Source organism: Apium graveolens, chromosome 10 (genome assembly GCF_009905375.1).
Source record: "Apium graveolens cultivar Ventura chromosome 10, ASM990537v1, whole genome shotgun sequence".
In the NCBI taxonomy this organism is placed as follows: domain Eukaryota; kingdom Viridiplantae; phylum Streptophyta; class Magnoliopsida; order Apiales; family Apiaceae; genus Apium; species Apium graveolens.
Window position 1 is genome coordinate 101,837,020 of NC_133656.1, and position 72,089 is coordinate 101,909,108.

General features: G+C 37.2%; 3 protein-coding genes and 1 non-coding gene across 4 annotated transcripts; 2 read left to right on the plus strand and 2 right to left on the minus strand.

Annotated features, from left to right (window-relative positions):
- Positions 1-15,572: 15,572 nt before the first annotated feature.
- Positions 15,573-15,995, minus strand: LOC141690810 (uncharacterized). Its single transcript, XM_074495575.1, has one exon. The coding sequence runs from the start codon at positions 15,993-15,995 to the stop codon at positions 15,573-15,575; it is 423 nt and encodes a 140-aa protein (XP_074351676.1).
- A 12,729-nt stretch (positions 15,996-28,724) lies between these two features.
- Positions 28,725-28,831, plus strand: LOC141694449 (small nucleolar RNA R71). Its single transcript, XR_012563755.1, has one exon. It is a non-coding gene; the product is annotated as a small nucleolar RNA R71 (small nucleolar RNA).
- Positions 28,832-33,494: 4,663 nt separating this feature from the next.
- LOC141693200 (uncharacterized) lies at positions 33,495-35,623 on the plus strand. Its single transcript, XM_074498222.1, has 5 exons — positions 33,495-33,708; positions 33,851-34,040; positions 34,446-34,652; positions 34,874-35,065; positions 35,188-35,623. The coding sequence occupies exons 1-5, from the start codon at positions 33,626-33,628 to the stop codon at positions 35,320-35,322; spliced, it is 807 nt and encodes a 268-aa protein (XP_074354323.1). The 5' UTR covers positions 33,495-33,625; the 3' UTR covers positions 35,323-35,623.
- Positions 35,624-38,327: 2,704 nt separating this feature from the next.
- On the minus strand, positions 38,328-40,059 carry LOC141693000 (amino acid transporter AVT3B-like). The gene is made up of 2 exons (XM_074497978.1): positions 39,202-40,059; positions 38,328-39,039 (listed from the first exon to the last, which is right to left on the minus strand). The coding sequence occupies exons 1-2, from the start codon at positions 39,923-39,925 to the stop codon at positions 38,651-38,653; spliced, it is 1,113 nt and encodes a 370-aa protein (XP_074354079.1). The 5' UTR covers positions 39,926-40,059; the 3' UTR covers positions 38,328-38,650.
- Between the last annotated feature and the right edge of the window lie 32,030 nt (positions 40,060-72,089).

Sequence of the window (72,089 nt, forward strand, 5' to 3'; positions counted from 1 at the left end):
AGTTCTTGGAAACAGACCCATACTTATCATTTAGCTTGATTAATTTGGCTTTGCTAATGGGTTTTCTTACAGCCGATGGATGAGGATTTTTATCATTCGACGGATAACACTTTTTGTTATCCGGCGGATAGTCCTCATCATCCGTCGAGTCTACATCTGTCAGCAACCCATCTACCAAAATAGGTTCTAGTTTCTCCTTATTCTTTTTCCGGGCTTCATCACAAAAAGACTCAATTCCTTGAACCTTGGTGGTTTGACCATGAACATCTCTGGATATTTTCCATGCTTTAATCACCTCTTGTTCACGATCGAGCTGCTTCTTTAAAATTTCTTCCTTTTTCAAGGACTCAGTTAATTCCTCCTTGGCAATTCTACACTCAATTTTTAGTTTCTCAAACTCAACAAACTGAGACTCAAGCACATTATTCCTCTCACTCAAAAACAAGGTATTTTCTTTGATTTTAGCATTTTCTTTAGTGAGGGACTTAAGTGTAACACGCAAATGATACAATTCTGTAGACATGTCATTTATTGCATCATTACACTCAGCTTTAGATAAATGTGCAAGGTTTATAGTGATTACCTGATTGCTTGAGGAACTTGTCTCTGTTTCATCAGACTTGGCCATAAGGGCTAGATTGACATAGCTGACATCCTCATCTTCATCCAAACCATCAGCTGCCCAGTCATTCTCTTGTGTAATAAAAGCCCTTTCCTTCTGTTTGAGTAGATCAAAGTATTTTTGCTTATAATCCACAGACTCAAACCTTTTCTTACTGGAATCTGACTTTCTACACTCATTTGCAAAATGCCCTGCCAAGCCACATTTGAAACACTTGAATTTTGATTTATCCACCATGTTTCTATTTGGCTTGGCAGCTCCAAAGTTCTTCTTGAACTTGAGCTTGGCAAATCTTCTTTAAAGGAATGCTAGGTGCTCATCAATGTCCTCCATATCATCTTGGCTCAATGAATCTTCACTTTCTGCAGCTAGCCCTTTACCCTTGTTTTCACAGGCCTTTGAAGTTGATTCAACAGCTTCCATATTCACTTCCTTCTCCTTTTCCAGATCAGCAACTAGTGCAATGGATCCTCCTTTCTTCTTTCCTCTCTCCATTCTTTCATCCTGCTCTATTTCAAGCTCATAGGTCTTCAGAATGCCATACAGTCTCTCCAAAGTAAACTCCTTATAATCTTGTGAGTTTCTCAATGAGACTGTCATTGGTTTCCATTCCTTTGGAAGAGATCTGAGAAATTTCAGATTGGAGTCTTTAGTCTGATAGACTCTTCCATGCAATTTAAGAGCATTTAGTAGCTTTTGGAATCTACTAAAAATGTCAGTGAGTGACTCACTTTCTTCATTGTGAAAATACTCATATTGCTGAATCAGGAGCTGCATTTTATTTTCTCTTACTTGCCCAGTACCATCACAGATTATCTGTATTGTGTCCCAAACTTCCTTGGCAGTCTTGCAGTTGATAATGTTATCAAACATGTCTACATCCACACCATTGAACAGAATGTTCATGGCCTTTTTATCTTTCCTGACTTGTTCAATATCAGGATCAGACCATTCATGCCTTGGGTTTGGAACGGATGGTTCATTTCCTGTTGCAACTCTCATTGGAACATGATGGCCTCTTTCTATGCAGTCCACATAGGCCTCATCTTGAGAAAGCATATGAAGATGCATATTTACCTTCCAATGATGGTAATTATCTTTATCAAGAAAAGGAATTTTGACTCCAACATCTTTCTTGTTCATCTTGCTGAATTGTTTTGATCTTTAAACTCTTTGTAGATTAAGAGCTTGCTCTGATACCAATTGTTAGTCCCTTAACAATATAGCAAGAATTACAGAAGGGGGGTTGAATGGAATTCTTGAACCTTTTTCTTGAAATAAAAATGTTCAACTCGATTATGGATATATTTGTTTTGATTAGCACAATGCGGAATGTAAACTTGAATGAATCAAAACATAAGTAATTAAAAACAAAAGTCTTTAAAAACTTTCTGGTGGATTTAAACAATTCCACCAGAGATATATATAATATATCGAGAGGACTCAGTGTGCAGAGATGCTCACAGCTGCTTACAAAATAGAACTGCTGAGAATACAGGAAATGCTAAAGATTGTGCTTACAAAGATTTCTCTGTTTTTATGTTTCTCAGCTATCTAAGTTATTTTTCTATTTGCTACTCTCTTGGTTTATATATTACCAAGATTACAAAGTCAAAAGAACTGAACAAATATAAAATCTAATAGTCTTGATCTTTGCTGCTTTTCGTCCTCTATTACCCAGTTAATGGGCTTCCACAGTGTGTTTGTATCCAACTCGACGGCTGTGTGTCAGCTTTCACTGTTCAACTGATGTTTGAATCTTGATATGATCATCCGTCGACTTTCAGATCATCCGTCGATGACTTAATTGATCATCCGTCGACTGCTATGTTAAACATCCATTGATGGTCATTTGATCATCCGTCGAAGCTTTGTTAATCATCCGTCGGTAGCTATTTTGGCACTTGACTTCATTTCACTTATACAGAATTACAAGACATTGCTTATGTACAGTTAATCAACCTATTCTGCATATCTAGTTAAAGTCAACATGACTTATATGCTACTATAGATTCTATACAAAGGTGCATACATCACTGTGCTACAAACTTATTATTACATAAGCTACTCACTCGATGGATAATAAGTTAATCATTCGTCAGGACTATAATGAGTTATCCGTCGGGACTAAAACTCTTATCCGTCGAGTGCTACATAATTTCACTAAGTAAAATCTACTTAGACATTTTTTTTAAGTGATCATCAAGTACACAACATATTCACAACAAGGATAACTCAACTAACGAATAAGAAAAAGATATAAACAGTAATGCAAAGTAAATAGCAGAAAATGTTCTGGATTATATTTAACATTTTCCAGATTCCAAAAGAAATTTACAAGTGAATACAAGATAGATGTTCCTCTAGTCTGAACATATGAATACATTGGTCTATCTTGATTCATAAAGCTCTAAGCATATTACATTAAGTTTTGAGCTATTCGAATTCAGTGATCTTCCCTTCCAACTTCACCTTCTTCCAATTCTTGCAGCAATTCCTTATCGAAGACACGATCCTTTTCTGTAGAGAGACTGCCTGGTTTGACTGGTTGAACCCTGACTGAACTTAGCTTATTCTTAAACTGATTGTACCTTTTGATGTTCTTTTCACAGTAAGCTTGAATCAGATCAGCAGCTTTAGTTTTCAACATGGATGAGTATCCGGCAGTTCTTAAGTGATGTTCCATCCAGACAAGATGCTTAGCAGAGTAGTCTTTAAGAGATTGTGCATCGAGATGGAAGATTTGAAGACAGTCAGACTTAAAGAACCTTACCTGATGAGGATTGTTGACCACTTGAGGACTAGCCCTGCTGGCAAACTCTTTGAGCCTTTCTCGAAGAACTTCATTCAATTCTGAGCTTCTTTTTACTTTGTTGAGTAGAACCCAAATCTCAGATAAAGAACGATTCTCAAACAAGTGAAGTGATACTTTAAAAGATCCTTCATTATGACAATATACAAAGATGCTCATCTCATTTAAAGATCTGTCAAAGGCAACTATGATCCTTGAGACTTCAGTCTTGATAGCATTCATGTACACGTCATTGTTTGGATTAGAGATTTCCAGCTTGTCAAGAAGGTGTAGAAACTGCCTATCATTGTTTGTGCTCAGCTGAGGCATATCAAGTACTCTCCTAGATTCATTCCACACCAATCTTCAGATTTATATCTCTCCTCCTTTCTTCAGCTTTGATGTCATGAAGACGTTGCTTTTCAAGAGTTTCTGTTCGTTGGATTTCCTTCCTCATGTCAATGATCTGAGATATCTTTTGAAGTTCAACTTCTTTTCTCTTCAACTCTGACTGCTCTTTCTGGAACTCTTTCTCAAAGACATGGTCCACTGATGCTTCCTCTTCCCAGTCTTCAAAATGACTTTCCTCTTCAGCTTCAAAGATACCAGTTTTATCTTCCATGACTGGTTCAGTGGTAACAGTTGGAATATTAAGAATGTCAAAGTCATCTTGTTCTCCACTATAGTATTCATCATCAGCCTCCCTTGTCCCTCCAACATCAGAATCTTGAACTTTTTCTTTTCTACTTCTCCCCTGTTTCTCCCCCTTAGTTGAGGAATCCTCTATAGCTTTACCTTGAGACCCCTCATGACCTCCATTTCCTCCCAGAGCCCGAGCCTCCACCAGACGACCCTTCAAATAAAATCCTTTGTTCTTCATTAGGGCAGTGAAATTTTTTTATCATGAAATACAAGTGTTTCATCCCTTCATTGAGATGTTCCATGCCCTTTTCTATCTTCACGAATCTGGAAGAGTCCAGTGAATGATTCATTTCAACCAGGTCTTCAAGAGAAGTCATTCTTGTATGGAGAGAACAAAAGTTTGAAATGTCTTCAGCTGATAAAGTTGGAGATGCCTGAATGGAGTTAAGCTTTGGTACAACAGTGGACTTCAAATCTGATATCTCAGTCCTGATGAGTGCCAGCTGATTATTGACAGAGGTGGAAGAAGAAGACCGTTCAACCACTTGTGCTTTGAATATTTGAGCCTCAGCCTGACTTTTAGCAAGTTGTTCTTTCAGATCAGCAATTTGAGCTAACAGATTTTCAGTGTTTGTGTCTGTGTGTGCGCTCACCTGAATATCTCTCCTGTTTGGTTCACTCAACTCACGTGCTTGTGTTTCTCTCTATATAAGTGCTTGTGAGGAGCCATCTTGTAGCTGGTCTTCTGTACCTGCAATTGAAATCACCCTAGCCTCTTCAAGAGAGGTCAGTGGTGGTGCAATGGGAATTCGCGAGTCCCGATCCTCAGTCAAACCTATCTTTTCATGTGAACTAGATGTCTGAATTGCTTCAGGGATAGATTGACCGAGTTGCCCTCCACTTTCTCCAGATAAATCTGCGAGTGGAGAATCCCGTGAGGGAGCCAGAGGTGTTGGATCTGGGAGGGGAGAAAATGACTCTATTAGAGGTGGCTGAGAGTCATATTTTCCCTCTGAAGCATGTGACTGCTCTTCTGCCGTAACTATGGCAGGCACTGTAACTGACTCAATGTGCACTCCTCTATTTGTGTCCTGAGTATCATCTATTGGTCTGTATGCTTCCATTGTGAGTAATGGAAGTGTGCTTGACTCAGTACAAGATGTCATGGCCCTATGGCGAATTTCAATAGATTCATCCTGTTGAGAGAATGTCTCTAGTAACTGTTCACTGGCCATATCAAAGTCCATGTCCTGTTGGGAGGACACGGATGGGCTTTCAGATGCCTCAGTAAGTGTTTTTCTTTTCTTGGGAGGAGGCAGAGCTGAGGGTTCATTCACATCCAACAACATACTACTTCCTACTAACCTTCTCGGTAAATTTTAGACAGTGGGGGAGAGGTTGAGACAGGTTGAGACTCTGTGTTTGGCTCTATGACCTGGGATTGAAGCTGCGGTTCTACAACTTCATGGTCAGCCCTATCAACCACTGTGGGTCTTTCAACAGAAGTAGGAATGGTGTGAGAGTGAGGAATTATTACCTGCAATGGAAGAGCATCTGATGTTTGATTCTGGGTGGCTTGAACCACTGGAGGTTGAACTTGCTGTTCATGACCGAGAAGATTGAAAATTGGTAAAGGAATGAAGGTGGCCATGAAAGCAGATACAAGTACTGAAACTTGCATGAATTTGAAGGAAGTGTCTTGGCGTGTGTAGATCTTTTTGCTTACGGGAGGGGGTTCAGCTACTGATGAGTTAGCAAAAAGAGCCTTATGCTCAGGTATGAGAAGATGTTCTGCTATAAGCATGAGAAAGCGAGCGTAATAGAAAGAAACCCTACGATTTGTGGAATGATCACGCTTAGCTGAAATGAGACGTCTCAGAAGAATGGGTAAAAGTAATTTGTCAACATTGATCCTTTGATTGAAAACAACCGCAAGACCAATATACTGCAGAGTGGATGTGATGTTGTGAAAAATTGATTTAGTGCAGTTGGCAAACACTTTGGAAAGAGTATCAAAGAAAATGTCCCATTCAGAAACCAAATTGGATTTAGAAAGCTTAGTTAAATTAATCACCCCCTGATAGTTAATAACAAGAAAAAAATTTGTAATGTCATCTTCAGAGGGTAAATTACAGAAATTGTCCATTGGAAAATTTAACGCTCGATTAATGAATGTTTCATCAACTACATACTGTGTGTTGGCCACGGTGAATGAAAAAGAGTTAGAATCAGCGGTCACAGTAGAGGTTGTGCAAATCAGTCTAAGCAGATCGATATTTAATAGAATATTTGATTTAATAGCAGAGCTAACAATCGAATGGTCATTTAAAAATTTAATCCACGGCTTAAATTTTTCCACATTACACTTTTCTAGATTAAAATAACCAACATGATTATGCGAGACAATTTGGAAATTTTGAGCCATCAAAAAAATTCAACAAAACACACAATTTCAGAATTTTAAGAATTAAATTAAGAGAAATTCGAATTAAAAATAATTAATAATCCGAATTAATTTAATTATATCCTAAATTTTTTAAAAAAAAGTATATCTAGTTGATTTTTGTCCCACAAACACACTTAAAACAAAACAGATTTTGATACGCACACAATAACACAATAAATTTTAAAACCTTGAAATAAAACGGGTAGCACTTCTGTATATATACACGCGTATGTATATATCACAGAAGTGGAGTTTTATGAAGCTGAGTAAAAACTCGAGCGGAAGAAAAAAAACAATGGCGATGGAGGTTTTTTTAATGAATTGAAGCCGAGAGAGAAAGAGACTAAACTGATTGATTGACTAGAAATGACAATCTTTACAAATGCAAAAACTATTAAGTAGGACAGCTGGTATGACAATCGAGGATAGTCATACCGATTGTCTTCCCGATTGTCATACCAGGCAAAACAGAACAACAAAACAAAAACAAAACAAAACAATTTAGTATAACTGGTATGACAATCCGGGATGGTCTTACTGATTGTCATACCGATAGTTATTCTAGTGCAAAAAACAATAAATATAGAAATATAAAATAAGTTTTATAACTGGCATGACAATTGATTGTCTTACCGATTGTCATGCCAGTATAAAACTATACTGAATAATTTTAAACTAAGCACTGTAAAACTACAATGACTTTCAGCAAGACAATTGTAATAGTCTTGTCGATTGTCATTGTAGTTACAAGACAATTACAGTTACAAAAACACAGATTTCAGAAAATAATTACAGAAAACTGAACTAAAGACTAATAAAAATGGCAGAAAATATTTACAAAATTAAAATATTTCATAAATAATTATATTTTCAGTCCAAAAATAGATTTCTTTTGAATTTTAGCAAATAAAATTCATAGAAAAATATTTTTAGAGAAAATAAAATATTCTGAGATATAATAAAATTAACAAGTAGAATAAATAAATAAGATAAGATAATAACATTTACATAGAATTAAGAAAGAATTATGGAAAATATGATAAAATAAATTTGCAAATGAATTTTTCATTCATGAAAAATTCATTTGTAAATTCATTCAAGAACAGATTTCAGATATTAACAAGTTTAATCACTAAAGCTATTCAACATACCCAATTTAACAACTAATCTGGTAAATGTGGATTCATCAAGAGGTTTAGTGAAAATATCTGCTATTTGTTCTTCTGTTGGAACAAAAAATAGTTCAACAGTACCATTCATGACGTGCTCTCTAATAAAATGATACCTGATGTCAATGTGCTTGGTCCTTTTGTGCTGCACAGGGTTGTTGGTGATGGCTATTGCACTTGTATTGTCACATAGAATAGGGATTTTGTTCAATATAGAGCCATAGTCTTGTAGCTGATTCCTAATCCACAAGATCTGAGCACAGCAGCTTCCAACAGCAATATATTCAGCCTCGGCCGTTGAATTGGAAACTGTTTGTTGTTTCTTGCTGTACCATGAGACTAGCCTGCTACCTAGGAATTGACAACTCCCTGAGGTGCTTTTCCTATCAACAACACTTTCTGCGTAATCTGAATCTGTATATCCAACAAGGTTAAAACCAGATTCTTTAGGGTACCAAATACCTAGATTTGGTGTTCCCTTAAGATATCTCAAGATTTGTTTAACAGCAACGAGATGAATATCTCTAGGATCCTCTTGGAACCTTGCACATAAGCATGTAGCATACATAATATCTGGTCTACTTACAGTAAGATAGAGTAATGAGCCAATCATACCTCTGTAGCTTGTGACATCTACCTTAATGGAGTTTTCACATGGTCCAAGCTTGACAGCTGTAGTTGACGGAGTCCTTGCTGATGCAGAGTCCTCTAGATTGTACTTTTTGAGGAGTTCCTTGAGATACTTGGATTGACAAATAAAAGTTCCATCTAACCTTTGATTTACTTGTAATCCAAGAAAGAACTTCAGCTCTCCCATCATGCTCATTTCAAATTTGCTGTGCATTAAGTTAGCAAATCTCTTACAGAGATTATCATCAAATATTATATCATCCACATAGACTTGGACTAATATAGTATCATTCTTATGCTTTTTAGAAAAGAGAGTTTTGTCTATGACACCTCTAATAAAGCTATTTTCAATAAGAAATTCAGAGAGAGTGTCATACCATTTTCTCGGAGACTGTTTGAGACCATAGATAACCTTGAAAAAAAGTAGACAAAATCCAAATGATCTGGATCTTCAAAACCAGGAGGTTGCTTTACATACACCTCTTCATCCATCTTTCCATTCAGAAAGGCACTCTTGACATCCATTTGATAAACTTTAAAGTTCGAGAATGCTGTGAATGCCAGAAATATCCTGATGGCCTCTAGTCTAGCTACTGGAGCATAGGTTTCATCATAATCAATGTCTTCAGCTTGAGAATACCCTTTAGCTACCATTCTTGCTTTGTTTCTTGTAACCACACCATCTTCATCTAGTTTATTCCTGAATACTCACCGAGTACCAACAACTTTCTTTTGTGTAGGTCTAGGTACCAGTTTCCAGACTTGTTGATGTTCAAACTGATTGAGTTCATCTTGCATAACAATCACCCAATCTGGATCAGTCGGTGCTTCTTCAATCTTCTTAGGTTCCATCTCAGAAAGAAATCCTGAGAATAGACATTCATTTTGAGTAGCACGTCTAGTTCTGACTCCAACATCTGGATCACCAATAATCAACTCAAAAGGATGAGCTTTATTCCAGACAGTCTGTCTTGGAACATTCGATCTTGATGATTCGCCTCGAAACACATTGGGATGTTGTGTCCTACTAGTTGATCCTTCAGCATCTCCCCCTGAGTTGTTGCCAGGTTGACTTGATGATTCTTCGTCAGTAGCAGTGGTATCTCCATTGTTGCCAATGTTTCCATCACCATTACCTTGAGTATTATCATGATTAACAGGTTCTTCACCAGCAACAACCTCAGGTTCTTGATCATGTTCTGATTCTGAATCTGACATATCATCAAACTTCAGTTTCTCAGAAGGGTCTTCAGTTTGGATACTAGGGAGTTTAGTGTCATCAAATGTAACATTAACAATTTCAATTACTTTATGTTGATCAATGATATACACCCTGTATGATCTTCTTCCATATCCAACAAAAATACCCTCATATGCCTTTGCCTCGAATTTACCACGACGATCATCTCCATCCTTGAGCACGAAGCATCTGGCACCAAATACATGAAAGTATTTGATAGAAGGTTTCTGTTCATTCATAATCTCATAAGGAGTCTTCATGAAGTCTTTGTTGATTAGAGTTCGATTCTGAGTATAACATGCAGTATTGACAGCTTCAGCCCAAAAGTACATTGGAAGACCTGATTCACTTAACATAGTTCTTGCAGCTTCAATCAATGTACGATTCTTCCTTTCTACCACTCCATTTTGCTGAGGGGTTCTAGGAGCTGAAAATTGTCTGGTAATCCCTTTGTCTATACAGAATCCATTGAGAAGTGAATTCTTGAATTCTGTTCCATTATCTGACCTTATTGCTCTAACATGGACATTAGAATCTAACTCGATCAACTTGATATGATCAATCACAACTTGTGGTGTTTCATCCTTAGAGTGAAGGAATAAAACCCACGTATACTTGGAATAGTCATCAACTATCACAAGACAGTAACACTTCTTTGACATCGAAAGAACATTAACTGATCCAAATAAATCTATGTGCAATAATTGGAGAACACCAGTTATGGAGGATGTGTCAGTGCCTTTGTGACTTGCTTTCTTTGACTTTCCTTTCTGGCAAGCCTCACACAGTCCTTCTGGGGAGAATTCCAGTTGAGGTAGACCTCTTACCAGTTCTCTCTTTACAAGAGAATTCATTGATTTGAAATTGAGATGGGAAAGTCTCTTGTGCCATAGCCAACTCTCATCTGAAGATGCCTTTGCATAGAAACAATTGACTTCAGGATTGCTTCCAGAGTTCATGTCAGCTACGAACAGATTTCCTTTCCGGATTCCCATCAAGGAGGGTTTTTCACTTTTCTTGTGCAGAATCTGACACTTCAGCTTGTCGAATAAAACATTGTAGCCGTTGTCACAGAACTGACTAATACTAAGCAGATTGTGTTCAAGTCCTTGCACAACATACACATTTTCAATGATAACATTACCAGCTTGCAAACAGCCATATCCCTCAGTTAGACCTTTGCTGTTATCTCCAAAGGTAACCACTCGGCCAGCTTTCTCAATCACATTTGATAGCAGGGCTCTATCTCCGGTCATATGTCTTGACGATCCGCTGTCAAGAATCCACACTACCGGTTCCACCTGTTTAATGCCCTGCAATACAAATGGATTAGACCTTTTTCGGAACCCAGACTTGGTTGGGTCCGGCATACTTGTAGAATTGGCCTTTATCAGGCAAAACAACATTCTTAACTTTTATGTTCTCAACTTTCTCAATGACTGGACATTTGACCTTGTAAACAGCCTTGACAAATTTCTATTTAGGCTTAGGCACAAATGTCTCCTTTCTAGCTTTAGGAGGACTAGCAGTCTTAGACCTATTATGCTTCTTATTATTCACATGTTGACGAGGAGTAGTCTTATCACTAGAAACGTGCTTACCATTGAAATAAGCAACCATCAAATTAAAAGCACAAGACATGCAATTAGGAACACCACATACTTTATGAGAGGAATTAGCAACAGGAAAATTATGCATGGTTGGCATGGCATTTTTGTTATCCAACTCAGCTGTGTCTGAGTTAGTCTTAGTTGCTTTCACAACTTTGACCGGAACTTTCGACACAATTGACTTGGAAACAACCTTCTCATTAGTAAGATCTTCAGCACATATTTCTTCTTGAATAATAAAGGAGGTCTCATCAAATGGTTCAACGATTGATTCTTTATAGAGGGGTTTATCAACACCCTTAAGCACATGTGGTACTTCCATACCTTTAGCACAAACATGAGGAGTGGATTTTATGCCTAATTCTCCAATAGCAACATTATAATTATAACCTACTCCAGATGTTTGATTAATAGCTTGCTTATTGTAGAACTCTTTAGCCTTAGAGCAAGAATTAAAGTAAGCTTTGACCTTAGTCTCAAGACCGGTGATCTTGTCTTTGAGAATAATTTCGAGTTGTCTATAACAGTCAACTCTATTCTCTAGAAAAGATACTTGTTCTTTTAATTTATCTTGATTAATGTGCACAAGTCTTAATTCATTGACCTCTTTCTCAAGGTCTTTGATTTGTTGAGTTAACATTTCTTTATCACGATGAGCACAATCTAAGGATCCTCCTAAATGATAAACTAATTCAGCATCAGTAAATTTTACCTCTTTTCTTGATGATGAGGTGTTTGCATCACTAGCCATAAGAGCAAGATTCCCAAATTCTTCATCTTCACTATCAGTATCATCCCAGCTTCTTCCTTTTGCCAGGTAAGCCCTTTCAGATTTACTCTTCTTATTAGAGTCATAAGAGTTCTTCCTAACTTGCTTTGGCTTTCTGCATTCTGTGGCAAAGTGTCCCAACTCATTGCAGTTAAAGCATCGAATGGTGCTTCGATCAACCATCCCTGTTTTGTATCCACCACTGCTGGTGTTAGAGGATGAAGATCCACCTTTCCGGAATCTGTTGTAGTTAGACTTGTACTTGAACTTGGGATTCCTCTTGAATCTGACATTGGAGAATCTCTTGACAATCAGGGCCATTGACTCATCTTCCAATTGCTCCAGTTCTTCCAAGGAGTAAAAATCATCTCATGATTGATTTATAGTAGGAGGATCAAATTCTGCTACTATCATATTTTCTTCAGCCTTGGAAGACTGTACCATTCTCTCTGACTATTGAGATTGTTGTTGTTGTTGTGGTTGTTGTTGTTCTTCTTCAGCTACTAGAGCAGTAGATGTGCTGACCACTCTTCCTTTTCCGTAGACTTCCTTATGCTGAATCTGCTCCAACTCATAGGTTTTTAGCACACCATAGAGCCTTTCCAAAGAAATCTCATTCAGAACTCTCGCTTCTCTTATGGCAGTGATTCTATGTTCAAGATGAGTTGGCAGTGTTAAAAGGAACTTTTTGTTGACCTCCCTGATTGAATAATATTTTCCATTTATGTTCAGGTTGTTGATCAATACATTGTACCTCTCAAACACTTCAGTGATTCCTTCTCCTGGATTGGATTTAAAATGTTCATACTCAGAGGTTAGGATCTCTAACTTGTTCTCCCGAACTTCTTCTGTGCCTTCATTGATCACCTCAATAGTTTCTCAGATGTGTTTGGAATTTTTACAGTTCATCACATGTCTGTTCATCAAGGGATCAAGGGAATCAACTAAAATTAATTGAAGGTTGGCATCCAAGGAGGCTTCTTCTTTTTCAGCAGGAGAAAAATCCTCAGGATCCTTTACATAGGTTCTAGCTTTGGTAATTACAACATCATCTTCTATGACCTCTGGTTCAATAACCATCGGAATTTTTGGACCCTTCTTTAACACGTCCAGATATTTGGGATTTGCAACTTGTAAAAACAAGAGCATCTTCTTCTTCCACATAATATAATTTTCTTTATCGAATAGTGGAATTTTAACGGTTCCAACTTTTTGTGTAGTCATTTTGAATTTTTGAGTAAATAAAAATTCAAGGAGTGGAAGAATCACAAAAGTCTAGGATCTTGATTTGTTCGTTAATCAGAAGGCTCTGATACCAATTGTTAGGTCCCAATATGTTTGTAGAAGGGGGGGGGGGTTGAATACAAACTATACCGTTTAATCGAATAAAATGCGGAATAAAAAAGTGAAACAAATTTCAAGTTAAATAAAACTATTATTAAACTTGAAAGGTGTTACAACAACGGTATCGTTTACAAGGGATTAATCTCAAATAAATTATTCCAAATCTAGAATAAATTCGACATGAACTTTTTCTATTTTTGAAATAAAAAGGATCAAATGCTAAAGGCAATTTGAGATTAAGTTCTAGGGATTTTGATCCGCTAGATAGTTACACAAGAACAAGAGAAGGATTTCTAGTGGTTTAGATTTAACAATAAATACTAGAAATTAATGTCCTGAGAAATTGCAATAAGTTCTCTGCTTTTCTTCTGTGTTCTTCAGTTGGTTTGATATTCAATGCTTCTGTTAATAATCAGCTTCTGTTGTTTTATATTAAAACACCCACTTGATTTAATTGGCAAGACAATCCGTTGAGCTCAGCAAGACAATCCCAACAGCTGGTAGAACTTTCGGTAGGACTATTGATTGTACTAGCAAGACAATCACCACAGCTGGTAAGACTTCCAGTAAGACAATTTAAATGAACTGGCATGACTTTCGGTATGACTATTGATTGTCATGCCGATTGTCATACTAATACAAAAGATTGTCTTGCTGAATTAATTTTGAATTTAAATTCAAAATCAATTCTGAAAATCCATAATATTAATTCAGAATTAATTAATCAATTAATCCAATTAATCAATAAATTAATCTTTGCAGATATAATTTATTTTCTTAATTAAATTATACGACTTAATTAACTAATAGAGAATTAATACTATTCTTGAACAGCAACCACTCTTCTGACAATCTTCTGAAAATCATGAATCCATTTCATCACTTCAATGTTGACACTCGATGTACTGTCTGGTTCATGAATGACTAACTTCTGTGATGTTTCTTCATGTCTTGATTTTCTTCAGATTAAATCCCTGTAATTAATTGATACCCTGACGAGATCTCTGTCACTTGATTAAATCCACAATCTTGATTTATATCACTGAGGCGTGATCAATTTCTCGAGCTTCTTCCAGTGAATTAAGTCCTCAAGTCTGTAGGTGAACAATGTTACTTAATCCTTTGACATATGTTACTTTGAGAGATCTCTCTGACGATAGAACCGCTATTTACTTGTTACATCCTTATCTGAGTTGAGTTAAATCCTCGAATAAACAAATAGGCTATGACATATGCCTTTCAATGACTCCTTCACTCTTTGCTTTGTCCAATGCATTCGATAAAACTTCAATATAGAAAAGAAACAGATACGGGGATAAGGGCTCCCCTTGTCTTAATCCCCGTGATGGACAAACAGGCCCAACCAATGAACTATTTACACAGAAATCATACGAGACCTTTGTGACGCGGAGCATTATCCACTGGATCCACTTTGTACAGAAACCCAAAGCTTGGATTCTTGGCTTTAAAATGGACCAATCGACCCTATCGTACACCTTGCTTATATCTAGTTTTCGGGCAATTTCTCCATCTTTACCTCTAGTTTTCCTCTTCATATGATGAACTATTTCATAAGCCACAAGCACATTGTCATCTATGCTCCTTCCAGGGATAAATGCTGACTGATTCTGAGATATAATATCAGGTAATATGCTTTTTAACCAATTTGAGAGCACTTTAGCTAGAATTTTGTACATCACATTGCATAACGCTATAGGTCTCAAGTCGCTCATACAACAAGCATTTTCCTTCTTAGGGATAAGGACAACATCTGTATCATTTAAATTTGTTAGAAACGACATTTGATGAAGCCATTCTTTGCAACATTCATAGACATCTTGACCCAAAAGAGACCAAAATTGCAGAAAAAGCTGGATTTAATCCGTCTGGACCTGATGCTTTATCGGGATACATTTGCTTGACTGCACGATTAAATTCTGTGAAAAATAATTCCTCCATTAACATTCTGTTGTGACTCTCTGTAACACGTCTATCATCTTCATCTACCCGAGGCAACCCAGTAATATGGTTCCTTGAAAAAACTGATTTGAAGTAGTCCTTCACCATTCGACACATTTCTTCATGGTTATCTATTTTTTGTCCCGTATCATCCACCAGGTAAGGTAAATGATTGTTCTTTTTCCTAGCAGACGCACTTGCATGAAAGAACTTGGTGTTGGAATCACCATATGTTAACCATAATGTTTTAGCCCTTTGTTTCCAATACACCTCCTCGTGTTCCAGAAGCTCATTCAATTTTTCCCTCTCCATGAAGTACATCTTGACTCATGTCTCATCTATGCGGTTTACTAGCATATTATCTCGAAACTTATGAAAGAAATTTCTACCCTACGTGCTATGAAACTAGAAACCGAAATAAGCTTTGGAAGAATATGAATAGGATCAAGCTTTAGCCAGAAATCTGTAACCTCGGTGCTAAAATTTGGTTCAAGGAGCCAAGTGTTCTCAAATTTAAATCTAAAATGCTTCCTTGAGTGAGACACATTAAGCAGATCCAAGAAAAGGGGGTCATGATCAGATGCTGACACATTATAAACTTGTAACTTACAGAGTGGGAATAAATTCCACCATGACCTGGTACCAAAAGCTCTGTCTAATTTTTCACGTACCCAATCACTCTTTCCATGGTTTTTCTCCCACGTATACTTGCCTCCCGACAACTTAATCTCCGATAACATGCTGTCATCTACTGAATCTTGAAAGCCCTCCATCAAGTATGAAGGGTGAGGTATGTTACCCCATTTGTCAGGAGTATATAATAAATCGTTGAAATCTCCTATGATACACCAAGGATCTTGAGATAACCCTGATAACATATGAATAAAATCCCTGGCTTACGAGCACGCTCAGGGAAACCGTAGTAACAAGATAAGCACCAGTGCACAGAGTTGTTTACTATGAAGATTACATCTATGTGATTTTGTGAATAGCCAAAGATCTCACACATCACATTATGCTTCCAAAAAATCGCCAGCCCACCACTACGACCTACTCTATCAATAGAAAAACATTGAGAGAAGCCCAATTTGATCCGAAGCTCCTCAATTTTATTTGCGAATGAAATTGTTTCAGAAAGAAAAAGAAAACTGGGTTTATGCAACTTAACTAAGTCACTGAGAACACGAACTGTTCGAGGGCTCCCCAGACCCCGACAGTTCCAGCTTAGGACGTTCATTGATGATGGCTAGCTTGCCTTGCAAACATAGCCAAATTTTTAGGAGAAAAAACTACACAATCTATTTTAGAAAGAGTGGGTTTTGTAAAGAAAACACCATTACCAGCTTCAGTTTCCATAAACTCACTTTCATTTAGTTCACGCCTTCTTTTCTGCCTTTCCTCTAAATTAAGGCCAAATAACTCTTCCTCACTAGGCCCAAGCCCAATAGGAGGATTAACCACTTTATTTACCGCCAGAATAATTGAATAATCAACCATATGGGACTTCCCCGAAATTTTTTCCCCAACACGAACCTTATCCCCAGGATTACGTCCAACATAACCTCCCTCCACTTCAACATGATTTGAATTTGTCGAAAATTATGGGATGTAACTGTCATTCCTGAGATTTACGCCCCACTCCTTATCACGTTCATCTCTCAACCATTTACTCCGTTCCTGACCAGCCGCCCTTCACGGTGGAGCTTGATTGAGCTAGTTTCCCCAATCCTTAACCGGTTCACCTGAGTTTGGAAGAACTTTCGTAGGACAGAAACGCTCTGTATGTATGACCATACTACATACAAAACAAAACTCTCCCAGTCTCTCATACTTGCACTGAATTATGCTTTCCATTCCATTCTTACGGCATATCTTCTTCTTCCAATTTAGTGGTTTCCTGACATCCACAAGAATTCGTATCCTCATATATTCTCACCAAATGCTTGAATAATTATTTGGATCATATGATATGAATTTGCCAAAAAAGTCTCCCCGCTGTTTTTATATCTGCTCAGTCATGATTCCTCCAGGTAGCCCATAAAGTTGAATCCAAAAAGCCATATTTACGAGAGACACCTCCATAGGATCCTCACCTTTTTTTATTGAGTTCAAAATCAGCATTGCCCCATCAAATGACCACGGTCCACCATTGTTCACCCAATTCATATCGTCCATATGGTAAAACTGAAAAATAAAAAGACTTGATTTTAGTTCCTTTATATTAATACCTCTTGATGGCCTCCAAATATCTGCTAATTTTGATTTCATAGCCTTGGTATTGATGTTATTTGTTGTCAAAAAATGACCAACTATGTTAGATATATTTGAGATGTCATGTCTAATATGTTTCATGTTTAGTTTTCAGTTCTTAACAAACAGGAAATATCAGTACTTACTGGAATCAGTACTTACTGGAAGTCGGAACATAATATCAGGACTTAAGGTCATGTTAGAACTTATGTACGGGAGGACTTACAGTTAAGGAAGGAAGCTGATTTAAAGTAGAAGATCGAGACTAAAACAAAAGAAGATATGCATGGAAAGAATTAGAAGACTGGAAGACTTGTATAAGATATCTGATTGATATATTTTGGGAGACAGAATTATATTCCATGTTAATTAGAAGTTATCTTGTAACTGTGTAGTATATAAACACAGACATAGGTTTACACTATATGTGTTATCATTATCGAGATACATTATTCATTGTAACCTAGTAGCTCTTAGTGATATTTGTTCATCACTGAGAGAGAACAGTTCCATTGTAACAGAGTTTATTATATTGAATATATATGTTTACTGTTACTTGTGTTCAAGATCGATTTGATTATAATAAAACTGTATTCAACCCCCTTCTACAGTGTTGTGTGACCTAACAAACTAAGCACAGCTCAAACTTGTTAATATCATCCTCTGAATCTTCTTCAAAAACAAGTTCCTCGTTCTCCTCGTCCTCGATACCCATTACCTTCATACCACGATTGATCTCCTCTAGATTAGCCATAAAACAGCCTCCTACGTTCTCCACAGTTTGGAAAAATGAAGAGAAAAATAAGACTCTCACAAACCCTCACGCTTAACCCTCTCATTGTCTCATTCCTTCTCCACCTCTCGAAGTTTGGCGTCACGTTCTTCTACCTTATCAACAAACAACCTCTCAGTAGCCTTCTTCTCTTCAACTCTCTTTGACAGTGCAGAATTCTTTTTAGCCAAATCACCCGCATGCCTTTTCGCCTCGGTATAACTCATATTGAGTTTCTTCCTCTCCTCCTTGAGGGTGGCAATACCAGCTTCTAGTTTTGATCGAGCCTCACCGGCATCATCGAATTTAAACTCCTCCAAAATGTTTGCAAAATCAGCAAAAGACTGTCAAGGAAACATAAGAGATAAATATGATAATTGTTAAGACGAAAACACGCACTAATATTTACGCAAGTATACGCGATCGCAAATAATATAAAATTATTTTTAGTTCGTTCCCACAGAGACTGGTTTAGGTTAATTTTGATCAATGTACTTATACAACAATATTATGGTTATTATTCAATTCTAAGACGAATAACAAATTGAGATTATTTTAACTACGCTTAACTAAGAGATTATACTAAAGAACTTTAACTAAGAGAGTAAAGAGAGTTGAATACTATATGACACAAACATGGGATTCTAACTTCATTAATTACTTCATTTAATAGTCTTTTCATTCTTAACCTTAGCATGCAATGGTGATGACACTAATCAGATAAAATGAAACTGATAAACGCCAACTTTCGTTGTATGAATATCACACTAATAACATCTTCAAAAACTCCATTAAACTTGAAAGTGTCGCACATCTCGATGCAATCTCTGATATGCATATTGGGGTCTTCTGTCGGAGAACCCCCAAACTGAACTGAGTTCTGTATCATCTGAATCATGCTCGACTTGATCTCAAAGGTATTAGCCGAGATGGCTGGTCGGACAATACTAGACTGAATATCATTAATCTTCGGTTGAGAGTAGTCCATCAAAGCCTTCGGATTTGCTTCAGGTTCTCCCATTGTAATAAGTTCTTTTTTTCGACTTTCTCCTCGACAAGAACTTCCTCGAAAACTTCCTTAGCTACTACAACTTCTTCCTCAGCTTGATCCAGTGTTCTCTTACGAGTCTGAGAACGCGTATCCATACACGCTCTCTAGAGTTCCTGAAACACAACAAGGAAACAAGTAAAATATCCGAGTCACTGAACTTTAACAAACACTGATGACAAACATATAAACTAAAAATTAACACCGAGTCCCCGGCAGCGGCGCCAAAAACTTGTTAGGACGAAAACACGCGCTCATATTCACGCAAGTATACGCGATCGCAAGTAATATAGAATTATTTCTAGTTCGTTCCCACATATACTTGTTTAGGTTAATTTTAATCAATGTACTTATGCAACAATGTTATGGTTATTATTCAATACTAAGACGAATAACAAATTGAGATTATTTTAACTATGCTTAACTAAGAGATTATACTAAAGAACATTAACTAAGAGAATAAAGAGAGTTGAATACTATATGACACAAATATGGGATTCTAACTTCATTAATTACTTCATTCAATAGTCTTTTCATTCTTAACCTTAGAATGCAATGGTGATGACACTAATCAGATAACACGAAACTGATAAACGCCAACTTTCGTTGTACGAATACCATACTACCAGACATCCACAAAAGAGATATAAGCTGAATAGACACCAATTATATTGAGACCCTATATGTCTATAGAATTTGACAATATAACGGTTGAATGTGCAAGTTATCTATCGTGATTACATAGGGAAAGTAAGATGGTTAAAATTACCTATGAATCATGCATAACAAATACATGAACCTATGCTAGCATGGCAAGTTTTAAATCTCTAAATTCACTTTCACTTCATTAGCGATTAACACGTTATCTTATAAGTTCGTGACGCTCATAAGACGAATAAGCACAACCAATACTAGGATATCATACAATCACCACACACTAAGGCATCGAAATAAATTAACTAAAGAAATCCATAAATAAATCCGTTAGAACCCCACGACAATGATTAGCCCATAATCAGACTCATCATCAATGTGGGTTCCAATGAAAGCATGGTATAATAAACGTAGTCTTTATACTGAATAAATAATAAACCAAGTACGTTACACAAGAGTATAGGTTCACAAAATAAGAAAACTAGCATCCAAAGTTACAACTTAAAACAAAGAATCACAAGAACAAATTAGATCCTCTTCACCTTGGTTGAATTGTGCTCTACGATCTTCTTACGCCTTCTCATTATGCTCTGGTACCTTTTGTTATGAAAAATGAACATAAGTTATGTTTATATAGCAGGCCATGCAGATTAGAAGTCCTTCGGATCAAAATCAGAGTAGAAACAGGATTCCTGGAATTCGACTCGGTGCGGCCGCGCGCTTCATCAGCGTGGGCGCGCTGCACTTCTGTAATCCTGGTGCGGCCGCGGGCTACTACAGCGAGGGCGTCCTGACTCTCTGGAGAAAATTCTAACTTCTGATTTTCTTGCTGGTTTGAGTTGGTCTTTTCACAAGCAATCTTCTTGACACCATCCTAACACCAATTTAGCACCAAAATAATGCTAAATCTCCTGAGTCTTTTATTTATGCCTGAAATGCAAAAACACTACAAAAACACATCAAATACATAAATAAGTCGAGTACAAAACATCAAATCAAGCCTTTATAGCACATAATAAGTGGACATAAATGCCTCTTAACATACCCCCAAACTTGAACCGATGCATATCCTCAAGCATAAATAGACTCAAAGAACAAGAAATAAAAATTCATGAATGCAACTATATGAATGCAACGATCCCCATAGAATAACTTAACCAACCGACAAGCAACATCACAACAAATGCAGTTATTCGCACAAAGATCAATCAAATCCCACTAAATAACTTACAAGCCAGAAACATGTGTGTGTGCAAATGCTTACAGATATACTATCACAACTAGATCAATAATCATGACTTACTACTCATCAAAGCAGTCACAAGGTTATAAATAGAATAAAAGCTAAACTCAAAATGACCGACAACACTTCAGTTCTTATATCGGAGTTTTACATGGATTCATGCTTTTATTCACAACACATAAACAACACAAATATGCTTATCCGATCGTGCAATGAGTGAGGTCCACAAAAGACGTATACAATAATACACATGTAGCGAGCGTTAGGTTAGTGGATCCCAGATTATAAAAAGCCTTAGGTCACTAGGCACAATGTCCCCTAAGAACTTAATAACTCGAGTATTAAAGAGCCCACTCGTGATCAATTATGCATAAACACATATTTTTTTCTCTTTTTTTTCTTTTTTTCATAAATTTCTGAACGAGTGTGTTTCGCTCCATCTCGCTCAACCCTAGACTACTCATATAAAATGAGCCGGCTACTAGCCATTTGACACCAAGCCACAACAACTAGCAATGAAATCCAACTTTTCTCCAATTTTTAAATATCCATGTTATTTTATCATTAAGAGAATATCCTAAATTCTAAATATAAACAAGTGATTAAACCTCAACAAACAAATAAATCATGACCAAGATTTAGCCCTCAAGCAACCTATAAGACTTAGTAAAATTACAATTGTCTCTAGCATGCAAATCAACTTGATAAGAATTAACATCACTAAACACGACATCACTACACTAGCATCAATGTCATGAATAAATCGGAAAAATCATCTAAGGGATCATGTTATAATGCAAATGCATGAAACTATATGCACAAACTATCATACAAAATAATGGAAAAATAAATAAAATAAAATAAAACTACTAAATGGTAAATATGCAACTATATGAACTAAATTAGCATGAATATGCAAACTATATGAGACTCACACAAAACACATAATCCTTAACTACTACCCCCAAACTTAAAATATTCATTGTCCTTAGTGAAGGTAATAGCAAGGAATCAGGCATACCTAATCAGAATCAGGGTCATCACCCTCAACGGGTGGTGTGTCAGGAGTGTCTGGAGGTAGATATACAGAATCCTCACCGAATACTTGCCACTGGATGTCAACTCCCGTGGCTCTGAATGCAGTCCCCAACGCCTGGGTAAGGTCCTGTGCAAAGCGACTATGGATGTCATGCATTGCATCCATCCTCCTCAACAAGCGCCTATATTGCGCTAAACTCATCCCAGCACTGCCACGTGCTTCCTCCTGCTGCTGCTGCGATCCCGAAGGACCGGCCTCTCCCAACTCAGCTCTCCAAGCTGCTCTACTTGCCTGCGTCATGCCACCAACATATGCCTGAGGAGCTGGCCTTCCACCTGGAATATGGTCATAAGAATATCCAAGCCCCTTCGGATCGGGCTTCCCACCATACCACTCCTGCATATTCAACAGCGTCGAACTATCAATCGGGACACTTGGGAGCTGCAGCTGCTCATGTGCCAGCCAATGAATGCCAACTTCCACACACAGCTTTGTCATAATGGACGCATAGGGTATAGAACCCGTAGTACTCCCTCGAAGAAACTTTAAAAAACCCCGATGGATAACCATCCCAAGATCCACATAGTCTCCCTGAAGAATCCCCCACAACAGACGAGCACGCTCCACAGTAACATCATGCATGTGAGAAGATGGCATGATGTTAACACAAATAAAAGAATTCCATGCACGTGCAAACCTGTTCATGCAAGAGGCAGGAAATATGGCATACTCGTTCATGCCCTTCTTGAACTTCCAATGAGTCTCAGACACACACAGGGTAGCAACAATCAAATCCAATTTAAACTCTTCGGGCGTCTTCTCATTCCAATTCTCCTGTTCTGGCCTCCTCTCGGGCTGCTCAATCGCCCTACGAATAGCCTCAACACTATACTCCACAGTCATCTCCTAACCACCGTGAAACCGTTCTTCTCTGCCTTAGTATTCGCGTAGAACTCACGCACCACACTCATGGGCACAACAGCGGGTGTCTCGCAAAATGCAACCCATCCTATCTCCAAGATCATCTCCAACAACTTACCATCTTTCCCCGATGGCAGAAAACCACGCTCCTTGGCTTTAGGCTTCGAAAGCAGCCTCGCATACTCCGCCTCAGCCTCGGGAGTTGAAAACCTAGGCCTCACACCATCCGCACTCGAAGAACCAGTGGTGCTGCTGCTAACTTTAGTTCATTGTCTTTTGGGTGCCATTGAGATTGAATAAGCTTGAGAGAATCGAAGTTTGTAAGAGAGATTTATGTGTTTGAGAATTTGAGAAGTGATGGAGGAGTTGTGTATAAGTGTATGTATATATAGGAGATTGGGAGAGAATTAGTTATGGAAAAGAAGTGGCAATTGATATTGGGAATAATGGGAATAATGGAAATTGATTTGGAGAGGGAAATATGGGATGTGGGAGAGTAAAATTCGGGTAAGAATTGATTTTGCCTTTAAATTCCCAAATTTCGATTTTTTATTTTTTTCAGAACCAGGGACCCAGCGTGGTTGCGCGCTACCTCAGCATGGGGGCACCATGCTTTTGCCAATCCTGCGCGGCTGCCCCGTCAGGCAGCGCGCGCGCACAGTATCTGTTAAATCAGCACGACCGCCCCGCTTCACAGCTTGGGCGCGCCGTGCTACTGTAGTTGGCACTGAATTTTTCTATTTTTTTGGTTTTTTTGTGTTTTTCTCCTTTTTTCCTTCTTCCTCTATCTACTAATATACAACAAACTTGGGTTGCCTCCCAAGAAGCGCTTAGTTTACGTTGTTAGCTTGACATAGAATCTCGAGATCAAGTAGACAATAGAACGTCACTAACCACCTCACGGGTTTCCGTATCCCCATAATAATGCTTCAACCTCTGTCCATTCACTTTGAACGCTTGGCCTAGATCATTCTCAAAAATCTCCACAGCTCTATGCGGAAACACAGTTTGATTATGAAAGGTCCGGACCATCTCAACTTCAACTTTCCAGGAAAAAGACGGAGAAGAGAGTTGAACAAAAGAACTTGCTGCCCTGGCACAAATAACTTAAGCACCAGACCCCTATCGTGCCGCCTCTTGACTTTCTCCTTATACATTTTATTGTTTTCGTACGCTTGAAGTCGAAAGTCGTCGAGTTTATTCAATTAAAGCATTCTTTTTTTACCAGCTGCATACAAATCAAGGTTCAACTTCTTCAAAGCCCAATACGCTTTATGCTCGAGCTCCACAGGCAAATGACACCCCTTACCATAAACCAACTGAAATGGCGACATACCTAACGGAGTCTTGTATGCTGTTCTATACGCCCAAACAGCTTCATCAAGCTTTAAAGACCAATACTTCCTTGATGGACACATAACTTTATCTAGAATACGCTTGATCTCTCTGTTAGACACCTCAGCTTGACCATTAGTCTGAGGATGGTAGGCTGTAGCAATGCAATGATTCACATTATACCATTGCACATAGCAGTGAACTTGCGATTGCAGAAATGCGATCCCTCATAACTGATTATGATATTTGGAGTCCCAAATCATGTGAATATCTGATTATGAAGGAAATTAAGCACTACCTACACATCATTTGTTGGCAAAGCCTTGACTTCAACCCATTTTGAGACATAATCATGCCAACAAGATATAATGATTATAGCAAGATGAGACAAACGGCCCCATGAAGTCGATTCCCCAAACATCAAAGACTTCAACCTCAAGAAGCACATTAACAGGCATCTCATCCCTCTTGGACATATTACCCATACGCTGGCATCGATCACAATTCAAAATAAAGCAATACACAACCTTAAACAATGTAGGCCAGAAGAATCCCGCTTGAAAGACACGAGCTGCTGTCTTCTCTCCACCATAGTGGCCTCTATAAACAGTCAAATGATAGTCTCGCAAGATCCCCCCCGTTTCGCTGTACGGAATACATCTGTTGATAGTTTGGTCAGCTCCTTGTCTAAACAGATATGGTTCATCCCACATGTACCACTTCACCTCATGAAGAAACTTCTTCCTTTGAGCAAAAAACAAGTCTGGAGGCATGATATTACTCACAAGGTAGTTCACAATATCTGTAAACCACAGTTCTTTTTCTTGTACACCAAACAGCTGCTCATCGGGAAAAGACTCATTTATCAATGACTTATCCTGTGAAGTTGCACTTGGATCTTCCACACGGGAGAGATGATCAGTGACTTGATTCTCAGTACCCTTTCTGTCCTTGATCTCTAACTCAAATTCCTGCAGAAAAAGAACTCATCTAATTAATCTAGGCTCTGAGCCCTTCTTCAAGATGAGATATCGAATCGCAGCATGATCAGTGAAAAATGTCACCTTCGTCCCAAGCAAATAAGATCGAAACTTCTCAAAACTATAGACAATGGCCAAAAGTTCTTTCTCAGTATTAGTATAATTCAGTTGAGCACCATTGAGGGTCTTACTAGCATAGTAGACCACATGAAATATGTTGTTTTTTCTCTGCCCAAGAACTGTTCCAACTGCATAGTCACTTGCATCGCACAACATCTCAAAAGGTTCATTCCAATCAGGTGCAGTTATGACATATGTCATGATCAAACTCTTCTTCAAGAACTCAAAAGTAGCTAGGTACTCGTCATCAAACTTGAATGGCACATCCTTCTCAAGAAGATTGCACAAGGATTTAGAGATTTTTGAGAAGTCATTGATGAACCGCCTATAGAAACCCGCATGACCAAGAAAGCTGCTAACTCCCTTAACAGAAATTGGTGGAGGAAGATTTTCAATAACCCCCAACTTGGCTTTGTCCACCTCAAGACCCTTACTAGAGACCTTGTGCCCAAGAATAATACCCTGTCGCACCATAAAGTGACATTTCTCCCAGTTGAGAACCAGATTGGTCTCAACACACCTTTTAAGAACTTTGCCTAGATGCTGCAAGAACTCATCAAAAGAATCACCAAATATAGAGAAATCATCCATAAACACCTCCACATTCTGACCAATTATGTCAGAGAAGATAGCCATCATGCATCTCTGAAATGTGGCAGGTGCTCCACAGAAACCAAAAAAAACTCTTTTGAAGGCGAAAGTACCAAATGGACAAGTGAAAGTAGTCTTTTTTTATCTTCTAGAGCAATGCAAATCTGATTATAACCTGAATAGTCATCCAGAAGAAAATAGTACTCATGCTCAGCCAATCTGTCAAGCATCTGATCAATAAAAGGAAGAGTAAAGTGATCCTTTCTCGTGGCCTTGTTCAGCTTCCTGAAGTCTATGCAAACTCTCCACCCCGTGACTGTTCGAGTAGGAATGAGCTCATTCTTCTCATTAGCTACAACCATGATACCTCCTTTTTTCGGTACACACTGAACTGGACTCACCTAAGAACTGTCAAAAATGGGATAGATGATCCCTGCATCTAGCCACTTGAGAATTTCCTTCTTCACAAATTATTTCATGATTGGATTAAGGCTTCTCTGTTGCTCAACAGTAGGCTTGCTACCTTCCTCTAGCAGAATTTATGCATGCAATAAGAAAGGCTGATTCCCTTAATATCTGCTATGGTCCATCCAATTGCCGATTTAAACTCTCTCAGAATTATTAAGAGTTTTTCCTCATCACTAACTGAAAGGTCAGATGCAACAATCACAGGCAAAGTAGATGCATCACCTAGAAAAGTATACCTTTAGTGTTCAGGCAATGGTTTAAGCTCAAGGGTAGGAGCTTCCTCAATAGATAGCTTGAGGCGCTTTGGAGATTTGTTCAGCTCCTCCATTCTAAGATATTCAAAAGGCATATCCATCTTCCGCTTCCAGGAAGAAGCATCCAGATATTGCAACTACTCATCACCTTCATCATCTTCACTATCTGAATTCCCCAACAAGGCCTTTTCTAAGGCATCAGACCTTAGCAATTGATCAAGTTCTGAAGTAACCACATAATCAACCAACTCCACTTTTAAGCACTCCTTATTTTCCTTAGGGAATTTCATGGTATTGAATACATTGAAAGTTACATCCTGATCCAGCACTCGCATGGTGAGCTCACCCTTCTACACATCGATCAAGGTTCGGCCCATAGCCAAGAATGGTGTTCCCAAGATTATGGGAATCTTCTTATCCTCCTCGAAATCAAGAATTACAAAATCATCAAGAAAGATAAGTTTATCAACCTTGACTAAGACATCCTCCATAATACATCATGGATATGTAATAGAACGGTCGGTTAACTGCAAGGTCATATAAGTCGGCTTTGGATCAGGTAAGTCTTCTTGAAGATTGACAAAGGCATCAGATTGATGCTAGCCCCAAGTCACATAAGCATTTGTCAAATGACACTTTTCCAATGAAGCAAGGAATAGTGAAGCTTCCAGGATCTTTAAGCTTCAGAGGCAACTTCTGTTGTAGCACATCACTGCATTCTTCTGTGGGAAAAACGGTCTCTAAGTCATCAAGCTTCACTTTCCGAGAAAGAATAACTTTCATAAACTTCGCATAACTAGGCATCTGTTCAAGAGCTTCAGCGAAAGGTATGTTGATATGAAATTTATTGAACACCTCCAGAAACTTCTCAAACTGCTTATCCAGCTTTTTCTTCTGCAGCCTCTTAGGAAAATGAGGTGGAGGATGGATCTGCTTCTCCCCTGTATTACCTTCAGGAGGAGTGTGTTCAAGAGTAGTCTTCCTTGGTTCCACTTCATCTTTCCGCACTTCTTCTTCAGCCACAACTTCTTCATCCGAAACTTGAGAGTGTTCGGGATTCGCAACCTTCCCAGACCTCAATGGAATTGCCTTTACCTGCTCCTTAGCTTCCCTCTTTCCTGGAAATTCAGTGTCACTAGGGAGTGTACCAGGTTGATGATTTAGCAAGGCATTGGCAATTTTTCCAATTTGATTTTCCAAGGTCTTGATAGAAACTGTTTGGCTCTTGCACATGAGCCTCAACTCCTCCAATTCAGATTTTTATTAGATTACTGCAGCTGGAGTTGCTGGCTTGGCGCATATTGCGGTTGCTGAAAATGAGGAGGGTTGTACTACTTTGCTGGATATTGCTGATAAGGTTGTTGAACCGTATTCTGAGGATTACTCCAACTGAAGTTAGGATGATTGCGGTTGTTGGGATGATAGGTGGCTGGCACAGGCTACTGCGACCTCTGAAAGTTGCTCACGAACTGAGTTGATTCACTAGAAATAGCGCACTGCTCCGTCTCATGTGCCCCAGCACAAAGCTCACAGACACTAGTGTTTTGCTTAACTCCATAATTAGCCAAAGAATCCACCTTCATCGTCAAAGCCTTAAGCTGAGCAGCTATAGTAGTAGCTGCATCTAACTCTAGAATTCCTACTACCTTGCCCTCAGATAGTCTCTGAGTAGGATTCTAGTATTCATTCGCAGCCATCAGTGCAATCAATTCATAAGCTTCATCGTAGCTTTTAGCCCACAAGGCTCCTCCTGATGTTACATCAAGCATGGGTCTAGAAGTAGCACCAAATCCATTATAGAAGCAGTTACCGATCATCCAATCAGGCATTCCATGATGAGGATACTTTCAAAGCATCTCTTTGTAGTGATCCCAAGCCTGGCAGAAAGATTCTCCAGATTGCTGAGCAAATTGAGTAAGTACGTTTCTGATTGCCGCAGTCTTCGTCATAGGAAATAATTTAGTTAAGAACTTTTGACCAAGATCCTCCCATTTGGTGATAGACCCTGGTGGTAGAGAATGTAACCAGCACTTAGATTTATCCCGCAGAGAGAATGGGAAAAGCCTCAACTTAATAGCATCTTCAGAACTCCATTGAACTTGAAAGTGTCGTAGATCTCGATGAAATCTCTTATGTGCATGTTGGGGTCTTCTGTCGGAGAACCCCCAAACTGAACTGAGTTATGTATCATCTGAATCGTGCTCAACTTGATCTCAAAGTTATTAGCCGAGATGGCTGGTCGGACAATGCTAGACTGAATATCATTAATCTGCGGTTGAGAGTAGTCCATCAAAGCCTTCGAATTTGCTTCAGGTTCTCCCACTACAATAAGTTCTTCTTCTTCGACTTTCTCCTCGACAAGAACTTCCTCGAAAACTTCCTTAGCTACTACAACTTCTTCCTCAACTTGATCCAGTGTTCTCTTACGAGTCCGAGAACGCGTATGCGTACACGCTCTCTAGAGTTCCTGAAACATGACAAGGAAACAAGTAAATTATCCGAGTCACTGAACTTTAACAAACACCGATGACAAACACATAAACTAAAAATTAACACCGAGTCCCCGGCAGCGGCACCAAAAACTTGTTAGGACGAAAACACGCGCTAATATTCACGCAAGTATACGCGATCGCAAGTAATATATAATTATTTCTAGTTCGTTCCCACATATACTGGTTTAGGTTAATTTTAATCAATGTACTTATGCAACAATGTTATGGTTATTATTCAATACTAAGACGAATAACAAATTGAGATTGTTCTAACTATGCTTAACTAAGAGATTATACTAAAGAACATTAACTAAGAGAATAAAGAGAGCTGAATACTATATGACACAAACATAGGATTCTAACTTCATTAATTACTTCATTCAATAGTCTTTTCATTCTTAACCTTAGAATGCAATGGTGATGACACTAATCAGATAACACGAAACTGATAAACGCCAACTTTCGTTGTACGAATACCATACTACCAGACATCCACAAAAGAGATAGAAGCTGAATAGACACCAATTATATTGAGACCCTATATGTCTATAAAATTTGACAACATAACGGTTGAATGTGCAAGTTATTTATCATGATTACATAGGGAAAGTAAGATGGTTAAAATTACCTATGAATCATGCATAACAAATACATGAACCTATGCTAGCATGGCAAGTTCTAAATCCCTAAATTCACTTTCGCTTCATTAGAGATTAACACGCTATCTTATAAGTTCGCGACGCTCATAAGACGAATAAGCACAACCAATACTAGGATATCATATAATCACCACACACTAAGGCATCGAAACAAATTAACCAAAGAAATCCATAAATAAATCCGTTAGAACCCCATGACAACGATTATCCCATAATTGGACTCATCATCAACGTGGGTTCCGATGAAAGAATGGTATAATAAACATAGTCTTTATACTGAATAAATAATAAACCAAGTACGTTACACAAGAGTATAGGTTCACAAAATAAGAAAACTAGCATCCAAAGTTACAACTTAAAAAAAATAATTACAAGAATAAACTAGATCATCTTCGCCTTGGTTGAATTGTGCTTTACGGTCTTCTTACGCCTTCTCCTTATGCTCTGTTACGTCTTGTTATGAAAAACGAACATAAGTTATGTTTGTATAGCAGCCCATGTAGATTAGAAGTCCTTCGGATCAAAATCAGAGTAGAAATATGATTCCTTAAATTCGACCCGGCGCGGCCGCGCGCTTCATCGCTCGGGCGCGCTGCACTTCTGTAATCCTGGCGCGGTCGCGCGTTACTACACCGCGGGCGCGCCGACTCTATAGAGAAAATCCTAACTTCTGCTTTTCTTGCTGGTTTGAGTTGGTCTTTTCAAAAGCAATATTCTTGAAACCATCCTAATACCAATTTAGCACCAAAATAATGTTAAATCTCCCAAGTCATTTATTTATGCCTGAAATGCAAAAACACTACAAAAACACATCAAATACACAAATAACTCGAGTACAAAACATCAAATCAAGCTTTTATAGGACATAATAAGTGGACAGAAATGCCACTTAACACAATAACAAATGTACTATAAATGTATACAAACAAAATAACAAGCATACACAATGTGGAAAATTGTCTTACCCGGCCAGCTCGACCCTTAGACCTGTCGACATTCTCGTCGCGACTTCTACCGGTATAAGACACGAAGTCTTGAGGGAGATTAAAAATCTTGAAGGCTCGAAGAGGAACAGTCAACCCACCTGTCCAACGCTCTGTGTGTTGAAGAATCTCAACCTGAACAACTTCCCTGCGGGCTTGGGGGTCGACGATATTAGTCATCAAGACTCGGTTCCCAATAAGTGTCAAAGTCTTGTTAACCCCAGCCGCAGTATCATCGACCCCATCAACACCATCCTTGTCATCTTCACGATGATATCGCTTGTGAGGGTTAATAACCGATGGATCGACATCAGTAATCACTCTTCCCGCATCCTCCACAACTTTCTCCCCATTATCGTCTGACAGCTCGATGGACACCGAATGATTTGCCTTCGATGGCCCAGCCCTCGCAGCATCAACAGCTCCAACTGAGGCCCTCTGCACTAGAAGCATCATAACTTTGTTTCTCCACGAACCACGTTGTTTAAAATCTTCTTCAAATAAACACATGTCACTGACAAACAAAGACAAAATGTCAAAATATAAAAAAAATGAGAAACGGCGGGGGGAAAAGAAAAGAAAAGCAGCAAAACACAACGGATACACATCGCACAACTTAAAGCTTACAAATATGATCCTCCAAGAATATAACAAATGAGTATAAATAGATCTCGAACCATATAATCTATCCAGATAGTCAAAATCATATTTTTTCCAAATTGTTAAGGCCATCGATAGTCGCCTCACTAATCTTTCAACACGGCCTCACAAACTCTAAATCAAGACCGCCAATGTATAACCACTTAGGATGATATCCTGAATTTGAAGATCTCACACTCACTATCTTCATCCGTTTATGTCGAGTGTCGAATTACACCTGACCCTCATGATACCAGACGTTGTAAATAGAAAAAAATAAATTTACAGAGGGTATCATATTCCTATCACAACATAAAGCTATAAAAATAACTTAATTGAGCAATAGAGTTAGGTGCCAGCTATCCAACCCCACAACCAATGGCGTCGTACATTGTCAAGTGAAAAGGGTGCATAGGCAGCCGAAGGCCGTAACGAAATAAAATCAGCGGAATACCATGCATCCCGTACTCCGACATCATCCACACCCGGTCACCGACAGACAGAATGCAGCGTCGATACCCATTATTAAAATCAACTTAATTATTTAACTTATCCCACGATGACACCTTGTTAATATAATGACTTATGTAGTTAAGACTAGACTTATCCGAGAACTCCCTTTTATCTAAACGCAAACTCTCATAGACAATACGTGCACTAAGCTCCAACATGCGAGGACTCAAAGGAGAGGGAGGTGGCACACCCTCCGGGACCCCAGATAAGAATTCGTCTTCATTCATAAAATCGAAGGAATTACACTGCTCTAAATAAGGAATCTCCAACTCATTCAAATTCAACGACGATTTTTGATCATCCTCTTTAAGAGGTCTTTTTTCAGGATTACGATTAGAAATCGTTTGCATAGAAGAAGATGAACTTATGGTAGCCATATCAATCCAAATCGACCACACGGACTGATAAACTATGCAATTTAACCCAAAGCTATTAACTTTAAAGGATAAATAAGAGGAAAAGTTCTGGAGGAAGAAAGAAATGACAGTGAATTGATCTCCAGACGGGCGGAACCTTCTTTTGATACGAAGAAGAGAAACTAAACAGCCACAACCCCAATCAACCGACGCCAAAAAGCGAGAAAGAAAAATACACAAAATATACATATGTATCCCCCAAATAAGCATGCAAAAAAAAATCCAAATAATAATAAAACACATTTTTACTCTTTATTTTTTATCTTTTCTTTACTAACCTTGGTTATATTTATATTTTATTGTTTTTTTGTCTGATTTTCAGAATAGAAAATACCTAAAGAAAATCTAAAGATATTACTTCAAAAGGGGGAAAATATAGGATGAAGGAAAAGGCTCAAGTGGACTTAATTGTAATAATTAAAATATTTTTAGATATTAAGGCCTAACGTACCCATTTATAAAAAAAATTAAGACATTTTATAAATAAAGAACCACTAGTTTATTTGTAAAATTTGGATAATTTAATAAAGAAAAGACTTCTTATTATAGTTTATTCAAATATTCAATTGATTATTCGCGTATATCAAATTCTTAAATTTTTGTTCAAATGATCAAAAGTCAAAAACAGGTAATGTAATTAGAAAGAGAGGAATACTACCTCTATCCCGGTTGGTAGTATACGTTTATTATTTATACGTATTTGGAGACTTTTATAAAATATAGTTTTATAATATTTTTTAAAAATTTTATTATTTTGAATGAAATTTTAAAGATAAAATTTTTATTCAGAAAAAAATTAAAAAATAAATATTATGGAATTATATTTTAAAGGAAAATTTTCAAAAAGTAGTATATAGAATTCTAACGGGAGAGAATAAAATTGACGACGGCGGGGGTTGGTTGGTCATTACTCATTATTACCAGATTAGGCATGAGCATTGGACTGCGTGTAGTCAGTCATTCGAGTCTGATTAATGATATGCTTGTGAGATCGAAATAGAGAGTTTGAGAATTGATTGAGGCAAGATGTGTATCGGGGTGTTCATGTGGCAAGCTCACCCTATCTATCCTTTCCTACTTCTACTCAACCGAGATGAATTCCATGATCGGTAACCAACCTACCCCTACCCTTTCATTCTTATGTCGAGATTATTCATTTATCGAGATTCAAAATTAGGAATATATATTATTTGTTCATTTGACTTTGGGCTGCTTTAGTTGACTAATAAACTTTATGTTTGTTTTTGAAAGGCTGACCATTCCTTTGGAGTGGTGGGAACAAAGTGGTGATCACATACTTGGAGGCCGAGACGGGGTCGCTGGTGGCACCTGGTTGGCTTCTAACAAACACGGAAAACTCGCATTTCTTACCAATGTTAGGGAACTCCACTCTCTCCCTAATGTAAACAGCAGAGGTCACCTCCCTGTCCGTTTCTTGGAGGTGCCTGTTTTTTTTTAATCCTGTCCCTTCATTCCATTTATTCATATAATTGCATTTTACTCGGTTTATTCTACGGGTTTAATATGAATGTCCTAATATTTTTATGAATGTTCTAAGTTTTTTGCTCAAAATTTATAGATTTGATCCATATTTGAGTAAACGTGGCTTAATGTGCTCAACCGACATTCTGTCAAAGACTCAAAGTAGTATTATCTTTTAGTTGGGCTTGGATCGACTTTGAACATAATGTTCAGTTTAAAGAAATGAGTGAGCACATTAAGTCACGTTTTTTGCTTAACTGAATCAGAATTTTAATGTCTAGCACCATTTTATATAGTTGGTCTCATGATTTAAGTGGTTATAATGGAAGCCATTGTCTAATTCTGGAAACTGGTTTGATTGCAGAGCGAAAAAGATCCAATGATGTTTGCAGAGGAAGTTGTTAGAGAGGCTGATCAATACAATGGGTTTAACCTAATTGTAGCTGATATTTGTTCCAAGAGCATGGTCTATGTAACTAATAGGCCAAAACAAGATAATAACTATATAAAACAAGTTTCACCTGGGATTCATGTGTTGAGCAATTCCAACCTAGACACTCCTTGGCCAAAGGTAAAGGAGGAGCTGTACATACTCTTGCACTGCTTCTTGCTGGTTCTCAGTGTGATACGGTTATCCTGTGAAGTTGGTTTGATTGAGTCCTAATATTTGTCTTTCACTATTTGCTATTAATGATGTTACTGGTATCGTAACTCTATTGTTGTAAAATGTTTAGTATAAATTCAAGACAGATGTACATGTCCTTGCCTTACATAAATCTGTATTCTTTGCAGGCTCAACGGCTAAAGCAACATTTTACCAATTTCTTGAATATTTATGGTAATGTTGAATGTCCTATAGAGGAAATGCCTGAAAAATTAATGAGAGATACTGTCAAAGATGAAAAAGAAATGCTACCAGGCATTCTCCCTCCTGAGTGGGAGTACCAGCTAAGTTCTGTATATGTTAATATTGAAACTCCCAAGGTAGACTTCTAAATTGTTTTTCTTACCATTCATTCTCAGCTTCCTGCAAGTGCATCCTTTGCTCCCAACTTTCTTCCTAGAGCTCATTTACTCACTCAAGACACACTTATGATTCATGTCAGGGACATTATGGTACACGAAGCACTTCTGTGGTATCTGTAAAGACAAGCGAGGAGGTAACATTTTATGAAAGCCGTCTTGAGAGCGGCTTATGGAAAGACAAAACCATGTCCTATATGATCGAGAACATTATGTAAATGAATGTTTCTTGATTGGGCTATATTCCTGGAAGATGGGCTAAAAGCTCCTTTGCTGGAAGTTTAATTTACTGTGCAAGTAGCTTCATAAGTATTTCTCTTTATCTGAGCTTGCCACTAAATTGCATTATATTCGACAAATAAAAGAAGTTACCTTCTTTTATTGGCTTAATACTTGTGAATTTTCAGCTCTACTTCTATCCCCTCCCCAGTGCTGTTGTCAGCAATTCAACCAATGTTTTGTTGTTGTATGTAACATTACGACCTTGTATTTAACTAATGTCAGCTTCTTTATTACCAAGGAGAATCCATTATTTTTATTGTAATTCTTCTTTTGTTTAAAAGTGTGAGGGATCTTTGCTAGCTATCGCTATGCTATAGTAGAGTCACCCTTACTGTTATGTACTATATGAATTGAAGATCTGGAGCCCTCAGGCTCTTTGGCCACAACGAAACATACACAAGGCAAATTTATATTGCCATTGTTACAGTTGTGTAGAGATTGGATAAACAGGACAGTATGATAGTATTATGTAATATATAATGTACATTGGTAGTTTTTGCCTGGCAACATTTGTATTTCTTGCATACACAAGTACAAGACTTCTGAAGCTACATGCATTATAAGATTAGAGAATAGTAGTAGTTTGGGAAGATGAGATGAATAGGAGTCTTAAAATGAGATTTAGTTAAACAAATGTTTCTAATGTCAATTCTGTCCACGTTAAAAGCATAACTTACATTGAGGGGACCAGGTGTCCAAAATGGATTTTCTTGATCTATCGACATTCTACCCTTTAAGTACTGTGATGATAAAATTTTGAATCCCCGGGCACAATTGATTGAGCCATTACACTTCATTTTCTTTTTGGCTAAATGCCATTATAGTTTCTTATCATGAGCAGGCAGTGAGGGAGCAAGAGTTTAATGTCATTTCGGTCTTAAACAAAGCACACAGAGCATACATTGTGTATACATAAACATGTCCCTTACATTTATATTGCGCACAAATCTTGACCCATCTTCCTTCATGCGTCTCCGATTCTGCCCTTGTTACCTAATCTCATTTCAACCGATCACGCTGCGCACTGCGGGAATCAGGGATCTTAATCTACATCTTACACATAAATATCTATTTCATTCTTCCAGTCTTACCTAAAAGTCCAGGATAGAGAAACAAGAAATACATCAACTTGAAGAATATATCATTGTCAACTACAGGGCATGCTCTGAAACCTCGATTCATGGATGCACTCTCCTGCACATCCCATTGCCTAATCTTTGTCTCAATTTTACCTTCAACTCTGTAAAATGTTATAAGTAGACTTCACATATTCCTAGCTTCTTCAGCATGCTACTCACTCCTATGACCACATAATACTATCTCAAGAAGAACTACGTTATACAGTCCGAAGCTTAGTTGAGCTCTCATATTGGACTAAAGAAGCAAGCTGCACATAAGTGGTACTATTGTCTGAATATCAAAACCGCAACAGTGTCAAGATGTAGAAATTTATGATTTGAAAAAAGCAATATTCTCCCTCTTGTAAATATATATGAACCTACAAACTCTTCCCTCCCTATTTTATGACATGAATAACAGCAAGGCGGAAAGTAGTACTCAGACAATGCTAACATAATTCGAGTTAATCTAATTCCAAGAGAGGAACAGACAAACCATAACCAAACATGAGCTAGACAATGATGACAGCCCTTTAATGATGATTCAATCTCCTTCCAAAACTCATGTGCTACCTCCTAGGCGTTCTTGTTACAAATTCAGAAGGGAGCTTACCCAAGGCATGGTCTTTCCCTTGCCTGCTCCTGATGCAGCTTCAGTTGCTCCCCCTGTAGGCCCTTATGACTAGCATTTGCAGAGAAATCAGGCTTCATAAACCACCTCTGAAGACTTATATATCGCGAAGAGAGTCAGGGATCATCCTCTAACTTCCTCAGACACCATAGACTCCAGCAGTTATTAATTTTCTTGATCATTTGTCTCCTTGAATTTTAACTGTGATGGTCCTTTAACTTCATTTTTGTTGGAAACCTCAGGCTTAGTTTGTTAGCCTAGTTGCTTGTTAACACTCCTAGCCTCCTATTAAATTTAGTTCTATGCTTGCTTAGTTAAGGGCTAGCCCTTTTTGACATATTTACAATTACAAAAACAATGTCACGACCTTCAAATTCCTCGATTACCATATCAGATCTAAAACCTAGATATGAACTGAGACCAACCTGTAAAGTATATCATAGATATGCAGAATGGCTTCTATTGCTTCCAACATAACTAAAATGACATTTCTTCTTGTTACTTTCTTATATAGGTCGGATATTATCAAGTGTCTAATTGTTCAAGATGAAGCTTCTGTAAGATAAAGTATAATAATACTAGCAGGATGCAATTACCATAGGATTTTATGGTTATGTTGGAAATAATGTCCCCTCCTTGTAAACGATATACACCTAAATTATATATGCAAATTCATAGCATTTGAAAATAGTGTGTACTACCTGTAAAAGATAGAAAACTTAAATTTATATATACCAAATATTCTATAATCACATTTATCGTATAGCATTTGAAAATAGTGTCTACTACATGCCATCCATAGTATGAAGTCAAAGGATATCATAAAAACAAGTCTTTCAGGGTCCTTGCTCTCTAAAACAACCTAATCAGAGGTTCTAAGGTGAAGTGTCCAGTTCCAATTTTGTGTCCGGTCAACACAGATATGAGGTCAAAACAGAGAGATCAGGTAACAGAGTAAACGAGTAGTCCGAGTCCCACTTCTAGTTTAATTGGAAGTACCAAATAAGCATTTGGTACAACTGCAGAGCCCACGCCTAATAGCAGATTGGTTCTGTAGGACTGCTTATTTGTTAATAGCCAAAACACTGATGACATTTTAGTGGAATAATCAGGTAGACTCTGTACTAACTACACAGTAGTCCTTTTCCATAGATTTTGTATATAATTTCACAGAAATAAATCAAAACGCATGGAACGAAAGCAATTAAAAATCTCACAAAATGAATCCAAAAACATGGAATGAGCATTTATAGAAGAGCAAAGCTACTGATTCTAAGATGTGACAACATAACCACTTACATGAAATATGAATTTATGCTCCATTTCTAAAGGGATAAATTCTTTTCTTCGTAAGAAAATGTCAACAGCACTTATGAATCTGCTATAAAGCAAATCCATAATAACTTCTACCTTGTTCTTATTTTTCTTCTTGAAGGATTAAACTGTTATTGTGGCCGCCATTAAAATGTAGCTGCAGGTACAGTAGAATGTTTTGAATATAAAACGTTGACACATTTAGGATGATGATGCTATTTCTGAAAGGGAAGACCATGTTCCCAGAACCCCAAGAGTAATGCCCAATGCGATAATCCCAATGTCTTTATATGCCTCTTTTGGTCCCATCTCATCCTTGAAAGTTAAGTAGTGAAAGAGAGCAGGCAAAACAAAGCCCAAAACACAACAAGTGCTACTCCCAACCAACGACAGGAAATCAGTAAAGTTAGGAACCATGAGCGCGATCAAGATAAGTACCAAAACCAACAGCCATCTGATCCACAAGCAGTAACACCCCTCCCAGAACCTCCTCTCAAACACCTCATAAACCGGTTGCATCATCAAGGGAAGCGTAATCAAAAGATTGACGCAAAGACTCAACTGAACGACAGTGCTCAACCAGCCTTGCCCTAAATTAGAAGTAATGATATCCTTAGTATTCTCACCAAATGCAAAATAACCAAAACAACCAAAAGTTGCATACAAGAAAGCAATCAAGAACATAGTAAGGGCCAAGACCCTCCCATATTTAGATTTATTTCGAGTTTCTGATTCCAAGGGTAAAGCCATACCAACACCTTCAAAAGAGTAAACAGCCACACCTAAACCATAAAGAGACCAGGACAAACTTCCAAAAGGCTTAACAGGTGGCATATACGTCATAAAAAGACGAACATCCTCAACCAATACAACACACATTGCTCCAATCTGAATAACATCAGCAAAAATACTCAAAGGGGCCAAAAGGGTCAGCGTAGGAATAGCATTAAGGCCTAACTGAAAAGGCAATGTAGACCAAATATAAATGGTCTTGGGAGAAATCGCGGTATAATGATAAGAATTAGCAAAAAGATGAGCCAATGTATTACCAATAAAAATAGTATAACCAATGCAAAAACCAGCCTGAGTGAGAATAACCATGAGATCAACAGCAAACCTTCCGGGGGAGCCACAAACAGCGAAACCGAGATCTCCAAACGACGAAATGTTGGAGAAAGTGAAAGGGCATTGGAGTTTTCGACGAGTGTAAACAAGAAGCATCATGCAATGATTTGTTAATGCAGCTGCAGCGAGGATCATGATGGAGCCAGTGAGCCAACCAGTCCTTGAGAAAGTGTAAGGGAGTCCAAGAACTCCAGCTCCAACGACAGCAATGAACACATTGGCAAATGTTTTGGGTTGGGAAGACAGTGCATCTTTGTGTTCCAGGAGAGGCGTGTCTTCTGTCGGACCGACAACATTGGAGTTGTTCACAGATGAGGTGCTGCTGGGGCCTGTTTTTTTGTCCATCTCCATTTTATTTAACACCCAGATCAGGCAGTGAGTGTGTGTACAATTGTAATCGAATCAACCAAACTAGCTGCAGTAGTCGTACTGGTAATAGAAACAACAAATGATTGTAATTGTACTTTTGTTGTAACATAAAGGCTAAATTTCTTTTGAAAAAAATATGAATTTAAAGAGATTAATTTTTTATTATTTTTAGGGGGTGTAGTGATTGGTATTTACGTAGTCGAATTGAGTTGGGACGCGGAGGCCGGGGCGGGATACGTGTATCTTCTAGAATCATCTTTCATTGGAGTATCATTTTAGTTTACTAGTGTTAGTAATAATTTTCTCTTATTATTTTATTTGAGGCTTATCAGCGTACATTTACATTTGTCATTCTCCCATCCACCACTTTTTCAATTAACATCTTTTTATCCGCTAATCCGAGTCCCTAGCAAACCAGCACAGCCCAAAGTCCTTTCTTTTTAAAATCAAGTGTCCATGCCGGTTCACGCACAACTCAAATTCTCAACTAATAGTGAAAAGGGTTTACATAGTGTTGGGAAAATATATTACGTCTAGCTAGATTTTTCACGCTTAAAATACAGAGTTCGACACCTAATATAAGGCTTAATATATGAAATAGAGAGTCTAAAATGTATTTTAATATTCTTATGTATAGTTTCATAACTTATTTTTATTTATTTTTTTCCAATAAAAGTTTAATGTTTGAACTTTTATTTAGAATTTTTTTTTTTTAAAAATAACTTATTAAACTATACTAAATACGAGTCATAAAATACGTGCCGAACTTTTTATTTCAAATGTTAAGTATCTAATGGGACGGAGAGAGTAATATTCTAAACAACTAGGAACTTTTTGCCCGCGCTACGCGCCCTCCAAATTTGTTCAATTTTGAATTTTTATAACATAAACGGTTTATTATAATAATTATTTTATTATAATAAAATATCATTTTATTTTATTTTAGTTTTCTTTCTCTCACATTTAACCAATTAAAAGTCTCTTAACTCATATTTTAACATATCTCTTTTACGTTTTTAGTAGTCAATATTTTAATAATTTTTACAACAAAACTGAGTATATATTTTTTTTAATTAAATACTTTTTAAAAAAATATAGTAAATATTTTTTTTCTCCGCTAACACAAAAAATTCGTCCATAACTTATATAATTTTAACTATATTATGAAAAATGCCAAAGTCTTACTTTAAAAAATGCTAAAGTCTTAACTTTTAAAATTGTAAAATGTTAGGTCACACACACCGTAGAAAGGGGTTGAATACAGTGTATAGCACAATCAAATCGAATTCTAATAACACAAGTAACAGAAAAACAGACTTTATTCAAAGCAATAAACTCTGTTACAATGCGGAACTGTCCTCTCTCAGTGATGAACAAATATCACGAGAGCTGCTAGGGTTACAAAGAATAATATTCTCGATAATGATAACACTTATAGTGTAAACCCTATGTTTGTGTTTATATACTACACAGTTACAAGATAATCGCTAATTGATATGGAATATAATTCTGCTTCCTAAAATATATCAATCAGATATCTTTTCTTCCAAGTATTCTATTCTTCATAGAATTCCTTCTTCATGCATATCTCTTCTTACGTTTGTCTTGATCTTCTCTTTAATCAATCAGCCACCTTCCTTATCTGAACGTTTCCTTTAAGTCCTGATATTATCTTCTGATAAATATCTCCTGAACCTTAAGTACTGATGACTTAAGTTCTGACTTCAGTATAAGTGCTGATTTCAGTTAAGTACTGATTTGTCCTGTTTAAGTAAGATCTGAAAACTAAACATAAATCATATTAACCATGACATTATCAAATATATCTAACAATCTTGTTATTCCCAGTGGACTAACAATGAGATTTACAGAAGGGGGGTTGAATGTAAATCTCAAAACTTTTTCAAGTTTTGAGCAGTTTCTAAGGCTAAGTGTTTTTGAGAACAAGTGTGTGAATTGCTTGAAGCTAATACAGACAGATATATATTCAAACACAAATGTAAAGAACACAAAGAACTTAAAAACTTTCTGGTGGATTTGTTGTTCCACCAGAGATGTGTTATTTCAGAAAATCTGTGATTCAAAGAATTAAATCACAGCTGCTTCCTAGTACAAACTAGATGAGTTTCTCTCTGGATATTTCTAAGCAGCTCAGAAAAAATTCATGTCTAATTACTAGCTGCTACTTGGTTTATATATCACCAAGTTTACAAGTGAAGACAAAACTGTAAAATACAATTAAAAAGATTCTTCACATGTTTCTTCTTCATTTCTCTATCCAATGCAATCTAGGATAATCTGTGAATCTTTGAATACTTCCTTGTTTGCATCAGAATGGAAATGCTGCATTTTCTTGATTCCTCCTAGAGGCTTCCACATTCCAGTTTATCTCTGTCAACCCATGTGCCTCTGTCAGCTTGTGAATTGTCACTATCAACTGCTAATGAACTAAGCATCCGTTGAAGCTTTCATCCGTTGATGCCTTATCCGTTGAGGCTTTATCCGTTGAAGCTTTATCCGTTGATGCATTATCAGTTGAAGTCTTTATCCGTTGAAGCACTTATCCGTTGATGGATATTATCCGTTGAAGCATTAGAGACATCCGTTGAAGCTTTGTTTCTTATCCGTTGAAGGTCTTCAATATCCGTTGATACTTCTTCACTTATACAAAATTACAAGGCATGAAATATTTACAATTAGCCCTCCTATTTGCATATCCATTGGTAGTCAACATGACTGATAATTTCCTACAACATCTAAGAATTACAACTTGAATCCAGAGAATGAAATGTGCTACAATACTAAACTTATTGCTAAGTAAAGCTACTCCTTCAACGGATAGTCAAGATGGTCTTATCCGTTGAGGCTACAAACACTAGATTTCTACTTAAGTGTTTTGTTTAACTTATCATCAAACTAATACACATATTCCTAACAATCTCCCCCTATTTATGTCTACTAGAACTGCATGCATAAATTTGGGTTTAGCTTGATGATAACAAAACACTTGACAAATATATAAACTGTAATAAAACAGAAATTCAAAAGTGCTACAAAAATGTGTATGCTGAGATGGAATTGAAGAGTTACATTGTTTCCAAGGGTGCTCCTTTAGCCTGAGCAAATTAGTTTCTTTTCCTTTGATTCCTTGTTTTCTTTCCTAGCCTCCTGTCATTCTCCTCTATTTGAAGTTGAAGTTGTCTGTAAAATTCAGCTTCATCTTCTTCATTGATGTCTAACTTAGATTGCATATCCTTGAGAGTTTCATTACTGGCAATCTTGAGCTGATCTTCAATTCTGAAAAATCTTCTGACTCCTTTGTTGTCTCTGAACTCCATCAACCAATGAGGTGATTTGTGAATTGTAATTCCTCTTTCTTGAATGAGTAATGTTCTAGGCAAAGCATTGGGCTCCCTCCAAGTTTTCCTTATGTTGGCAATCTTGTTGAGAATCTCAGTCTTGGAAGTCCTGATAAAGCCAGAATCCCTTTGTATGGCTGAGTAGACTCTAATCAAGGTATAGTAGCCTTCATTCAGAATTCTGTAAAGAGGCCAGGTTCTTTCCCCATCTCCTTTCTATTTGAACACTAGTCTTTCTGGTAGCTGTCTGTAGGCAGCTATTGTAATATCCGGGATATATCGTATAATTATTTTTGCTATTATATAATTATTATGTGTGTTCAGTATCTATTCTGTGAGTTAATTGTTAAAGTGTTATCTGTACTTGGTTATTCAAAAATAATATTAATTGAGTATTTTAATTTTTATATGTCCAAAATAAAATATTAGATAATTGTCATATCTTCCTAATTATTTTTATGTTGGTTTATGGATTTATAAGAATCATCTGAAATTTCTAAAATCTTTTTCCGGGTAATTAAAATCTATTTTTTAAAAACGGGAACCAACCGACGTCAACCGTTGTTATGTTTTTGGAACCCGAAACTCTTTCGAGAACTCCTTCCTAACCCAATTGTAATATTCCGAGCATTTTCCATGTTTCGACTTTTTTGATCCGGCGTACGGTTTGTCCTGCGCGGGTCCCGGCGCAACATTTTCGATACAATATTCGTTTAATTATCAATAAAACCCGTATTTTCGATAAACGGGAGCTTTTTATTAAACTATCACAATTATCACTTCGTAATACGTGTAACCAGGCGCTGAGACCAAGACCGCAGTACAAATTGTACTGATTTGGATAATTATCCGAAAAATCGATACCGTTTGGATCAGTTTTTAAAAATAAACGTACCGTTTTATATCCGGAATGATCCAACGGGATACTAATTTTCCGTAATTATAAATAGCCTTTTACCGTATTTTATTTCGTATCAAAATCAATTGCAGACAGATAATTATATAATTTTCAGAGAAAACCCCTAATTTCCTAAAACTGTTCTAAGAATCAAACAAGCATTTGGAGGTGTTATTGAATTCGGTTTGGAAAGCTCGAGTAACCAATCTGAAGGTCTTGAAGAGCTCTACCAGATTCTGTAATCCATACACCTGCAGAAATTAAGGTTATTTTTTTCTAAAAATTTATTTATTTTCGAATTTATTTTATTAAAAATATGAATTTTTGTTCGGATGATTGTTTGTATGATTTGATGATTGCATGTTGTAGAGCTTGTTTTCCTGATGATTTTCATATGTCATACGTCTGATTTGGAGTTCAATAACATGTTCAAATTTGAGTTTGATTTTCGAATTTTAAAATTAGGGTTTATAACCCGTATGAATGTTCTTAATTGAAATTTGGGGGTTTCTTATTCTGTGATAGATTGATGTTGTGTTATAATGGGTTGTGTTCTCTGTGAAATTTGCAATCTAGTCGTATAAGTTTCATGAACCAACGAGGTCTGTAGAGAAGGGAGTTGTGTTTTGAAGTTTTCCGATGTTCGCCGGAAACTGGAAAATTTCACGGCCAAATTCCGGCCAACTCAGGGATTGTTAGGTTGTTTTGATTGCATGGTTGTGTTCCTGGTAACCTGTAGATGTGATCTGGAGGTGTTGGTGGGGTGAGGACGCCGGGAACGTGTTCTCCGGCCATCACCAACTGTTTTCCGGCGACCCCCTGAAAAATTACAGTTTAGTACCTATAGTTTTGAAAACGATGCAGTTTGGTCCCTGTAGTTTCCAGACTTTGCAAAAATTGGATTTCTGTTTTAAAAATCATATTTCCTATTTATTTTTATTATAAAAATTCGTTTTTAATTTCTGAAAATTCTAAAAATTATTATTTTAATTCTGAAAATTATTTTTAATTCACAAATAAATCTAAATTAATTAGTTAATTAATTTCAGTTAATTTCTAATTGATTAATTGGTCAATTAATTTGAAAATTAATTGATTAATTGATTTAATTAATTATTAATTGATTTTAATTAATTATTTAATTAGATTTAATTATTTAAAAATAATTTAAAAATTCTGAAAAATAGTTTCGAGCTTTAAAATATTATTCTAAATTATTTTCAAGGCTCGATAATTATTCTAAAATTATTTCGGAGTCAGAATTGGCCAACCGAACCCTGTTTATTAACCCGAAATTGATCCAACGACCCGTTTTAATTCCGAAAAATATTTTAAAAATTATTTTAAATACCAGAAAGCCTATTTATGACCCGAGACTTCTTTATAAATGATATATCATTGATTACGTGATGCATTATATGCCATATGTGACTTGTTAATTGACTATCGGTCTATATATTCTGTGTTTACTTGACTATTGCATAACTTTCAATCCGTTAATCGGATTTGGGTAAAACGAAGGGTAGATAGAAGTATGTGTTGAATAGAATTCCATGAGCAAATTATTGTGTTAGGTCACACTTTCACTGTAGAGGGGGTGAATACAGTGTTTATTACAATCAAATCAAACTTCAAGAACTTATGTAACAGAAAATAAACTTTATTGAAACAATAAACTCTGTTACAATCTGGAACTGTTATCTCTCAGTGATGAACAAAATATCACGAGAGCTGCTAGGTTTACAGTGAATAATATTCTCGATAATGATAACACTTATAGTGTAAACCCTATGTCTGTGTTTATATACTACACAGTTACAAGATAATCGCTAATTGATATGGAATATAATTCTGCTTCCTAAAATATATCAATCAGATATCTTCTATTCCAAGTATTCCATTCTTCACGGAATTCCTTCTTTATGCATATCTCTTCTTATGTTTATCTTGATCTTCTTAACTTTAATCAGCTACTGTCCTTATCTGATCATCCTTCAACACTTAAGTTCTGATATCTATCTCCTGATGCTTATCTCCTGATAACATAAGTACTGATATCCCTTAAGTTCTGACGTCCAATATAAGTACTGATCAGTTAAGTACTGATTTGTTCTGTTCAAATAAGATCTGAAATCTAAACATAAAACATATTAGCCATGACATTATCAAATATATCTAACAATCTCCCCCAACTTGTAAATTAGCAAAATATACAAGTTTAACAGATATTTGATGATGTCAAAAACATTAAGTACAAATGCATGAGAAATAGACAAGATAACTACAACTTACAGTCCTTAAAGCTTTTACCAATTCAACTTCTGATAACAACTTTGGTCTGTATACACATCAGAATTTAAGTAGTTGTAGATCTTTGACTTGGCTTCATCATTTTCTGATCTCTCTGATGTCAGGAGTTGTTCTGAGATAATTTTTCAACAAACATTTCTCAGCATATCTGAGTTCATCAATCATTCTCCGTTTGACATCTTTAAGCTCTGCAGTATCTTCACCAGTTTGAAATATTGCAGCTCTGAGATCATTAATCTTTGCTTTTCTCAACTCCCGATCTAGTCTTATGACATAAGCTTTGTTAGACTCTAGATTGAATTCAAGCCCCTTAATACCAAGATATGTTCTGATCTGTGCAGTATTAGGCTTCATATCAACAATATCATCATTGTGATTTCTGTACTTTGGAACATATCTGCTGTCAGACTTAACAGAATAAAGCCTTTTCTGTCTCTGAATCTGTTCTTTTAAGTAGTTTGCAGCAGTCTCTGTTATTCTGTTATCCACTTGAAGTAAGAAAAGTACATGCTCCAATTCTTCAAAATACTTCAAAGGAATGGCATTTTGTCTTATATGATAAACCCTACCATCTGTCATGAAATACAACATGATGTATTCTTTCAAGTAGGTATGGTAAACCATCTGTACAGATTCCAATTGATTCAATCTTTCAGGAGTTGCTCCAATTCCTGGTTCACTAAAGGAAGTTGGATCATCGGTAGTGTTGTGTACTCTTCTTTCATCAGCACTTCCCAATCCAGTTTTATCTCTAGCTTCCTTTCCAGTAACTACTCTTGCTTCAAAACCACTTGGAGTAGTCTTCAAAGATTGAGTCTGTTTTGCTTTAGTGAATCCTGGTAGGAGTGTTTTAGATTTATTTTCTGATATCAAGTTAACTTGAGCACTGTCAGAGGTTACTTGCTTCTTCTGAATATCAGAACTTACAATTTCTTGACTCTGAACAACTTGAGCCATGTCAGAGGTTGTTTTAAGAACTTTTCTTGAAGTCAGAGCAAGATCATCTTTTCCATTAGTAATTTCTTCTTCCTCAGGAGGTACATAAGGCTTGATAGGTTCACCAACCTTTTCTTTACCCTTGGATCTTGGATCTATCTGTGGTTGTGATCTAGCCAAAGTTTCTTCAGTATGTATCCTTTCTTTGATCACAATGCCTTTAGGTTTTGGAAGTAACTTTTTACCAGAAGCTTCAGATTTAGATGTGACTTTCTCTGATTTAAGTCTGGCTTCTTCTTCCTTTAAACTTTCCAAGTCCATCCCTGGATTTTCTTGAAGAAATAACTGTCTTGACATTTTCTCATCAAGATCTAGAAGTTCATCAAAACTTATCCTTTTACCAGCAGCAGAACTTATTCTTTTCCCAGTATCAGAACTTGTTCTGTGACTAGCTTGTCTTGATGTAAACCTTCTACCTTGACTATGACCACTACCCATTCCAGAGTTTCCTTGGTCATCTTTTCCATCATCCTTTCCTTGCAGTGACTTGTTGGTTTTGCATTTGGACTTAATTACCTTCTCCCCCTTTTTGGCATCAGCAGGTAATAAAAGAGAGATAAGTAGTTCCACTGAGGTCTGGATTTCAGTAAGTTGCGATTGCTGAGAAGCTTGATTTGTCAGAATTTGATCAATCTGAGCTTGTTGCTTCTCTTGAGTTTTCTCAATATAAGCAACCCTGTCAATGGTAGGTTGGAAGAACTTTTTCTTATCAATTTTCCAAACTTGTTCCTGTTTGATAAAGTTCTCCTGAATCTTGTGTAGCTCTGCATGAGTGTTGGAATGAAGACCTTGTAGATGTTTAGTACTCAATGCAGTGACTCTAAGCTGGGTTTTAAAATCATCAGAATGTAACATTTCATCAGCTTTAGTCAAGTGCTCAACAAGATGTAAAGCATTTGGAACACATGAAACTGAGTTCCATTCCTTAGTCCACTCCTGACCTGCAGGAGTTTCACTCCAAGGTACTGGTGCATCCCTGATAACAAACTCCTTTACCAGTTCAGACTTAGGAAGAGTCAGTGGAGGAGTATGTCCTGAAGGACCTGCTTCATCAGCATTGACAGTTGTAGCAGCCTCACCAGTATCTCCAACATTTGCAGCATCAGAACTTAGAGAATCAGTATCTTCTGATAAGACAACTGTGTGAGTAGCAATGGAGGCTTCAACATCCTCTAATTGCTGATCTGATACTAAGTTCTGATCAACAGCCATATCCTGATGCTCACCTAAAATCTGATCATCAGCATCTTGATGCAGAGAAGGTGTTAGTGATAACTCAGGAGTTTGAACAGCATCAGTAACAGGTGTTGTGGAAGGATTATTTGCTGTTGGAGCTTCTAAGAAAAGTATTTCAGGCACAACCAGGTTCTGAATATCAATTTCAGCACTTGTGCCTGGATCAACAAGAGACATAGAAGGTGAATTAGCCTTGTCAGATACAGGTTCCTGAGATGGAGTTGATGGAGAAGAAGTGACTGGAGCAAATTCCTTGTCTTGTGAGATCAGAGATTCCTGATCCCCTTCCTTAGCTGCTTCCTCCTCATCATCTGAAACTGGCCTTTGTGCCCTCTGTTTCTTGTACTTCCTTGTTGATTTGGATTCCTTGGGAGTTTCAGGAACCGTCATACATCTAAGCCTCTTGAGAAGCCTAGAACCCCCAATTGCAGAATCCTTCTGAGAAGTTGCCTTCTCAGCTTCATTTACCACAGGTTCTGAAGAGGGAATCTGATCCTCAGAATCTGATTCATCTCTCAAAGTAATGCTTCTCCTCTTTTGAGGTGTTTGAGGAACAGTCTTTGTTCTCTTTGGCTTAGAGGATGTAGGCTTCACAGTAGGTGCTGAAGAAGAAGGTTGAGCAGTCTGTGAAGTGGAGAGATAGGATTTGAGATAAGTTCTGAGGGTAGGTTGAGTAGAATGAGAGGTAGGTACTGAGGTTGATGGATTTTGGTTATGGTGAGTTGGTTGAACATTTGAGTAAACAGATTTGTAAGTAGCAGGATCAGCATTTACCAGAATCTGTTTCACAGACTGAGGAATCTGTAATTGTCTCACCATTGATTTCTTTGTGTCAGCATTTATCAGGTCGTTAAAGTATCTTTTTGCAACCTTGAAAGGTGGGGTTTGAGTGCTGACTAACTGGGGTTCAGCAGTACAATACGTATAAATAAGTTGACAGAATCTAGCAAAATAAACAACATCTCGATCCTCTATCATCCTATCCCCAATAAAACCAATTATTCCAGTTGCAAAATCAAAATGAGTTTGATGGATAATAGCATACCCGATGTGCTGACTCAGAATTGGGATGGCATCAAAATTTGAACACTTGTTGCCAAAAGCCTTGGTGATGCAATCGAAGAAGAAACTCCATTCTCTTCTGATATTAGCCCGTTTCAACTGTCCAAGTTTCGTCAGACTCTTTTCATATCTCAAATCAGTCATTAACCCCCGAAGTTCTGATTCCTCTGGTATAGAGAAGGTACAATCTTCTGGAAGATGTAATGCTCTTCGTACTGTACCAGGAGTGACTACATAGGATGAATCACCCACTTGGAAGATAATACTGGGAGTTCCTCGTTTACCACCATCATCAAAAACTCCAGTCCTCCAGAACCGCAGAATATCAAGCAGGATTTAACAACACAAGATAAAATAACTCAGAGACAAAATCTTGAAGTAAAAACAGTTTTCATTAATATATCAAGTCAATACATATATGAAATAGAAATTACATCAATACAAGATTTTCCCTAAGCTTCTAATCCTAACGTCAACAGCTTTAGTCCTAGCTAAGAAGCCTGACAAAGCTGAGGATGAAGAAGAACAGGAAGAAGACGAGATTAAGTCATCTTCCTCTTCCTATCTTTGACAAACAAGATGGCGAGTCGTATGATTCGCTCTTGCTGACGGATACGACGAAGGTGAAGGTCTCTTCGAATGGCCACCAGATCACGTTTGATAACCTCTGGAAATTGAATCCAGAGATTGTGAGGGATGTTGGTGATAGGGTAGGGAGTTGGAATTCCATTCAAAAAGACATGCACAGTCTCATCACCGTAATTGTAGAACCAGCCAAATTCAGCCATTTGTGATAGTAAATGAAAAACAAGACTGAATTTGTGATACAAGTGTGATGAGAAGACTAATGTGAAGTGGCTGTGTATATAGGCAAGAGAATGCCAAGAGACGCAAAGATATTTAATGCTGACAGGTAGAATTAATTATACCTCGTCTCCCTAGACTTTGAAAAAGAATAACAGTCATTGGAAAGAGGAATCATGGTCTAGACCGCACAAGACACAAGAAACAATGGACTGTTCAAGTACAAAACCATTAATCCTGATCATAGTGACTATTAATCTTCCACTTCAATATATGCGAGTACAAACTGAGACTGTTATTAAATTTCATTCAAGGATAAGCCAAGTAAAGGATTAGACTGAGAAATCAGAACTTAGACCTATACCAGAACCTAACAGTCATCAGAACATAATTTCTTAACTCGAAAAAGGAATGCTCATCTTAGTAAATACTCATACAAGTTCTTAGTTATGAACGTCAGAACTTAATCATCAGAACGTGTAACTAGAACTTGTCCTCAGAATTTGTGCAAAAATGACACAATGACTGTTTATCTAAAATAACATAGACCACCACAGAAATTTTCATCATTCAGATGGAGTGATTAGTGTGTGCATTAAGCTAAATAACAGACAAAGAGTAAAGTCTGATTTACTTCAGTACATCTTAGAAATAAGTCATAATTAAAATTTTTCTAAAGAGCTGTCATTATCCTGAAACCTACTGATAAATGAGTTCATGCATGAGTCCACCTCAACTGTTTTTGTGCTAATTTTATGCATCTTTAAAATTCTCTTTTACAGTGGCTTCTCAGTGTAAGTGAGTCACGACTGCTTATCAGAATTTATGCTATTATTAGAGTATTTCTCCAGTAATCATAGAGTGTGAACAGTCACCAAGAAAAAATATTGTGCTTTTCTAATGCATATTTACTTATATCAGCAATGCACTTGGGTCGTCCCTTTCACATTTTTACTCTAGATCTCAAAGGAGTACCTGATTTTTTTTGTTTTTTTTTTGTTTTTTTTTTGTTTTTTTTTTGTTTTTTTTTTGTTTTTTTTTTTGTTTTTTTTTAATAAGAGAGGTCTATCAGCACTTAGTACATTCAGCAATTTACTAGTATCAGAACTTAACAGATGAGTAGCATTATTCTAATTTGTGACTTAGTAATAAGATATACAAAGTAAACTTAACGAAGCTCAGTTATCAGAATTTGCTAGTGTCATAAGATTTCCACTGAAATAATTACTTCTTCCATGGAATCATTTGTTTATTGAAGATTACTAGATCAGTATCTAGCACAGTTATCCTCATAGGATTGAACAGTTACTGAAACAGACATATCACTTATCAGAGTTTAGAAACATATATCAGACAACAGTCAGTACTTAAAGACATTTATCAATTAATGCACAGAATATACAAAGAGATTAATTCTGTAAATACTGATCATAAAGTCTGATAACATAGAACAAGTTTAAGCAGATTTAGAGAAAGAACCTGAAATCATTCCAAGTTCATTTACCAATTTTGAAAAGGTAGCTTCACACAGTGGTTTTGTGAAGATATCTGCTACTTGTTGATCTGTGGGAACAAAATGCAATTCCACTGTACCTTCATCCACATGTTCCCTGATGAAATGGTACCTGATGCTGATGTGCTTTGTCATAGAGTGTTGAACTGGATTACCTGTCATAGCAATAGCACTTTGATTATCACAGTAAATAGGGATTTTGAAATATGTTAACCCATAATCCAGTAACTGATTCTTCATCCAGAGAATCTGTGCACAGCAGCTTCCTACAGCAATATACTCTGCTTCTGCAGTTGATGTGGAAATTGACTTTTGTTTCTTGCTATACCAAGAAACCAACCTGCCTCCAAGAAACTGGCAGCTACCACTTGTGCTTTTCCTGTCAATTTTGCAACCTGCAAAATCTGCATCTGAGTAACCTATTAATTTAAAATCTGATTCTCTAGGATACCATAATCCTAGATCAGCTGTTCCTTTAAGATACTTAAAGATTCTTTTTACAGCTGTTAAGTGAGGTTCTCTTGGATCTGCTTGAAATCTTGCACAAAGACAGATAGCAAACATGATATCTGGTCTACTAGCAGTTAGATAGAGAAGTGAGCCAATCATACCTCTGTAATCAGTAATATCTACTGAATTACCAGTATCCTTATCCAGTTTTGTTGCAGTGGCCATGGGAGTGGATGCACTTGAACAGTCTTGCATTCCAAATTTCTTCAGCAAGTTTCTGGTGTACTTAGATTGACAAATAAAAGTTCCTTCTTCACTCTGCTTGACTTGAAGGCCCAGAAAATAACTGAGTTCTCCCATCATACTCATCTGATATCTTGACTGCATTAGTTTGGCAAACTTTTTGCAAAGTTTGTCATTTGGAGACCCAAAAATAATATCATCAACATAAATCTGGATCAAAAGTAAGTCCTTGCCATGGTTGAGATAGAACAGTGTTTTGTCAATAGTTCCTCTGTTGAATCCACTTTCCAGAAGAAACTGAGCTAAAGTCTCATACCATGCTCTAGGAGCTTGCTTAAGTCCATAAAGTGCTTTATCAAGCCTGTAGACATAATCTGGATATTTGGAATCTACAAAGCCTGGAGGTTGTTCAACATATACTTCCTCTTCCAATTCTCCATTGAGAAAAGCACTTTTTACATCCATTTGAAAGACAGTAAACTTTTTGTGAGCAGCATAAGCCATGAATATCCTTATGGCTTCTAACCTAGCAACTGGAGCAAATGTTTCATCATAGTCAATTCCCTCCTGTTGAGAATATCCTTTTGCAACCAGCCTTGCCTTGTTCCTTACAATTATGCCATCACTGTCAGTTTTATTTCTGAATACCCACTTTGTACCAACAACCGATCTATTCTTAGGTCTTGGCACTAAGGTCCAGACTTTGTTTCTTTCAAATTCATTCAACTCTTCCTGCATTGCTTGCACCCAATCAGCATCTTGAAGAGCTTCTTCCACTTTCTTTGGCTCAGACTGAGAGAGAAAAGAATTGTAAAGACATTTATTCGAAGTACCTGTTCTAGTTCTGACACCTGCCTCAGGATTTCCAATTATCAAATCAGGTGTATGTGATTTTGTCCACTTCCTTGCAGATGGAAGATTTTCTCTAGAACTGGATGCTCCCCCATGATTCATGCTGTCTTCGGTTTCATTTTCTGATGCTCCCCCTGAAACTATGCTCTCTGAGTTGGATCCTTCAGTATTTAGATTTTCAGTACTTGGCTTATCAGAACTTGACGAATCAGAATTTGAAGAGCCAGATGTATGTTCTGATGCTTCTTGAGATGTGATAATATCTTGAGTATGCTCCCCCTGCATTGGTGCATCTTCCTTTGACGTAGTCACCACAGTTTCAATAACATCAGAGTTTAATCCATCAGAATTTACAGTATCAGGACTTAGACTGTCAGGACTTGAGGTATCAAAATATGAATCTTCATTTTCAAATCTCAGCTGATCATGATCAATGCAATCTTCAAGTCCAGTGATCTTCTTGTCATCAAAAGAGACATTGATAGATTCCATGACCACTTTTGTTCTCAAATTATAGACTCTGAAGGCTTTTGTAGAAAGTGGATATCCAACAAAGATTCCCTCATCAGCTTTTAGATCAAACTTGGATAGCTGTTCAGGATGAGTCTTGAGAATAAAACACTTACATCCAAATACATGAAAGTATTTGAGATTTGGCTTCTTGTTCTTCACCATCTCATATGGTGTTTTTCCATGCTTGTTAATGAGTGTTGCATTTTGAGTAAAACAAGCAGTCTGCACAGCTTCAGCCCAGAAATAGGTTGGAAGCTTTGCTTCTTCAAGTATTGTTCGTGCAGCTTCAATGAGAGTTCTATTCTTCCTTTCAACAACTCCATTTTGCTGTGGAGTTCCAGGAGCAGAAAATTCCTGCTTTATTCCATGATTTTTGCAGAACTCTTCCATTATCAGATTCTTGAATTCAGTGCCATTATCACTCCTCAAAATTTTCACAGAATCTTTGATCAATTTATCCAGATGTTTGACATGATCAATCAGGATAGATGCAGTTTCACTTTTTGTGTGCAAGAAATACACCCATGTGTATCTGGTGAACTCATCTACTATGACCAACGCATATTTCTTCTTTGCAATAGACATGACATTCACTGGACCAAATAGATCAACATGAAGCAGATAATAAGGCTCAAGAATTGATGATTCAGTCTTGCTCTTGAACGAAGATTTTCTTTGTTTAGCCTTCTGACATGAGTTACAAAGACCATCAGGAACAAACACTGATTTTGGCAGTCCTCTCACAAGATCTTTCTTGATCAGTTCATTTATCTTGTTGAAGTTTAAATGAGAGAGTTTCTTGTGCCAATTCCAGCTTTCTTCAGTTGAGGCTCTACTCACTAAACAGATTGCAGAACCATCAGAACTTGTTGAAAGCTTAGCTTCATAAATGTTACCACGCCTGAATCCCTTCAGAACAATTTTTTCTTTAGATTTACTAACTATTTCACAATGTTCTGAAAAGAAATCAACATGATAACCTCTGTCACAGATTTGACTTATACTCAGTAAGTTGTGTTTAAGTCCTGAGACCAGAGCTACATCTTTAATGATGACATTCCCAAGATTGATATTGCCATATCCCAAAGTTTTTCCAATGTTGCCATCTCCATAAGAAACACTTGGGCCAGCTTTCTCCACAAAGTCTGATAGCAGGGCCTTATTTCCAGTCATATGTCCTGAACATCCACTGTCCAGAACTAAAATATTTTTCCTGTTGCCCTGCAATCAAAAAGACCACTAATTATTAGTTTTAAGGACCCAGACTTGCTTGGATCCTTTGGCCTTTTTAGGTTTGTTAACATTTGCAGCGGATTTAGCATCAGATTTTATGTTAACAGTTTTCTTATCAGAACTTATACTACCAGACTTTGAATCAGAACTTACACTAGAAGGAACAACAAAAACTTTCTTTAAAGAAGGTTTTATTTGATAATAATCATAGTACAAACTATGATATTCCTTACAAGTATAAATGGAATGCCATAAACTACCACAATGAAAACAAGGATCTTGTGGTTTGTATCTAACAGACTGACTCTTAACTCCTGATTTTGTAGATAAGGAGTTAATATTCTTATTCTTCCTGCAAAAAGAAGCCAGATGGTTAGAACTTCCACAGTTATGACACGCTTTCCTAGGAGCATCAGGAACAGATTTATAGTTATTGCTTTTATTCACACCTTCCTTTCCATTCCTGTTTTTCCTAGGTGATTTTACCTTGTTTGCATTCTTAACATCTTTCAGCTTATGCTTAAGCTGCTTCTTTGTCATTAAGCCTATGTTAACTTCAGCTGTCTTTTCCTGTTTTAGTTTGTCAGAAGCTAATTCCTTTTTAACTTCTGATTTCTCATTTTCAGATTTTTCAGTTACAAACTTAACAGGTTTTAACTTCGGCTTTTGCTTATCAACATGCTTAATTTCTACAGTTCCTTTTTCATTTTTATTTTCTCCATAACCTAAGCCCTCTTTCCAGTTTCCACTGCTTAGCAAATTTTGAGTTGTTTTGCCAGAGTTAGTCCAAGTTCTGATAATCTCTCTCTCTCCTTTTCTAACTCAGTTTTTAGAGATTCATTCATTTTTAGCACTTCATCCCTAACATAAAAAGCATCATCTCTATCCTTCTGAGTTTGATGGAACATGACTAACTCTTTTTCTAAGAAATCATTTCTTTTCCTAAAAGCAAGATTTTCAGAAGTTAATCTTTCACATGTTAAAGTTTGATCTCTATAACTAACAAACATGGTTTTAAGATATCTTGTCAACTCATTAATATCATCAGTATGAAAAGCATAAGTAGTCTGAGGTACCTTTGTTTCAGCAGCTTCAGAACTGCTCTCAGAACTTGATTTATCAGCATTTGCCATCAATGCATAGTTCTCCTCACTTTCAGAGTCTGAGGTGTCTGTCCAGCTTTTCTGCTTTGTGACAAGAGCTTTGCCTTTGTCACTCTTGGTCTTCTTGCAATCAGGAGATATGTGGCCTTTCTCACCACAATTATAACATTTAACATTAGCGTAATCTCCTCTGTCAGACTTTCCTCCTCTTCCTTCAGATCTTCTGAAATTCTTCTTATCAGAACTTATGCCTTTCCTGGAAAACTTCTTTCCCTTCCTGAACTTCCTGTATGCAATCTTTGTGATTCCTTTCACCATAAGATCACACAGCTTCATCATCTCCTCATCAGCATCAGTTTCAGGCAAGCTTTCAGAATCTGAGTCATCATCACTCCCAGAACTTGATGACTCAGTATCAGACTTTATGATAAGAGCTTTACCCTTGTCTTTCTTTGAGGAAGGTGGTTTGGGGGATTCCTCTTCAGCCTTGAGAGCAACTGTCCTTGACTTTCCTCCTTTCCTCTTGCTTCTTTGTTCCATCTCAAGTTCATGAGTCTTGAGCATTCCATAGATTTCATCAAGAGTTGTTTCATCAAGATTGTAGTTGTCTCTTATTGTTGTTGCCTTCAAATCCCAACATTCAGGAAGAGCTAACAGGAATTTAAGGTTTGTATCTTCAAGATCATACTCCTTATTAACCAATGACAAGTCATTCAAGAGTTTGACAAATCTATCATATACATCAGTCAATGACTCATTAGTCCTAGAGTCAAAGTGTTCATACTCTTGAGTGAGTATTGTCTTCCTGTTCTTCTTAACTGTTTCAGTTCCTTGACACCTTGTCTCCAGTGCATCCCATATCTCCTTAGCAGTCTTGCAGTTGATTACCCTGTTTGACATTACATTATCAATGGCACTATGCAATAAGTGTCGTACCTTGGCATCCTTAGCAATAGATGCTATATCTTCAGCAGTGTAATCACTCTTTTCCTTTGGTATGGTCTTTGCTGCTTCACCTGCAACTACAACAGCGAGCTTGGTAGGTTTGTGAGGCCCTTCCTTGATTCTATCAAGGTATTCTGGATCTGTTGCTTCCAGAAACATGGTCATCCTTACCTTCCATATGGGATATTCAGATGGTCTCAATATGGGAACTCTGATAGTCTCATATCGACTCTGAGTTGATGTCTTTGATGATTCCTCAGTTTTGGTAGGCTTAGTTGGAGTTTCTGTGTCAGACATGATTGTGTTTGGATCTTTAACTGTATGTGTGTTAACAGAAGGCTCTGATACCACTTGTTAGGTCACACTTTCACTGTAGAGGGGGTGAATACAGTGTTTATTACAATCAAATCAAACTTCAAGAACTTATGTAACAGAAAACAAACTTTATTGAAACAATAAACTCTGTTACAATCTGGAACTGTTATCTCTCAGTGATGAACAAAATATCACGAGAGCTGCTAGGGTTACAGTAAATAATATTCTCGATAATGATAACACTTATAGTGTAAACCCCATGTCTGTGTTTATATACTACACAGTTACAAGATAATCGCTAATTGATATGGAATATAATTCTGCTTCCTAAAATATATCAATCAGATATCTTCTATTCCAAGTATTCCATTCTTCACAGAATTCCTTCTTCATGCATATCTCTTCTTATGTTTATCTTGATCTTCTTAACTTTAATCAGCTACTGTCCTTATCTGATCATCCTTCAACACTTAAGTTCTGATATCTATCTCCTGATGCTTATCTCCTGATAACATAAGTACTGTTAGGAATGTATGTGCATTAGTTTGATGATATGTTTAACAAAATACTTAAGTAGAAATTTAGTGTCTGTAGCCTCAACGGATAAGACCACTTTGGCTATCCGTTGATGGTGTAGCTTTACTTAGAAATAAGTCTAGTGTTGTAGCATATTTCAGTCTCTGTATTTAAAATGTAATTCTTGGAAGTTGAGAGAAACTATGAGTCATGTTGACTACTAGATGATATGCAGATAGGAAGGCCAATTGTAAATACTTCATGCCTTGTAATTTTGTATAAGTGAAGTGGTATCAACGGATGACTTAAAGACCTTCAACGGATGAGAAGCTAAGCTTCAACGGATGTCTCTAAAGCTTCAACGGATAAAGTCATCAACGGATAACATCCTTCAACGGATGAGTGCATCAACGGATGAAAGCTTCAACGGATAACATCCTTCAACGGATGAGTGCATCAACGGATGAAAGCTTCAACGGATGTTCTGATGATTAGCCGTTGATAAGGGGTAGTTGTACCTACAAACAGAGGCACATGGGTTGATAGAGACAACTGAGATGTGGTAGCCGAATTTCAGGAACAACAGAAAAAGCAGCCGTTCTTCTTTAGTACAAAGATGCAATAGTCAACAAAGTACTGGTGTGAACAGGAAAAGAAGCAAGTGAAGATCTTATTTTATTACTGTATTTTATATTGTTCTTCACTTGTACACTTGGTAATATATAAACCAAGTAGAAGCTAGTAATTAGATGAGAGATTTTCCAGAGCTGTTTAGAAAAATATTGAGAGAAAATTCATCTAGTTTGTACTAGGATGCAGCTGTGATCAATATTGTTTTAATCACAGATTTTCTAAAATACCATCTCTGGTGGAACAACAAATCCACCAGAAAAGTTTTTAAGGTCTGTTGTGTTCTTTACATTTGTGCTTGAATATATATCTGTCTGTATTAGCTTAAAGCAATTCACACACTTGTTCTTCTTGAACACACAACTTTCATAAACTGCTCAAAACTTGAAAAAGTTTTGAGATTTACATTCAACCCCCCCTTCTGTAAATCTCATTGTTAGTCCACTAGGAATAACAATTGGTATCAGAGCAGGCTCTTGACATACAAAGAGTTTAAAGATCTTGGAATCTAACAAAGATGAGTAAGAAGGATATTGGAGTAAAGATCCCAGTTCTTGACAAAGACAGTTATCACCATTGGAAGGTGAAAATGCACCTTCATCTACTCTCCCAAGATGAAGGTTATGTAAACTGCATTGAGAATGGTCCTCACATTCCCCACAAAGTAGCAACAGTTGCTACAGCCACAGTTGCTGTTGGTCAATCCATTCCAAAACCTAGAGCAGAATGGACAATGGAAGACACAGAAGAAGTCCACAAGGATAAGAAGGCTATGAACATTTTGTTTAATGGTCTTAACATGGATATGTTTGATAATGTGATAAATTGCACAACTGCCAAAGAGGTTTGGGACACAGTTCAACTACTGTGTGAAGGTACAGAACAAGTGAAAGAAAACAAAATGCAGCTTCTCATTCAACAATATGAATACTTTCATTTTGAAGAAAATGAATCTTTAAATGAAACATTCAATAGGTTCCAAAAGTTGTTGAATGGAATGAAGCTGTATGGAAGAGTGTACCAGGTGAAGGATTCAAATCTTAAATTTTTAAGATCCTTGCCAAAGGAATGGAAACCCATGACTGTCTCCTTAAGAAACTCTCAAGATTATAAGGACTTCACTCTTGAAAGATTGTATGGAATCCTGAAGACTTATGAACTAGAGCTGGAACAGGATGAGGTATTGGAGAAGGGGAGAAAGAAAGGAAGTTCAGTTGCATTGATAGCTGAAGATGAGAGGAAATGCAGACAAGAAACTGCGAGATCTACATCAAACTCCAAAGATGGTATAAGAAATCAGGAATCAAGCAAGGGGAAAGAGCAAGTTGCTGAAAATGAAGACAACTCCAGCCAAGATGACTCAGATGGTATTGATGAGCATCTTGCATTTCTGTCCAGAAGATTTGCAAAGATGAAATTCAAGAAAAACACTAGAGCCACTAAACCTCACAAAAACACTGTGGACAAATCCAAGTTCAAGTGTTTCAATTGTGGTATAAGTGGACACTTTGCAGGTGAGTGCAGAAAGCCAACTTCTGAAAAGAAGAAATTTGAACAAGTAGATTACAAAAAGAAATATTTTGATCTACTCAAGCAAAAGGAGAGGGCTTTCATTACTCAAGAAAGGGACTGGGCAGCTAATGGAGATGAAGAGGATGAAGATGTGGAGTATGTCAACCTTGCTCTCATGGCTGATTCTGAAGAAAATGAAGTTAGTTCATCAAGCAATCAGGTAATCACTACTGACTTAACACAGCTTACTAAAGAAGAGTGCAATGATGCTTTTAATGACATGTCTACTGAATTGTATCATTTGCGTGTGTCTCTTAAATCTCTTGCTAAAGAAAATAGTAGGATTATAGAGAACAATCTGTTTTTAAGTAATAGAAATGCTTTGTTAGAAGATAAGATGATTGACCTAGAGAAAACAAAGTTGCATTGTATATCTGTTGAAAATGAACTAGCTGAATCTGTTAAGAAAGTAGAAATACTTTCCAATCAATTAGAGAAAGAGCAAGAGGTGATTAAAGCCTGGAAGACATCTAGGGATGTAAGTGCTCAAATTGCTAAGGTCCAAGGAATTGAATCATTCTGTGAAACTGCCTGGGATAAAAATAAAAAGAAACTGGAATTAATTGATGGGCTGTCAACGGATGTGGAATCAACGGATGATGAAAGTTATCCGTTGAAGGAAGAAAAGGAGCATCCGTTGAAGGTTCCTCAATCAAAACAGGCAGATGTTTCTAAAAGAGAGAATCTAAAGAAACTCAACAAAAAGTTTGGTTCAACTTCAAAAACTTTGTCAAAGAAGAAGCAAGCACATCCAAAGATGTCAGTAAGGTGAATGTAGGGCACATGACCTTAGAACAGTTAAATAATAGGCTCAAGATGGTTGAGGATAAAAAGGAATCTAAAAGAAAATCCAACAGAAATGGGAAGGTAGGAGTTAATAAACACAACAATTACACACCTGATAGGTATGCTCCTAGAAAAAGCTGTGTGCATTGTAGTAGTGTTAATCATCTATCTGCTAATTGTAAATCCATTAAGAAGACTCCCATAACTGTACCCTCTTCTATGCCTAATATGTCTGCATCACCTCTGCATGCTATGCCTGTTATGTCTCAACAAAATCCTTATGCACATTTTGTAAACATGCCATATTTTAACAATCCTTATCTTGCTGCATTTAGTATGCCTCAAATGCCATACAATATGCCCATGTGGAATAACATGTTTGCACAATCAATGCCTAATAATTTCACAAATGTGCTAAATGATTCTGTGACTAACCCTACACCTCAACCAACTACATCTAAGACCAAGGTTGACTCAAACTTACCTAAGTCTAAAGATACAGGAGGAATGAAGTCTAGGAGAAAGGCTAACAAGAATGGACCCAAGGAAACTTGGGTACCAAAATCAAATTGATTGATTTTATGGTGTGCAGGGAAATGGAAGAAATCTATGGTACTTGGACAGTGGTTGTTCAAGACACATGACAGGAGATTTCTCCCTGCTCACAGAGTTCAAGGAGAGAGCTGGCCCTAGCATAACCTTTGGAGATGACAGCAAAGGGTTTACTATGGGATATGGCTTGATTTCAACAAGGAATGTCATCATTAATGAAGTTGCATTAGTTGATGGTCTCAAGCACAATTTACTGAGCATCAGTCAACTATGTGATAGAGGGAATACAGTTTCCTTCAATTCTGAAGCCTGTGTTGTCACTAGTAAGAAAGACAACAAAGTGGTTCTAACTGGAGTTAGAAAAGGAAATGTGTACATAGCTGACTTCAACTCTACAGATGCAGAATCCATTACTTGTCTCTTCAGCAAAGCAAGCACAGTTGAAAGTTGGCTATGGCACAAGAAGCTATCTCACTTGAATTTCAAGACAATGAATGATCTAGTCAAAAAGGACTTAGTTAGAGGAATCCCTCTAGTTGAATTCTCAAGGGATGGTTTGTGTGATGCTTGTCAGGAAGGCAAACAAAGGAAAGCATCATTCAAAAAGAAGCTTGAAACAACAATTGATGAACCATTACAGCTGCTACATATGGATTTGTTTGGACCAGTCAATGTATTGTCTATTGCAAGAAAAAGATATTGCTTAGTGATTGTAGATGATTTCTCAAAGTTCTCATGGGTCTATTTTCTTGGATCAAAGGATGAAGTAAGTGAAATCATTATCAATCACATCAGGCAAGTCAACAATCATCCTGACTTGAAGGTTAGAAATATCAGGAGTGACAATGGAACTGAGTTCAAGAATTTGACATTAAGGCTGTTCTGTGAAGAAAATGGAATCATGCATGAGTTCTCAGCTCCAAGAACACCTCAGCAAAATGGGGTTGTTGAAAGAAAGAACAGATCTTTAATTGAAGCTGCCAGAACAATGCTTGAAGAATCAAAGTTACCAACATATTTCTGGGCTGAAGCTGTTAATTGTGCCTGCTTCACTCAGAATATTTCTTTGATCAATCAAGCTAAAGGCATGACTCCTTATCAGTTGTTCAAGAGAAGAAAACCAACTCTAAACTTTCTTCATGTCTTTGGATGTAAATGCTTTATACTGAGGAATCAATCTGACCATAAAGGGAAGTTTGATGCAAAGGCTGATGAAGGGATATTTGTTGGTTACTCAGCTGGAAAATCTTATAGGGTCTACAATCTAAGAACCAACATTGTTATGGAATCTGTGCATGTTGTGTTTGATGATAAAAAGATTGATGGACTAACAGATGAGGGACATAATGAGAGACTCAAATTTGACAACATTGAGATATATTGTGATGATAGTGAAGAGGAGACTGATGGAGATGACACTTCAAAAGGGATTCAAAACATGCCCTTGGATAATGCAGTATCTGTTGAAAGACATAGTGCATCATCCGTTGAAGTACAAAATGAAGCATCCGTTGATCATAGTTCATCAACGGATAATCGATTTACATCATCAGTTGATAGAACTCCAAGTTCCCTGCAAAGGACCAACAACTCAGGGGGAGTTTCAACTAGTCAACACTCTGTCTCACATCATGACAATACTGAGGCCACCTCATCTAGAGCACATCTTCCACCATAAAGGAAATGGACCAAGAATCATCCCTTTGAACTGATCATTGGTGATGCATCATCTAAAGTGCAAACAAGAAAAGCCACTCAAGATGAATGTCTGTATAGTAGTTTTCTGTCTCAGGAGGAACCTAAGAAAGTGGAAGAAGCTCTATTGGATCCAGATTGGATATTAGCTATGCAGGAAGAGCTGAACCAATTTGAGAGAAACCAAGTATGGAAGTTGGTACCCAAACCAAAGAACAAGAGTCCTATTGACACAAAGTGGGTATTCAGAAACAAGATGGATGAAAATGGCATTATCATAAGGAATAAAGCCAGATTGGTTGCTAAAGGCTATTCTCAGCAAGAGGGAATAGATTTTGATGAAACATATGCTCCTGTTGCAAGACTTGAAGCCATCAGAATATTTCTAGCCCATGCAGCCCATGCCAATTTCAAAGTCTATCAAATGGATGTCAAGAGTGCATTTCTAAATGGGAAATTAGAGGAAGAAGTCTATGTAAGTCAACCTCCAGGATTTGAAGATCCAAATTTTCCAGACTATGTGTATTATCTGTTGAAAGCACTCTATGGACTGAAGCAAGCACCTAGAGCCTGGTATGAAACCTTATCAAAATTTCTTTTGGAGAATCACTTCACTAGAGGTACTGTTGATAAAACTCTCTTCTTTAGGGATGTTAATGGCTCTAGTATACTTGTTCAAATTTATGTAGATGACATAATATTTGGCTCTATAGATGATAAACTTTGCAAAAAGTTTGCTAAGCTAATGCAAAGTAACTATGAAATGAGCCTAATGGGAGAACTAACCTATTTTCTTGGTTTACAAGTTAAACAAGTTAGTGATGGAATTTTCATTAGTCAAACTAAATATATTTATGATCTTTTAAAGAAGTTTGACTTAATGGAATGTTCATCTGCAAAAACTCCCATGGCCACTGCCACCAAACTTGAATTAAATAAGACTGAAAGGTCTGTGGATATTACAAGTTATAGAGGCATGGTTGGTTCACTTTTATATTTAACTGCTAGCATACCAGATATAATGTTTGCTACATGTCTATGTGCTAGATTCCAAGCTGATCCTAGGGAGTCTCACTTAATTGCTATCAAAAGGATTTTCAGATATCTCAAGGGTACACCAAATTTAGGTATTTGGTATCCTAGAGAATCTGGCTTTGATCTAATTGGTTATTCAGATGCAGACTATGCAGGTTGCAAAATAGATAGGAAAAGTACAACAGGCTCCTGCCAATTCCTGGGAAACAAGCTTGTATCATGGTTTAGCAAAAAGCAAAATTCAGTCTCTACTTCTACAGCTGAGGCTGAATACATTGCTGCTGGAAGTTGCTGTTCTCAAGTGTTATGGATGAGGAACCAACTCCTTGACTATGGACTTCATGTTGATAGAATTCCTATCTTTTGTGACAACACAAGTGCCATAGCCATAACAGAGAATCCTGTGCAGCACTCAAGGACCAAGCACATTGATATCAAGTACCACTTCATTAGGGAGCATGTCATGAATGGTACAGTGGAACTACATTTTGTTCCAAGTGAACAACAAATTGCTGACATATTTACCAAGCCACTTGATGAATCAACATTCACAAGATTGGTAAGTGAGCTAGGTATGCTTAATTACTCTTAAAATTCATGTCTTTATTGCAATTTGAATTGAAGCCTGAAATATATTAGTTGCTAAGAACAAATTTGACTTTTAACATAGTTTATTCCATCAACGGATGTTCCCTATCCGTTGAAAGTCAAAATTGCTCTATCAACGGATAGTCATTATCCGTTGAAAGACAAATACATTTCTGGAATTTTTATCCGTCAACGGATAAAACTGAAGTACCTTTCAACGGATGACAATTTGCCTTATCCGTTGAAATGTCACATCAATCGATTCAGGTGTTTAACAGCCGTTGATTCTATTCTCTTAACCGTTGATACTCATACATACATCTGTATGTATTGGTTTTAAAGGTAGTTTTTAGAATACTTACAGTTTATTCTTAAACGGCTGAAATTCACTAACGCATATTTATTGATAAATCTTTATTTTATATTTTTGTTTATTAATTTGAGAAAGCATATAAGTCCTTCTGATTGTTCATTTTTACTTTACGCTTTCTTGAAATTTCAAGCATTTACCATTTTCTCTCTGCAAAAACTTCAAGTTATTCTCTGCAATTTCTACTCACAACAATGGCACCAGTCGTGAAGATTATGTCTCAATCTGGGTTCATCTATGAAAAGAACAATTTCATAGCTTTGGTAGAAAAGAATGAAGCCCACTCAGACTATCACAAAATGATGGACTTCATCAAAAACTGTAAACTTAGCTATGCAATGCTGGAAGCCCCAACAATTTTCTGTGAAGTAGTTGAGGAGATTTGGACAACTGCTGAGTTCAACTCCATGGATATGACTATCTCCTTCACTCTCAAAGGTAAAACTCACTGTATTAACTGTGATGATTTACAAGCATGTTTTAAATTGCCTGAGAACAATGCCATGACACCACACACTGATAGTGATGTATCCAGCATGTTAGATTCCATAGGTTATTCTCTTAACTCTGCTAATTTAGGGAGTATTAGAAGAAAAGGCCTTAGGAAAGAATGGAGTTTCCTTGGGGATGCCTTTATAAAGGTTTTCTCTGAGAAAATTAGTAATTTTGATGCCATAACTTCATCTCTGGTTAATATGCTCTATATGCTTGTTTCTGATAGGTATTTTAACTTTAGCAACTATGTGATGCTAGAATTAGGTACTAGATTAGGTAACAAAGCTAATAGACCTAATAACATCTATTATGCTAGATTCTTTATGTTATTGGCTAACCATGTTGCTGAATGTTTAGTCATAATCAATGAGAATAATAAACTCAAGTGCTGGGCACAAGAGAAAAGAGTTCTTGCAGACTTGATGAGAATGGATCTTAACAGCAGTGTGCCATTGGTATATTTACCAATCATGAATGCACCTCAGGTAGGTGAGGTAATTGCTTCTACAACTCCTACTTCTTCCAACCCCTCTATTTCTTTATCTTCTAGTGTGGCCATGAAATCTGTGATGCCCCAACAGATTTCTACCAAGGTCACCAAAACTAAACTTTCAAAATCAAAGACAAAGAAATCCACCTCTGTTGTTTCTCAAAAGACAACAGTTGTAACACCAACTATTAACCCTGAGGTGAGTGAACAGGGTGTGAGTGGTGAGGGGAGGGGTGAACATCAAAGAAACCCCCAGGATAAGGAAGGAAAGTTGAGTGCTTCCCAAGCTAGCCAAGCCACAGTTTCTCAAAAAGCTGTGGTGGTTGAAAAGGTATCTAGCACATCCCTAGTAGCATCCTCCCAAAAGGATGTTACTATTGAAAATAGTTCCAAACCAGGAACACAGAACAAACGAGGGAGGGACACTAAAGCCAAACACTCACCAACAAAAGCCTTTATTAGAAGAAAGAAGGCTAGAACCCAATCTTCTACACAGGGTGCACACACTGCACAGATACATCCATCTATATCTATGCCTTCTCAAACTCAGTTTGATGTGACTCCAATAAATGTGGAGTCACAGCCCCATTCTCTCACAATAATCACACATCAATCACCAAACACTTCATCACCATCTCTGGATGTGGATATGTTATTCCCATCAATTCCTGATTCTCCCTCTTTACAACTCAGGGAGAAGCCCCACTCAAATACAGGTGATCATCATCTCTTAGATGATTTGTTGGATCACCCGCAAATTCTTTCAGATATAATTGAAGAATCTATGTCACCACATCTCAAATCAATCTACACAGATTCAACAGTTATATCACTTTCAATTTCAACTTCTTTTCCTTCTTCAACGGATATCACTCATCCGTTGACAAGTGGTTGTTCTTCAACGGATAAGCTTAACAGCAGTTATCCGTTGATAACATCAGTTTCACCTTCAACGGATATTCCACATCCGTTGACAGTCTCTACACAAATAACTGAATTAATCCCAAGTGTAGAAGACATGAATACTGTGCAATCACTCTTAGGATTGAGGGAAGGGAGTGACAATTTGAGTGAGAGGCTGGGTTGCTCCCAGGCAAAAGGAGAGATTGAGAGCTCAAAAATGCATGCTATTTCTTCCAGCATGGCAAAAGTAAGTGAGTGGAGTACCACCTTAGTAGGTGAAGGTGAGGGAGTGAGTTGTGTGAGCCAGGGGGAGCCCCTGATGCAAGAACATAGAGAAAAAGAGAGAAAAGCAGGTACAGTAGATACAAGGGTGGAACCAGCCATTGCTAATGAGTCAATGATTGTGGATGATGCTGAAAAGGAAAGACAATTTCAGCAACATTACAAAGCTGTAATTGATAACATTTCCTTGGATGCTGACACTTTTACTCATCCTGTGACAGCCTATCAACTGTTGGCTGCTCAGGGCAATGAGGAGGCAGAAAGGTCACTACATCTAGTGCACACAACAGAATCTCTTCAAAGGGATAAAGCTGCCATTAACAAAATGCCTTCTACAGCTGGTGAGCCATCTGAGGAATTTGGAGCAAATTCTGATGATGATGACTCTATTTCTTTTGATGGAAGCATGAACTTAGGGGGAGATGAAGGCCCTAGTTCAATTCCAAATCTACCTGAATGGGCCTTGACTAAGGAGTATAGATCAAGGGAATTCAATGTCTCTTTAGTCAAACAAATCAACACTATTCAACAGGCCATTCAGAATACTTCACATGCAAGTATCAAGGCTATCCTTCAAGCTCACCTGGACTCACTGCATCTCATGAAGCTGCAGCAAGTGAAGCAGAATCTGAGTATGGATGATCTCAGGAAGGATATTGCTGACTTGAAAACCTATACTTCAGAAAAATTGGATTCAGTCATGCCCTATGGTACATTGCAGGACTTGGTTTTGAGATTGAAGAAAGAATCTGTTACTGAAAAACGGTTGGCCAAGTTAGAAGACAGAGTTCAAGTTATTGAAGATTCTGTGGCCACCATTCTTCACAATCAACAATCTCAAACCAGTCTCCTAATGCAGCTGGCAAAAGCACAAGGCTTGACCCCTCTCCTTGATGATAACAAAAAGGGGGAGAGTAAAAGGGAAGGGGAAGGAGAGCCATCTACAAAAGTCAACATATCTAAAGTGCTAGTTCCTGCCATCACTACTTCTCCAATCATTCAAATCAAGGGCAAGCCTGATGGAATTGATTTGATTCAGCTAGCAGCAGCTGAAATTCAAGTGAAAGAGCAAAGGAGGAGAATTGATGAAAGGTTGCAACTGTTGTTTGGTTCTACACAAGACAAATCAACATCTGTGAAATACAGCACAAAAATTGAACCAATCAACATGGAGCTCATGCCAGTAGGGAGTCATAAGGATGGAGAAGCTTCTTCCAAAGAACTACAAGCTATAATTCTCAAGCCCAATGAAAGATCCAATAAGGACTCAACAAAGAATCCTTTAAAAGAAGTGGACTTTCCTCCTCCAAAAGCTGATGAGAACAAGATTTTAGGCAGGAGTATTGCTTATCTCAAAAAGACCATGGATGAGGCTGTAAGGAGAAATAGAGCTATTATCATTAGAGAGGGAAAGAGCATATGTGTGATGCAAGGACATCCCAAATTCTCAATAGCCAAGAAGGAAGAAGACAAGCAATTAAAGGCTGACAAAAGAGCACAAGCAAAGCTTGAACAACAGCTAAAGTCAAGTCTAGTTGAAAAAGAAAAAGGGATTGAAGTCAGGGGTGAAGACAAGACTACAAACCTAGATGAGGTTTTAGGGAGTATATTTGGTGAGAGTGTGGAAGAAAGAGAGGAATGGCAGAAGGGAAACAGAAGAAAGGCCAAGGCACATAGAAGGAGTGGAGATAACACTGAAGTAACCAAATCTATATCTAAACCACTACCTTCCATACCTGAACCCCTTGTTGCTGATCCCACAATAAACATCCATGGTGAACCAATCATTCCAAAAGAGGAACCTATTGATTGGGACACTATCAAATTGCCTACCTTTCTAACCACTCTTCCACTACCAAAGAAACAGAAAAGAAAACCAAAATCTACACCTCCCATAACCTCTAAGAAATTCACTCAAAAACAAAAACCTAAGCCTAAGTCACCCATTTCTAAAGATGATTATGTTCACATCAGTGACATAAAAGAAATCTCAGACATTGAACTCTATCTGGATGAGCTGGAGGATGTAAGGGGAATAGCTGCCTACAGACAGCTACCAGAGAGATTAGTGTTCAGATATAAAGGAGCTGGGGAAAGAACATGGCCTCTCCACAGGATTCTGGATGAAGGCTACTCTACCTTGATTAGAGTCTTTTCAGCTATACAAAAGGATTCTGGCTTTACCAGAACTGCCAAGACTGAAATTCTCAACAAGATAGCCATTATAAGGAAAACTTGGAGGGAGCCCAATGCTTTACCCAGGACTTTACTCATTCAAGAAAGGGAAATGAAAATTCACAAATCACCTCATTGGTTGATGGAATTTAGAGATGATAAAGGAGTCAGAAGATTTTTCAGACTTGAAGACCAACTCAAGATTGCCAGCAATGAAACTCTCAAAGAAATGCAATCTAAGTTGGATGTCAGTGTTGAAGATGAAGCTGAATTCTTCAGACAACTCCAACTCCAAATTGAGGAAAATGACAAAAGGCTAGGAAAGAAAACCAGGGAACAAAGAAGAAAAAGATGATTTGCTCAGACTAAAGGAGTGTCCTTGGAAACACTGTAAATCTTCAATTACCTCCTAGTACATACACTTTTGCAGCATTTTTAAATTTCTACTTAGTTTCAATTCATATATCTGTTAAGTGTTTTGTTATCATCAAGTTAACCCTGAATTTATGCCTACAATTCTTATAGACATAAATAGGGGGAGATTGTTAGGAATGTATGTGCATTAGTTTGATGATATGTTTAACAAAATACTTAAGTAGAAATTTAGTGTCTGTAGCCTCAACGGATAAGACCACTTTGGCTATCCGTTGATGGTGTAGCTTTACTTAGAAATAAGTCTAGTGTTGTAGCATATTTCAGTCTCTGTATTTAAAATGTAATTCTTGGAAGTTGAGAGAAACTATGAGTCATGTTGACTACTAGATGATATGCAGATAGGAAGGCCAATTGTAAATACTTCATGCCTTGTAATTTTGTATAAGTGAAGTGGTATCAACGGATGACTTAAAGACCTTCAACGGATGAGAAGCTAAGCTTCAACGGATGTCTCTAAAGCTTCAACGGATAAAGTCATCAACGGATAACATCCTTCAACGGATGAGTGCATCAACGGATGAAAGCTTCAACGGATAACATCCTTCAACGGATGAGTGCATCAACGGATGAAAGCTTCAACGGATGTTCTGATGATTAGCCGTTGATAAGGGGTAGTTGTACCTACAAACAGAGGCACATGGGTTGATAGAGACAACTGAGATGTGGTAGCCGAATTTCAGGAACAACAGAAAAAGCAGCCGTTCTTCTTTAGTACAAAGATGCAATAGTCAACAAAGTACTGGAGTGAACAGGAAAAGAAGCAAGTGAAGATCTTATTTTATTACTGTATTTTATATTGTTCTTCACTTGTACACTTGGTAATATATAAACCAGGTAGAAGCTAGTAATTAGATGAGAGATTTTCCAGAGCTGTTTAGAAAAATATTGAGAGAAAATTCATCTAGTTTGTACTAGGATGCAGCTGTGATCAACATTGTTTAATCACAGATTTTCTAAAATACCATCTCTGGTGGAACAACAAATCCACCAGAAAAGTTTTTAAGGTCTGTTGTGTTCTTTACATTTGTGCTTGAATATATATCTGTATGTATTAGCTTAAAGCAATTCACACACTTGTTCTTCTTGAACACACAACTTTCATAAACTGCTCAAAACTTGAAAAAGTTTTGAGATTTACATTCAACCCCCCCTTCTGTAAATCTCATTGTTAGTCCACTAGGAATAACAAGTACTGATATCCCTTAAGTTCTGACGTCCAGTATAAGTACTGATCAGTTAAGTACTGATTTGTTCTATTCAAATAAGATCTGAAATCTAAACATAAAACATATTAGCCATGACATTATCAAATATATCTAACATATTGATAGATGCTTATGATATGTGAGCAGAAGAGGCAAGACGTAGGAAAGGGAAACAGATAGTTAAGGAGTAAGACGCTTGTGATTGGAAGCGAGTGCAGTGTAGTAAGCTAATATCAGGCAAGTATTCCGAACTTTCTCGAAATATTGTAATACGTGATAGTCTTGTTGATATTGCAAGTGCTTTGAAGCACTGAAACCTAAACCCTGATTCCAGTTATTGTTCTTGAGCCATGAACCTTATTCTTTCTAGACCATTGATTGTTGTATACCCAAACACGAACCTCAAGTATACGATACTACTCCACAAATACATGCAAACAAAATCCCAAACACTGAACTGAATTACTTGTACATTCAATCCATGTATCCTATGCTTTGAAAGCCTAAATCTTTGAAACCCTGGAATGTTGATTCCTTTGTTATCCAATTCTTTCATTACCCAGCATCCAAGCTTTTAAATTGCCT

Excerpts from the sequence above, each read along its gene's own strand:
- LOC141693000 (XM_074497978.1), bottom strand. The coding sequence starts at position 39,925 with ATGGAGATGGACAAAAAAACAGGCCCCAGCAGCACCTCATCTGTGAAC. Across the intron at positions 39,040-39,201 it reads TTACTCTTTTGAAGGTGTTG|GGCAAGGCTGGTTGAGCACT; the intron begins GTATGGCTTTAC and ends CTTCTAATTTAG.
- LOC141693200 (XM_074498222.1), top strand. The coding sequence starts at position 33,626 with ATGTGTATCGGGGTGTTCATGTGGCAAGCTCACCCTATCTATCCTTTC. Across the intron at positions 33,709-33,850 it reads CGAGATGAATTCCATGATCG|GCTGACCATTCCTTTGGAGT; the intron begins GTAACCAACCTA and ends TGTTTTTGAAAG. Across the intron at positions 34,041-34,445 it reads TCCCTGTCCGTTTCTTGGAG|AGCGAAAAAGATCCAATGAT; the intron begins GTGCCTGTTTTT and ends GTTTGATTGCAG.
- LOC141690810 (XM_074495575.1), bottom strand. The coding sequence starts at position 15,995 with ATGGAGGGCTTTCAAGATTCAGTAGATGACAGCATGTTATCGGAGATT.